This window comes from Callithrix jacchus, chromosome 13 (genome assembly GCF_049354715.1).
Source record: "Callithrix jacchus isolate 240 chromosome 13, calJac240_pri, whole genome shotgun sequence".
Lineage (NCBI taxonomy): Eukaryota > Metazoa > Chordata > Mammalia > Primates > Cebidae > Callithrix > Callithrix jacchus.
The window spans coordinates 95,468,777-95,537,472 of NC_133514.1; the positions used below are offsets into that span (position 1 = coordinate 95,468,777).

The 68,696-nt window shown below is 36.5% G+C and overlaps 1 protein-coding gene across 1 annotated transcript; it reads right to left on the minus strand.

Annotated features, from left to right (window-relative positions):
* Nucleotides 1-29,735: 29,735 nt before the first annotated feature.
* LOC103787671 (non-histone chromosomal protein HMG-17) lies at nt 29,736-30,944 on the minus strand. The gene has a single exon (XM_035271115.3). It carries the CDS (start codon nt 30,837-30,839, stop codon nt 30,567-30,569), a length of 273 nt encoding a protein of 90 aa, XP_035127006.1. The 5' UTR covers nt 30,840-30,944; the 3' UTR covers nt 29,736-30,566.
* Nucleotides 30,945-68,696: the final 37,752 nt, after the last annotated feature.

Here is a 68,696-nt window from a genome sequence, read left to right on the forward strand (position 1 = left end):
TCTCCAAAGAGACTGGTGTGTCCTAAAGTGACTTGAGATTCTCTTATTTTTCCTGTTTCATATTGCTTTTATTTAAATTTTATTTAATCTTCCTATGATGTTAGTATACTTGTAAGTCACCTAACATTCATCTCTGACCCAGGCCGGCTACAAATAATTAAGAAGTCATGACCAAAGGCTTAGAAAGACTTCATGTTGTTGTGGACAGAGTGTGGGCATTGGGATTGCACAGGGTTAGATCAACTATTAGATCTTCTTCTTAGGAGTTCTGTGACCTTCTGAAGATTTCTTAGCTTGATACAGAACCTTCCAGAAGTGTCATGACTGCTGATTAATCCTGTTCTCTTTGTTTCTAATGCTATTTTCTTTGTAGCTTTTGTATGCATGCAATATTTTCTAACGCACATCTGTCTGTCCTTGCACTGTTAAGACAGTCTTGGAAAACTTTCACCTGCAGATGAATGTCAACAAGGAAAAGATCAGGAGATCTAGATGAGAGCTATATTTTCTAAGAAAACTAGGAATGAATTTCAAATTTTTAAACTTGTATTGTGGTAAAGTATACATCTCTAAACCTTTAGTTCCCTATTCCATACCAGCGTTCATAGCCTGTTCTGCTGCTTAATTTATGGTACTGATTTCATTGGTTTCCATCAGAAACATAAGACACTTAATATTTTGGCTGTCATCTATATTTTTTCTCTATTAATACAAACAGGAGCACTCTTATCAATGCACTCTACATCAAAGAGATATTGTCTGTCCTAACAAACAAACAAAAAAAGAATATATCACAGTTTAATAAGCCTCTTCTATCTAATGAATGAATTTACAGTTTCAAAGAATAGTGAACCTGTCAGAGGGAATTAAATGATATGTTGCACCAGGAATAACTTCTGTGTCTGGCATTTGTGTTAGGTTGTTAGTAAGAGGAAAATAGAAGATGTGGACCTTGATAATAAACCTGTCTTTGATATTATTGTTAAGCTTGACTCTTCTGGCTATTAAAGTGGCAGGTAGTAAAATGTATCATGCAAACATAAATGTGATATTTTTCTTCTATTTTAAGTTTCTTATGGAAAATGGTTTTGTGATTGGTCTTTGAACAGCACTTTATTTATAATCCTATTTGCAACTCAGAGAGATTTCACCTCAGAAGGCGAGTGAGCACACTGCTCCGGCTTTTGTGATTCTAAAAATGTCACTGCTGTCATTTGTCAAATATGCCTGAAATCTGCCTTTTCAATAAGTGACATCTCCCACTCCTTTTGGATAAAACTTTTCACTCCCTTTTTTTTTCTTTCAGAAGAAGAATTCTAAATAAAAAGCAGATATTTGAATTCTGATTTTACAACAGGAATGAGCAATTAATTTCTTATGTAAGACTACTAAATGGTATTTATTTCAGTACAATACATTTGGGAAGCGTTAGACTTTTTTAATTTTAATTTTACCTTGGGATGGGATGCCTTTTTTTTTGCCTTCATAAAATAGATTATGTTTCTTTATATTTGGCAGAAAATCTCATGGAGCAAGAGTTGCCTTCTCAAGCACATAGATTTTTACCCACTCCTCCCTGGTTGATTCCTCCTTTTCTTTTCATAAGCCTCATGAAAGGTTTTCTTTTTCTTTCTGCTTACTTGCTAAAATCCACAAGATCACACTTTCTTCCCTGGGGCTGGGGATTTGCAAGCCCTGCAGTCCTGCCTTCAGATTTACAACTGGCTGACCTGTCTGTCCTTTGTCTCCTGGCTTAACTCTCTGGTTCCAGGTTATACCATCTGAGAGATGTGGACAGCATCTCCTCATATTATGAGGGATGTTATAAGGATTAATTGATGTTTGCAGTACACATTGAAGCCCAAGGCTGCAAGATGCTTTTTAAATTCGAAATACCACTATGTTAATAGCAGGCTCAGTTATGAAAAACCTGCTAAACACAACCCTTCCACTCTCTGGAGCTCCATGACCTTTCTATCTAGCCTACTAATTCCATAGCATCTCCCAGAGGGATATTCTCTGCCTCTCCAGCCTGGATTTGCCTCTGACTTAATAAATGCAGCAAACCTAAAAAGCAAGTATGGAAAAAAGAAGGGATTTATTTATTTAAGTAATTCTTGTTCACCTGGAACATAATAGCAGCTGGATTTCTGCTGAATCAAGAATCTATTTGTTCCAGCAGGTCACCGAATGTTGTTTATCAATTTTCATTCTCACTAACAGAATTAAGCTCCCAAACCATTTCAAATCAGTTTTCTACCCTTCATTTCAGAGGCTTTCAATTGAAGGGATACATTTAGCATGCTCATAGCCCATTGCCAGAGGAATGGTGGCTCCTCCTTTGTGCCAAAGCTGAGCTTTCTAAGAGACCAAGACATCAACTATATCTTAGTGCAAATGCCATCTATTCCAAGTGTAGTTTGGCAAATAGCAGGTTTTAAATCAGGTACTTTGTTGTTTCTGATACAACAGTTATATGAATTATTTTGTATTGTTAAAAAATTTTTAAAGATGTCCTTGTTATAAACTATTTTAGTCTGGTAATTAAACCTAGATTTAAGATATAAAATCTTTATTACTATTTGAAAAGCATCTGTTCCTCAAATAAAGCTATTTGTTTTTACATTATTTTTCTTTTTCTTTTTTTTTTTTTTTGAGATGGAGTTTCGCTCTTGTTACTCAGGCTGAGGTGCAATGGCTCGATCTCGGCTCACCGCAACCTCCGCCTCCTGGGTTCAGGCAATTCTCCTGCCTCAGCCTCCTGAGTAGCTGGGATTACAGGCATGCGCCACCGTGCCCAGCTAATTTTTTGTATTTTTAGTAGAGACGGAGTTTCACCATGTTGACAAGGATGGTCTCGATCTCTTGACCTCATGATCCACCCACATCGGCCTCCCAAAGTGCTGGGATTACAGGCTTGAGCCACTGCGCCCGGCCCCATTATTTTTCTGATAATAAATGTAGGCTCAACTGAACTCAAGCCATGTCTTTTGACTTATTCTTCATAGGGCCACTGGCTCAGATGACTTATAAATGTCCTAACTAGGCTTGATTAACAGAGGTGCTCTATAAACACAAACCAGAGATGGATAATCTGGAGTTTATTTAGACTTAAAGGGAAAAAAGAGAAAAAGTAGCCAGGGTTTCAATACTGAAGAATAGTCTCTAAAAACCCATGCAAGGGTTTGAATAAAACTATGCTACCAAAAAACATGTAAGAGAGACAGTAACTATGTGAATATTGGTAAATATTCAGATAGAGTCCAAATCTGGAGGTTAGACAGGTATTTGACAGAGATGCTGGTCTGTACACAGTACTGGGGATACCCAGATGCACGTATCTGGTCCTATGATGAATAGAACTATCATCTCTCTCTTCAACTATGTATGGAAAGCACCATGGTGAACAACATTGACATGTATTAACATATATCACATGTGATCGACACCACATTTCTGTGAGGTGGGTGAAAACATTACCCTCATTACCCTGACCAAAAAAAAAAAAAAGCACAGAAAAGATATGTGATAATCTCAAGTTCACATATTAGTGAGAGGAGAGGAGTCAACCCCAAGTGGTCCAATTCGAGAGCATTTCAAGTTCTTGAAGAAGCATAGGACAGGGAGTCATACACAGTCTGTGTGATTTTGGGAAGGTTACTTAGCCTCTCTGTATTTCAGGTAATAATAGCACTCACTTCATAAGGTTATTGAGAGGATTAAATTAGATAATACCTGTGAAACCTCAGAAGAGTTCTTAATCATTATAAGTGGGAACCAAATGTTAATTATTGCTAAATTGCAAGGAAAACAACAATACAAAATAATCAAATCCTAGTGGATCAAAATAATTGAACAGGAATATAAATCCCTGAGGCATATAGAATAAGAGGTCGAGGACATCAGGACCTCTTATATATTTTTTTGTTATTTGTTATACTTTTTTGTTATTATTGTTTATTTCATACTGATAAAACCTACCTATTTGAGATCCTCCTGCTGGGTGTTTTGGTGGTTTTACAGAGTTCACAACTATGTTCACAACATACAGATTTATTAATTTTTCCTCCTGATGCCATACCAAAATGAAATTAAATTTCTGAAACAGCTGAAATCCACAATAGTCATGAAAATAGAAGGGTGACAGTCTATGAATTAAAAATTTCTTACAATTTCTGGAAGGTTAAAAACATGTGAAGCAATAATAATAAAAGAAATAGAGTGGTTGTAGCCAAAAGAAGAGATGTGCCATCCAAAATGGTAGCCACTTGCCACATGGGCCATTGAGCCCTGAAATGTGACTGGTACAAATTGAAATGTGCTTCAAGCATTAAAAAAATACACACCAGATTTTAAAGATTTAGTATAAAAATGTAAATGATCTCAATAGTTTTTATACTGATTGCATGTTGAAATAATTTTTCAAATATTTTGGCAGAATAAAATATTATTAAAATCCATCTCAACTTATAACACTTTTAAAATGCAATTTCTAGAAAAATTTAAAATTATCCAAAAGGCTCTCATTTGTAGTATTTTCATTAGAGATTTTGTCTCTTGTTTAGATATGCAGAAAGGCTATCAAAGATTTCTGAAGAGATTCTTGTGTGTGAGATACATGATCTAAAGGAGAAGAAAGGGGAGAAGGAGTTTATAATTGGGGATGCTTATCAAAGGAGAAGCTGGCCACTTTTTTCCTCTATTTTTCTATGTCTGATATTAGGTTATCCAGATTGGGGATTAGGTTATTCAGATTAGGGATGCTTATCCAAGGAGAAACTGGCCACTTTTTCTCCATTTTCGTATGCCTGAGATTAGGTTATCCAGCACTAGCTTTGGATCCTGGAGTAGATGGGAAAGCAGATACTCCTGAAAAATGGTGTGAGGGTGCAAAAGGCCAGTTTGTTAGGAAACAGGGCTACAAGATAAAGTTCTCCCCAACCTGGGATTTAGAGTTTTCCCAACATCACAGCTACTTCGCAACCTTGACCCCAGTCAAAGTTGTCAATTAATTGGCCTTGCTGATGCACAGAGAGCCCTGTCAGCTTTCCTATGTAATTGTTTAGTATATAAATGTACAATGGAGGGTTCACCAGATTTTTTAGGAAATTTGCATAATGGAAGAGACAAAGTCAAGACAGAGCAAAGTAACACTAGAGGAAGCAGACACATTGGAGAACAAAAGGAAGTAAATCAAAACAAATAAAGCAATTCTAATTAGTATCTTCAGGATGATTGAAGAATGTATCACAGTCAAAAAGCAAGAAGACATCTATGCTAAAAGGAAAAATTTGATGATGTACCATAGTTACATAAGATGTAACCAACGGTGGAAACTACGTGGGGGTACACAGGTGCACTCTGTGCTGTCTTTGCCACTTCCTGTAACTCTATTATGGTTTAAAAAATCAGTTGGAAAAAAATAAAGAGCTCCTGGAAATTGTAAATAAGCATATTTCAAACAAAATTCATCTAAACCTTAGAATATAGAGTTGAGGAAACCTTCTAGGTCATAAAATTTTATGAATACATTTGAAGGGGAAAGAAGTATAAATTTTGTTTAAAAGGGGAAGTATAAATTTTGACCATGGAGGAGGAGAATATTATTTTTTGAAATATTAGAATTATGTGTTTAGTCTCAATAAGGTAAGTATTGTTTTTTGATTTTCAAATTTTGGGGTTAACCTATAAAAAATCACAAATTGAAGAGTATCATTTTTAGTCACAAGTAGATAGAGTCATAAGGGCCCCAATTATGACCTTGACTTTACTTCTCTTCTTGGAGTTTTACCAGCAGCTACAGCTCTTATTTGGTTCTCTTGTATTTCCTGTCTGTCTCTTTCTAACTCTTGGTCTCTAGGGCTCTCCCTCCTTAGATCCTTCTTCCATCTAAGTGGCAGTGCAATCTGTAATTTTAATCCTTTCTGAGAAGGCCTGGAGTTGTTAGACTTCACCAGCTCTGTACTGCAGCCTTGGGGAGTTGGGTGGCAGCATGGTTGACGGCATGGATGTATTTATTCTGGCTGTCTTTCTGGTTTAATTCTTTTTCTTTGATTGCATTATAAATATTAGCATCAAATCATACAAGACACATTTGAAAAAGAAATTGCCCAAGGACCGACCAATTCACAATAGTTCTGCAATGATATTTGTGATACAAGCTAATAATCAGGACTTGCTGTGCCTTTCTATATCTTTGTTTACCGGGAATTTGTTGTTGTTGTTGTTTTTGTCTAAAGTTAGAGTGGCAAGGTCATGATTACATATGGATATTTCTTGGTCCCTGACTCAATAAAATAATATAATTTTTTATGATATTCCAGTTTCCCTCAGCCCATTCTTATTTCTATCACTGGAGTAACCAGTATCTGCAATTCCTGGATTAATGCTTCTAGTTGTTTATTGCCCCGCCAACCCAGAGCTCTTTTTCTAACTCTATAAAACCCTACATGGTTGGAAAAGGTATTTATTTGACATGAAGGTGATTTGCAAGTTATTTCATGATACTGTTGGAAGAACCTTCCTATCTGTCAGAGTCTGGGTTAGGGTTTCAGACACCACCTTCCTGAGAAATGCAGCTTTCTGCTCATGTCCTGATTCTAACCTGGTGGTTTTAAAAAACCTAAGTGATATAACAGGGAAATGCATATATTTATCTTTTTCGTGAAATGTGGGTGATTATGTAGTCTAATTATCTCATGTCACAGAGTAAAAAGCTGGGGCCTAAAGACAGTGTGTGCTTTGCATTGATTCCTGAGAGCAGAATAGTAACTAGTATCCCAACCACATTCCTCTATACTTGATAACATATATAATTTCTCTTTTCATAGTGGCAATACTTTTTCAAGAAAGAAACAGTGACTTAAACATTCAGCCATTCTTCAAAACCTGGAAAAGAGACTCATTACTTCCAAAAACGGAATAAGGAAAGCTCTAAACTTCTTTGTGTCACCAGATTAACCTGCCCAATATGCTTCACAATGGAAAGGCCTTCTTCATTGACTTCTCTTTTCTCTGTGGACAAGAGATCTTGCCAGAGCCCACAATGTTTTCCAAACCTTCTTCTTTGTCTTAAACATGAAAGCTTCCAAGGAACATTCTAAAAAATTACAATTCAGGAGAACTCCCCCAAGATTTTTAAAAATCATGTACCACCAGACAATTCTGATACAAGTGGGTAGAGTATATTTTGAGCAATTTTGCAATAGACTCTGAGCTCTATCAATGGCTAAATCTAAGTCTTATTCACAGGAGCACATAGGAATAAGTACAACATTTTTACAAGTAAAAACCAGTCATGTGACCAGATCGGTGATTTGACAATGGGACAGAATATTTTTTGACTGGAATGTATAATGTCATACACATAATAGGCTCTCAATCAAAATTTATGGATAAAAATTAGGGCTAGGCTTTATCAACCAAATAGAGAGTACCTTCTTGGTCCAGTCTATTGTCCTGGGTAAATGAGGTTCAGATTTTGTGGGATTTGAAGTATTGCCCCACTCCTAATTCTGAAACTCTTGATTCTGGTTTCTTTTCATCTATCAGGAAAGTACTCAATTCTGTATGTTTGCAACTACATTAACATTTTTCTATTCTCTGGGAGATATAAAGTGGAAAACTACATGTTTTTATCTGTTTTTCTCTTTACATATTTAAGACAGCTTTCTTTTTTATTTTTTTTTATTATACTTTAAGTTCTGGGGTACATATGCAGAATGTGCAGGTTTGTTATGTAGGTATACACATGCCTTGGTGGTTTGCTGCGTCCATCCCCCCATATTCAGAACCCCAAATGGTATGGAAAGGGGAGAGGCAGGGGAGCTAAAAAGACTAGGATGTAAATTTCACTCCTTCCACATAATGTGAACTTGGGAATCATATTATCCTCTGTTAAAGTAATTCCATTTATCTTTTGGAGCTGGCATAAGATGTAAGGAGATAAGGTATTTTCTGGTATTTGCAGAATGATATTTGCTCAAAGTATATTAGTTTCATTCTCTTCTCTTTTTCCTGTTTCTCCATCGTGTTGCTAAGTGCCCTCTTCCAACTGAGTTATACTGACATTGTATGACAGATCAGACTTGGTTAACAAATGTAGATTATTTCCTGAATCATTGATTCATTGTTCATCTCTACAGTATTTAGCCTTATGGAAAATGGAGTAAAACTCCTAGTGAGTGGATATGAAGAGAAGGAAACATCTTTTGGAGGTAGATATAATAGGAATAAATGTTGGGATTTAATATTTTAATATTAAATATTAAACCTGTGACTTACAGAAAAAGAACCAGGGATTGCACCACAATTTTTGGACTAAGCAAGAAAGTAGGAATTAGAATCACTTGGTGAGATAAGAAACAGAAAGGGAAACAAAATGGACTTGAGGATTATATCTTAGACATGCCAATTTTGAGATGCCCATTGCACAATAAAGATTACATATGGTGGTTGAATACATGCATCTTAAGTTCAAGGGGAGGGATAGGGGATAAACATATACATTTGGCAATTGCAGACATATAAACTATCTACAATGCCATTGGATTGAATAAGTTGACACTGGAATGAGTAAAAATATAGGAAAAAAAGAAAGTATTTTATTCTAGTAGCAGACCTGGTTATTCCAACATTTAGCAGTGAAGTAATGGAAGAGGAACCAGCATAGAAGCTGATAGAAGGAAAACAGGATATCAGGAATCCCCAAGAATAAAGTGTTTCAAGAAGGAAAGAATGATCAGATGTGTTGAGAGGATGTTTCATGTAGCAGAACAGAACACAAGGATAACTGACAAAAACAATTTCCATTAAATGGTGGAAACAAATGACCACTGGAGTAAGTTGAAGAGAGAATGAGAATGTCATCGGTTAGAGGATTTGTCAGTGATGAGACATCACAACATAAACACCAATTTGAGGTGAAAGTTTCAAACTTATTCTAAGTTTAATAAACTTTCTCAGACTTAGCATCCTGTACAAGATGAAAAGGTTGAGTCACAGGTTACAAATGTCTGTGCTTTATTTTTCTTAAGACACTATCAAATAAATACAATCATCTGTGTTACATTCTGCCTGATTTCCATGTTTCACGACTTTAGCTTGATCTATATAGTACAAAGACTTGGCCGGCATTTCTCACATTCTGGTCAAAAGCCATGAACTAAGATGTTCCCTCTGCTGCTGGGGAAATCTGACCTCACTATTGCCACTACAGAAAGAAATTGAGAAGATGTGAAGTGAAAACCAATGCTGAACTAAAAGTTAGGAAGAAAAGAGCCCAATTATGTTTGGGCTTTCAGATCAGAGTCTTATTGCCACAGAAAGAGAAAAGGAGGTTGAATTTACACAAATCAAGAAACCTTGAGTGGTTAAGAAATTAGCTCCTAATCTCAGTGGCTGTCATCTCTGTTACTACATGTCTATGACTCTGATGCATGATTGGATTTTGCTTTATTACTATGAAACAAGAGATACAGAAAAGATACATTTGTCAGGCTATGATGGTTATTTGTTTCTGGGTTGAATTTTTCTTCTCAAGGAAATGAATAATTTATGGTTAAGACAGAATATAGAGCCTCTTGTTTCCAATTCAAATGTTTAATATATTTCATATGCCCAAAACATAAAAGAAACTTAGGTCAAATAAGACCCAGAAAAAGGCTCAAGCCTTTTGTGTGTTCAGCCTTTCCTTATTCTTAATTGTCTTGATAGTTAGGAGAATCTCTTTCTACTTTTAGCATCAGTCACTTAGGACATTTCTCATTGTTCCAAACACATGTGACTGTCCTATCTTTAGCCTTCTGCTCATATTTTCATTATGGTGTAGCTTTTCCTTATCTCTTCTTCCTTTAAAATGTATTGAGACTTTATGGTTTCATACATAATTTTTGAAAATATTCTAAATATGCATGAAAATGATATATAATCTCCCGCTGTTGGTACAATTTGGGGATACGTAAATAATATATATATAGTGTGTGTGTATACATGTATATACACATATATAAATGTGTTGCTCAAATCTTCTGCATTCTCACTAATTTCGTTTACTTTATGAATTATTGAGAGAGGGTTATTAAAATCTCCCACTAAAATATTGGCTTTGACAATTTCTTCTCATATTTTCCTAAAATTATATTTTATAACTTTATATATTCATAAAATATATATCAATTTTTAATATATATATTGTGACTTTATTACATGTACAGAAATTTTAAATTTTATATCTTCTTGAGTTGAATGGAAGTGCTTATGAATATCCTGAGACCTTCTTTATTAGTAGTAATTTGTTTTGCTGGCAGGACAAATGCAATAAATGTTAATATAGCTGCACTAGATTTTTTTGGGTGGTATTTGCTTGATATATATATATATATAGTTTATTTAAAAACATTTTTAGGTGTTCACTGTCCTTATGTTATAAATGACCTCAGTAATTTAACCTACCTGGAGAGATTACATTTTTACCTTGTGTTTACTGATATATTTGGATTTAGTTCTATAAACTATTTCTCCTATTTTTCTTGTTTCTGAAAATATAACTGTTTCTGTTATTTTTCTCCTTTCTTGTATTCAGAGAACTCTCATCTATGCAATAGATACATCCCAAAAGCTCAGTAGGTTAACACAAAAGAAATTTTTTCTTTGTTTTTTTTTTAAATCACTCATGAGAACCCCACAAAACAGATGCTCCTGGTTGGTAGACTTTCTTCCAAGTTGTGATCTGGGGATTCTGCTTCCTTATATCTTTGATTCATGATTACCAGAGAAAGAAAAAAGACAAGAAATGGGTATGAGAATAATTTAGGAATATGATCAGAAAGTAGTCCATCACTTCCACATTGCATTGACCAAAGTTCAGTCCAGTGGCTACACTAAGTGTGAAAGAGCCTAGAAAATGTAATTTACTTATGTATCTAGAAGTAGTAATAAATATGCTTGGTGAATGTATAGCTGCTCTTAATCACATATGCCTCTTTTTTTTTAAATTCCACCCCCCGTTATTCTAAATTTTCTTCTCTATTCATTTGAAAATTATATACTCTATTTCAATTATTTTACTTGTTATCTTAGTTTTTAACATATATATGTAGCTTTCCAACTCTTTTGGTCAACCAGTTCATCCTCCCAAACAATACAATGACTTTAGAAGTCTTACACCCCAGTTACTTTTCATACCAATCACTGCTTATTCAGGAAAAAGGAACGACCTGGTAATTTGAACAGAAAAAAATTTAATATAAGGAATAATTAACAAGAGATTAGAATAATGGAATTAAATTATAAGTATCAACCAAGGAGGACTGTAAAGGAGAAAGGAATTGTAAACATGTAGAATAGCCACTATCCCCAGGACTGAAATAGAGCACCCAAGGAAATGTCCCCTCCCTCCCTGGCTGAAACCTTGTAGGAGATAGTGCGGATATAAGAGAAGTCACTGAGGTGCCTCACTATCAGGACTTGCTGGAAATCAGCCCTCTGGGGATTCAGAGGGAGTTGCCATGTCTCAGAACTCCTTATAATTCACCCCAAGGACTAAAGGGTATGCTGTGTCTAGGTAGGGCTACACTTCAGAACTCACTATAGTCACCCAGGGAGAGCTTTGAAGGTAACTCATAGGTTGCTGCCTGGCATTAGCATGCTGTAGTGAAGGCATGGTGGTCCTGGAGAAATAGGACAACACCAACCACCTTCTGCTGCAGGAACCAGGATCTAGAGAAGCTACCGTTGTAGGAGCCAAGTGCTGAAAAAACTGCTCCGTTGTTGCTGAGTGCAGAGGAAAGCTGCAGCCTGTAGAAACATAGCAAGTAAGGCATACCAGACAAAGGAAAAGTCCCTTATGTCTCTTATTTCTTTTGTGTCCCTCCTGGGCCTTCTATTGACAAGACTTAACAGCATACCAGCTGGCAAAGCTCATGTTCATTATCACAGGACACACAAGAGTAAATTTGAATCAGAGAAGCAGTAAGTTTATGACGGAGACAAACCCATTCCAAACTATGTGTTATTATTGCCCATTATTTTAATTCCCTTTAGGTCCACGAATCAATTATGTTATGATTGTATAGGTCTTTTTTCTTTTTTTTAGTTTTCTATATGTTTTGCTATTTCTTTTCTTCAAACCAGTATTTTCAGCATTTCAGACCATTTTGTGTTCAGTTTCTTCTTCATGAAACATGTTTAAAATCTGTGAGGCTCTGTTTCAATGAAGTGTTTTTGTTTCTCTAAAACAAGCATTTCGCCTTTATTCTTCAGATACTTCTTTTGTGTTCTCTCTTTTCTTCTGAGATGCGAATTGCACATATATTACTCGTATACTAGACCATCGATATTGTCAAACTGGGAGTTGTTTGCAAGAGAGGTTTTCAATATTTCCGGCACCCTCAGCATCAGATCTTCCTTTTGGGTACCTCACCTTAAGGTTTCACCCCCTTCTCTTGCCTCTCTCCCAGCAGTGAGTTGCTGCTGCTTGTTATTCTGTACTTGTTATCTTAGTGGGAGTAGTGGGTGAGGACACGTGCACTTTGTTGTTCTGATTCTGTCTCAGTGACCATCTCAGCATGTATCAAGGTCTGAATGATGGGAACTCTCCCCATGATCTTGCCTCACCCTTAACTGTAACTCATCTCTAATGTTCTAGGACCAGGGCATAAGCCTTTCTATATCCCAGTGGTAAAAGGTTTGCTGTTCTCCTGTTTGCCATGGATCTTCACCTGTGCCCTAAGAGAGAAAGTGTCTATTGTCCTTTCCAGTATCTTAAGGCTTTTGTTCCACAGGAAAAATAGAATATGAGATCTGGGTAGGGTTCCATGCCTTCCCCTCCCTTCCCAACCCCACACTGGCTACTCTTTCCCTTCCCCAGGCTTGCACCATGGGAAAGGGTTCTCACGTTTCCCCTCATCTTTCTGATGAGCACTCAGTAAAGTCTGGGATCAGCCTATGAATCTGTAAATTCCTTCTTGTCTCTATAGCATCCAGGAGTTCTGTATTCTCATGCTGGCCCACACTTGGCATTTACCAATTTGCTTAAAAATTTTAACTGAACTCTTCTTACCAGGTTGAATAGCATTCCAAGGCAACCAAGTCCAGTAAGCAAGTCCATGTGAATCAACCATTTCTCCTTGGAGGTACCTCTCTTTCCTTAGCTGTTTGGTTAGCTGATTGTCCTGCAACATCTACTTTCTGGTATTTTTTAGCAAAATTGTGACTTTGCCATTGTCAGGTGAGTTTTATTGTTAGTGTACACATTGAAGTGACATTAATTTCCAGAATTTGACACAGTAAGTTCCAACTTCAGTCTTAAAAGATAGTTTCCTTGTGCACAGAATTTCAGGTTGAAAATTTTTATTGTGGTTATTAAAAGATATTATTCTATTGCTTATAGTTTCAGAGGTTATTGCTGAGAAGCTAGCTGTTAGCATAACTGTTATTATTTAAGATGATATTTCTTTTCCCTTTGATCAGTCATTATGGCCTGATTTATGTCCCCCAAATTATGTTGAAATCCAAAGGCCCGAGATGATGGTATTAGGAGGTGGGATCTTTAAGAGGTAATTTAGATTATGAGGGTGAAGCGTTATGGAATGAGTAAATTATGGAATTAGTAACGTTAAAAAAGAGGCCTGAGGGAACTCCTTTGCCTTTTTCCATGATGTGAGGACATGACAAGAAGGAACCTTCTATGAATCAGGAAGCAGGCCTTCACCAGATATCAAATCTGGACCATGGTCTTGGATTTCCCAGCCTCAACAACTGTGAAAAATAAATGTTTGTTCTTTATAGGTTACCTACTTTATGGTGTTTTGGTTATAGTCACCTGAATGGACTAAGATACCTCATAGCCTTTTTGCATTCTATAATTTTATTATCTGTCTACTTATGAATTAAATTTTATTTATCCTATGTGAGTTACATTGGGATTCCAGAATAATGTGTATTTTATCAACTCTGAAAAATTCCCATCCATTATCTTTTTCATAAATATTGTATGTTGCCTATTGTCTTTGCCTTGTAACTTATCTTTTATAATTTTTTGTTTTCATGTGTTTGTGGTGATTTCATTAGATTTAACTTTTAGTTAACTGTTTTCTCTTTTGTTGCATCAATTACTTGGTTGTTTAACCTATCCTACTAACTTGATAGATAGAAACAGATAGAATTATGGAGATATAGATGGTCCTTGTACAGCATGGGTTGAAATTTCATTCCTCTTGTGTAAGTTTGCATGTGTCAGCCAATCCAGTCACCTGGGGGCCCTACCGACCCAGAATTACCTTAAACTAAATTTCTAGGTTCTAGTTTTAGGGACCATTCAGAAAATGTGAATTCTAGCCCCAAGCTTGCTTGAAGGTAGGTTTGTAACTGAGAATCCTTTGCCTGTTTCTCTACTCTACTCAAAATCAAAGAGAAACCATGAACATCCCAGTATTTCCTGAGGTAAAGCTTCTTTTTCTGGTGTTCATGCTGAGTATGTTTTTCTGTAGGAAACTTACTTTATACAGGTTAGTTTTTAAGGCAATCCTGCACCTTGCTAGGCTCCCAGGCTTGTGTGCCCTTCACTTTCCATTACTCAAGGCCTCCTCAAACATCATGGCACTAGGTCATCAACGATCAAACAATAATGTCTACTTCAACTTCACTGTCTTTTGTGAATTTATGCTTCCCTTGTTTCATACTATCATGGTATTCCCTTACTTTATCCCTAGTTCAGCCATATATATATATAATATATATATTATATATTTAATATGTATTATATATAATATATATATTTTTATATATTTTTTATTTATTGTTTCAGGGCCAGTTCAAATGCCACCTCATTTATGAATTTCACTCTGGTACCTCTAGTCAGATTTAGTTTTTCCTCAATTTGCCAAATGTTATATTTCTCTTAATTGTATCATTTGTAGTTTTCTGACCTACAGTAAAATTTGTGGTTGATATGCCAATATCCTCCTCTAGATAGACTGAGTCTCAAAATCAGGAAACTCTGTTTCATCATCTATCTTTTGACCAAGGGATTAGCACACAATAAGTGGTTGATAAGCCTCAAAAGTAAATGAATTAATGACAAAATTGATTTTAAAACTTTTATAGATTTGGTATTAGCAGATGAAACTCATACGATATTGAGCATCTACCGATGTGATGCATGTTGCTATGTGATAATAAATTGAATAGCATAAACCCACTAATGATAGAAATTACCCTTTTATTCTCCAAGATGAAGTATGTAGACTGGAGACATATACGATTTCCATGGATAAGAAGAGAAGAGGGTATAGAAAATAGGACTGTGATCAATGAAGCATGCATAAGGGATTATAGAAGAAACAAGGATTCTTGGGGATCATCTCTTTATTGTTGAGATTTACAGAATCACACATATTATAATGTGTGCCAGCTATACCCTTTCACAACACATTATTGACATAAGACTGAACTAGATGGTCTTGTGTGTGCATATATGTGGGTTTGTGATTTTTAGACCAATAAGAACTGTTGCATTACTCTTATCTCAGGAATTAGGAAAAAATATTTGTAATATAGAAAAGATGATTTTGCCTTCTAAGAGATATGTAGGAAATATCTTTAATACATAATGCACTTTCAATAATGTGCATCAACATTGATTATATAAAAACTAAACCATACACTGACATATTATGAAGGTAGTGGGTATTGAATCCAGGCAGAGAGAGCTAAAATGTCCTCAATTATATTTTGCCTTTTTACACACGTTTCAATATTTTACTTCTAGAATTTCAAATATGTTCTTGTTTGTTATCTTCTTATTTACCACTGAATAAACACTTGACTGGCATAAGCCCAATGATTTTCTTGTTGATTTACTGCTTTTAGCACTCAGAGTGATTTCCGTCTTTGTCTCAACTATGTTAGGTTTATGAGATCTACACTTCTTGTATCAGCATTTTCATCTTCCATTTGTTTTTATAAAATAATGAAGACAGAAGGCAATAAAATATTCAAAACATACAAACACTGCTACACAAATATCCTGCCAAAAGTGTGCTGCTGTTTGGCAGCCAGAAACTCTATGTGTTACCTAAACATTTCAGCTTATCAGCTATGTATGAAAGTACAAATTTACCATTTAAAAACTTAGTTTGGTCTGTTGATGTTATAATGCACAATTGAATGAATTGTATGAACGCAGGATGAATAAGAGTCAAGGACAATCTCTAGCTACAACAGTGTTCCTTAAGTCTCTTCTTTGACTTGTGCATGGAGCAAAGACTGAGCCTCATGTTTCTGGAACTACTAGTTTCTCTTTAAGAATATGCCATATTTAAAGATTCTCTGGGGATCAAGGGAAGGAAAATACTTGAAACTGCATGTCATGATTGACAATATTAATAGTAGTAATCATGTATCAATAATATTGATACATATGTTCATTTTATTATTTTTATAAATTTTATTGTCTTTATTATTCACCTTAATTTTTAGGGGAGTATACTGGAAATTTCCCATTAAAAAGCAGTAAAAACATTGCAAGATCTCAAAATACTAAGATTCTCCTCTTCATTGACAAAAGAAGTTTCTTCCTATCCTTTCTCAAGGATTTCTACCTAGGTGAATAATTTCAGTCCATATATGTATAGTCCTAAGCTTTGCTTTTCTTCATGTAATCCCATTGTCTTTCCAGCTCTCGGACTTCCCCCCCTTTTTTAACCTTGTATCTTTGAGCTTTTTTATCTCCTTTCTCAATAATATGCTCTTGGAAAAATGATGTACAATTTACTTTTGACACCAATTGAACCCAAGTCAGTGTGACATTTTTGCAAGGTAATTTTCCAGCTTTATTTATATTTACCAAGTATTGAGAAATTTTTGTTGTTAATAAACAATAGCATATTTAAAAAATTAGAAGTAGGCTTATTTGTGGATGTGAGAAGACTCTTGGTCCCTTGACTTTATAACAAATAAGCTGCTACTGGATCCCAGCAGTCAGTTAAACAGATGACTTTGATCAGGTTTATTCTTTGCCTTTCTTGCCCTGGCCTTAAATTTGACGTGGTGAGGACTCTGTGACACAGCATGTATTTAGACTTATAGATATATTTATTTTCAGCCACTGCTCTATATACTTATGCTGAGGAAATATGTGATCATCTGAAGACATCCCTGGACTATAAATATAAATAGTTGGGTTGTGGTTCCTGTTCTGGCATTAAACTTGTATGAGATTTGGGCAAGTTAAATTCTATCTTTGAATCTTAGTTTTCTCATCAGCAAAATAAGTATAGAAGACTAAATCAGTGGTTTTTAATCTTGGAAGCATATTAGAATCCAGAGAGCTTAAAAGTGTGAACACCTGTACAATTATCTCCATCCAATTTTTGATAGAAAAAAATGGAAGCATCTGAGGTTTACCTCCTGGGTATTCTGATTTAATTTGAGTGTGGTGGGTGTGGTCACCAGTATACTTTGGAAAAGCTCCCTTGATGATTCTAATATGCAGCCAATGCTGAGAACTGCTGGACAGTATGATCCCTAAATCTTGTTCAGAGAGACAGTGTAAGATAAATGCTTAAGAGAATAAACGCTGAAGTCAGACTGAGGTAGGTTTGAATCCTAGCTCTCCTACCTCCTGGTTACATAAGCATGGGCCAGTTGGAACTTCTCAAAGTCTGTTTCCTCATCTTTACAGTAAAGTTAATACTTTACTCAGTGGGTTGTTGTAAAGATTGAATATAATAATGGATACAAAGAAAATAGCTCAGGACTTTGCCTATGGTAGGCATTCAACAAATGGATGATGATAAAGAGGATTCTTACTATGATGAAGCTAATACAAGAGTTAAAAAAAAATGCCTGAGTGTGGTTTTGGTTCAAGATTAGGAAGCACAATAATAGAACAACAACAACAAAAAATAATGAGAAATGGCCATCTGCATGTCTTAAAACTCAGTATATCCCACTAATACTTTCTGAATAACCAGCAACTATGCAGTAAATGGTGCTAGACCAAATGATTACCGAAAAGGAAAAAATAACAATAACAACAATGAAATTAAACTCCTATCTTCCATGTTCACAAAAGTAGGTTTCAGGGTTGAAAGACATAAATATGACAAAGCGACGCTCAAAATATTTAGAAAAAATAGAAACGTATTGTTATGGCATTAGGGCAGGCAGGAATCTATAAACACAAAAGGACAAATTATAAGGGAAGGAATAAAAATACCGACGGCTGTAAAATTCAACACTTCTATATTCCGAAAATACGATATAGGTAAAAGATAAGATGTTTACAATTGTATAAGCAACAAAGATATAAGAATCAGAATCAGAAATATTTACAAATCAAGAAAACAAAATAAATAATTTTAAAATGGGCAAAGTTTAGGGATTGTCAGCCCATAAAAGTAGAAATAAGCAAATAAAAAGATGTACAACCTTGCTATTTATCAGAGGATTGTAAATTAAAACAAAACGAGGTACAAATTCACATTCATTAGATAGACAAGTTTTTTGAATGTGACAATTCTAAATATGGTTATGTCTACCTGTATTCCCAGGTACCCAAGAGGCTGAGGTGGGAGGATCCCTTGAGTCCAGGTGTTTGAGAGTGTGGTGAGCTAGGACTGCACCACTGCACTCCAGCCTGGGCAACAAAGCGAGACCCTATCTCTTCAAACAAACAAATAAACAAACAAACAAACAAACAGAAACTAACAATTCTGTAAACTCCAAATTGGAGATTCAAATTGCTATGACAACTTTATGAGAAACCCTAGCTTTTGTCTATAAGGAGACATGATCAAGAGTGATGCCATGAGTTTCTGAATAGATAAAACCTAGTCCTAACTTCAATGTCATCAACAGGATTATTGATAAATGAATTGTGAGAACAATGCAAAATACCGCTAATCAAGAACAAAAATTAATGGATGTGGGTAAATTTTAAAAATAATAGTTTTAACAGAAAACATCATTCAGAAAGATACACATAGTATGTTACCAAAAATACTTTAACTAGTCCATTACAATGTATAAATTGTGGTCAAAAGAATACACACCAACTTCAGGTTAGTAGATAGCTACCCTGAAGACAGGGAGACAGGGAAGGAGGGATAGCTGAAGGTACACAGAAGTAATTTCAATTTTATTTTCTAATTTAAAAAAATTTTTAAAGACTTAAAGGAAATGTAAAATATTAAGATATGATAATCTGGGATTGTGAACACAGGGTTTTCAATTGTCTGTGTGTGTCTGTATGTGTGTGTATATATATATATACACATATATAATTTATATAAATTATATACACATATGTATAATTTAGTTTGTCCTTTCACCTTGCTGCCTTCATTTACTATTCCTCACAATCTTTGTATTGCTATTAATTATTTTAAAATGTGATTGTCATTTGCTCACACTGACCGAGAACCCTGTGCTACAATTTTTGTGTGCATCTTCTCATTTAGTTATCATGAGGAAGTTACCATTATCATCCCTTTAGACAAACGAGGAGAACAAGGCTCAGGAAAGTGATCACAGTGCTTTGGCTGGTAGGTTGGCCACATTATTAACCACCACACATTGGAAAAGATTGGAACTACTTGAGTGTGCAATCCAAATGTTTATTGTGTGAGGTCCCCTTCCTTTCTCAGTGGTGAGAAAAATGGAATAAATACTGTAAATGCGATGCACGTGGGGCTCTCATAGGACGACTCAGACTTATTCTCAAGTGCAGAGAGAAAAATGAAGCATAAAAGGCTTGAGACTTCCCAGGCAAGCTCCTGTCCTGTTTTCCTTTACTCTTTATATCCCATGAATGCCACAGATATCCTACACTCTCATTTCCTACTCTTCACTTTCTTTCTCTCCATATGAAGGTTTTCTTCACATATACTAAAGAACAGTGTTTGGAGAAAGGCAAGGAAATCAGTGTGGACCAAATCATGAAAATCTGTGCCTCACCTCAATGAGGTTGCACCATTAACTGTTCAGTCCATTAATCTGAGAAATGTAATTTCTCCAGAAATGAAGATAAAATATAAGCAACTAAGTACCAAGAAAACTCAGTTTCTATTCCTGGTTTAAGAAGTGCAGGTCACAAATATGAGAAAGATGATTAATTTTACTTTTTATTGCCAGACCACATTGTTCATTTCAGTTCGAAGTCAACAGATATTTTTCTTTTGGTTTTCAGGATCACAGTAGTAGGTGGCATTTTGGTCCGGTAATGTTGAAAATGTTTAACTACTTTGAATAGTAGACATTTAAACCACCCAAACTGACACATTCTAAAGAATAATCTCAACATTCCCCTTAGATTATACAAGTACCAAGTGTAAGATTAAAGAAAAGAAAGGCCAGTGTCGTGGCACATGCCTGTAATCCCAGCACTTAAGGAGGGCGCAGAGGGCAGATCACGAGGTCGAGGAATCGAGACCATCCTGGCCAACATGGTGAAACCTCGTCTCTACTAAAAATACAAAAATTGTCTGGGTGTGGTGGCATGAACCTGTGGTCCCAGCTTCTTGGGAGGCTGAGGCAGGGGAATCTCTTGAACCTGAGAGGCAGAAGTTGCAGTGAGCCGAGATCCCGCCACTGCACTCCAGCCTGGCTCCAGAATGAGACTCCGCCTCAAAAAAAAAAAAAAAAAAAAAAAAGAAAGAAAAAAAGTTGGAACTTCTGTTACTTCTTCACTAACTAAGGTTGAAGGGACATTTTATGTCTTTTTCTTGGAAACTGAAGCTTCCACTCAGCCTTATGTTTCCCCTAGCCTCAAGTTCACAGTGGGGTCTTCCACGGTGGTGCCTTCTGGCTGCTCTTCACCCTCCTATGTGCTGTTCACCTAGGGATGGGTGGACACTTACATGAGCAATGGGCTTGGAAACAGAAACTTGGCCCAGAAAATACCTGATTTCTTTTTTTAACTTTTATTTTCAGTTTAGTGTACAAGTACAGGTTTGTAACATAGGTAAACTTGTGTCATGGGGAATTGTTGTACAGATTATTTCAGCACCCTGGTATGAAGTCTACTACCCATTCGTTATTTTTCCTGATTTCAAAACCTACCCAGTTCGACCTTTCCTGTCTCTCTGTTTCAGAGCCAGCCTGTCCAGAAGACACACAGACACTAGTTTTGCAGAGCACAGAGGGCCTGCCTGTGTTATAGAGGCCTATCATTTTTCCAGGATTGTCTGTGACAATGTGGTGAAGTCTGTCTAATTCAACATGGTACTTTTAGCAACCGGCTTTATCAATTAGCAAAGGCTGATATTTTCATCGCCATTTGTTTGCTGTCTATTTTTTTAAATTTTCCAGTTGGCTCTAAACTCAAGAGGAGAAGAAAGGGAGTAATTTATTGACACCCCCCCCCCCAAATTCTTGACACACAGTATTGTGGAAGAGATAAATAAGTGGGGACAAAAGGAAAAAGAGGAACAGTAAAAAATCCATAGCCCAGCCCTTCATTCAGCTCTGGAAGGAAGCCAAAAAAGAAAAATTAAGGTAGAAAAATCTATGTTATTTTTAAATGGCTTATTGAAGGAAATAATAGTAACAGGAAAATCAATAAAGTGCACAATGCAGAATAAAAAGCAATGAAGTCTAGGGTAAAGGCAAACACTGTTGTATTCAACAGACGGAATCATGGGACTAATAACAATTATGTATGTTTTATTACAGGAACAAATAAAACATTTCCAATTGAAGCCACTGATCCCAATACCTTGGAGTGTTTGAGAATCGTAGAAAGCATTCAGAGTCTTTTTAAAGAGTCAATTCAATGCTTACAGTATATTATCAATATCAGTAAAGTGGCATTTGCTGGAAAGTTGCCCCAGAATTATGATGTCAATTATGTCTTAGAGAGCATGTAAGCAGTATCCTCTCAGGAGCATTTCTGAAAGAATAACTATTATTTTTATTTTTTAATTACTGGAGAGTCACATCAGGACATTGGATAGAGCTCTTTGTACTGCCCACCTAACCCTAGGGCCAAAAAGGGAAGGACCTAATTGAACTTCATCAACAATATCAACATGGTATGAAAATACAAAGCAACTGTATGTGTAAAGGATAAATCTTAGCTTATTCTTCCTGCACCTAACATGTAGTCCCCAAAGACTAGACTCTGGGAAGGCTACTGGGAAGAAGCTTTATATTTTTATGTTGCTTGTTGCTGACCAATTCTGCCTATAGTTACTTATTTCTTCTTTTAAAAATTCCTTGGGAAAACTGTACATTTCCTGAGAACATGGCTCCCCGCTGTACATTTTTCTCTCCAGTCTGTTTATCCTTCTCTCTGAATTGGCCTGAATCCCGTGATTACATTGGGAATTAAGTCTCTCTTCCTGTTTGGTCGTGTGGCAGCAGTTTGCTTGTGGTGTCTTTACTTGGACAAGACAAACCTTCGATGCAGGCAGGAAATTGTCTGGCCTTGGTTATCTAGGTTGAAGGGTTGCACCTCACTCCACCTGATCCCCTGCAAAATGCATTGTAATAAAAGTGTTCTAAAACTTGGTCAATATGTAGGAATCAAGGTCCAGAGGGAGAAACCGGTCTATGGAATGGCTGCCATTTTGTGAATATTATGATAAAAGACCATGGTATTCTACTGAAGGCAGCAGAGCCTGGCAGCAGCAGAACATGAGGAAGGAGCGACGAGATACCAGGAGGAGGGGAGAGCACACTCAGAATTTTCTCTGCTTCCCGTTTCTTCTGCCCAAAAGGATTCTTTTATTTATGATTTCTTCCTGATGGATTCTTACTCCTCCTCTGTGGAGTTGTTTTGTGTGGACTCTTCCTCCTCTGCATTTTTTCTTTTTCCCCACCCCAGAAGAGGTCATGCCTTCATCCCATAGGCTATGGTAGTCACATGCACACATTCCCCTGCTGGGAGCCTTGGAAGCAGAGATCATGCTTTATTTCTCTGTATTTTCCAAGATTATTGGGATTGTTAGGCAATCCAGGTGGGAATGAACAAACTGATGAATGAATAAGTGAATGAAAAAAACTGGCAACATTTTGACTTGGGTTGTCTGTGCACACACTGTCATCTAATTAAATGGCACAGCACGTAATTCCTGCTCAATGATTTGCAGAAACTAGCCTTGACAACTTTCTCCTTGCCCACCAAAATCTTGGAAATGACTTTATTCTCATCTCTTACTTTCTTCTCCCCCTGTTGATTTCATGCCTGAGATATTTCTCACCTCTTTCCATTTCCCCTATATCAGTGTTTACCATGCGCCCTACTCGTCCCTCTTCTTAGCATTCTGCTTGGCAGCCTGGTTGTACCTGTTCATAATTCATTTCAGTTCTTTCTACCACCACCCTTCAAACAGCAGTTTTATACCAAGAGTAAAATGGATGTGTTTACCGAGATAACTTTAGAATGCACTTGCTAACTGTTAGAGGCATATGATACATCACTATAAGTTAAAATTATCTGAGATGTTAGGGATGTTAATAAAATAAATTGGAAAGAGATGTGCATGCAGGGCCCTTATCGTTCAAGATAACATCAGAAGCTCAAAAGCGGACTCCCCTGTGTAACTGAGGGGAACGTTTTACAAGATTAAAATGTTCCAAGCACTGTCGGCTCTGACAATGGCATTAAACAATTTTTCACAAGGGGTGGAAATAAAACCAGATCTAATAAGAAAGATTTTTATGTGGCTGCGTGATGAGAAGATGAAAGATGCAACGATTGCAGGAAGGATGGCCCTGACGCGCCAGGGTGCCAACGATTCACAAAATCCTGCATGGGTGTAAGTTTCCACCTGACACTTTAATAACAAAAGTATCTCTTTTTAACTGGTGTTAGCTTATTTTTCCCTCTGGCCTTTCTGTTTCTATTTCTTACTGAAAGCAAATAACCTATTATCAACTCCTGATAATATGTGGTGGTTTTAACGTCAGCTCCTGAAGCTGAGTCTTGGGAACTGGTGAATAAGACATTTTTCTTCACATTCTATTGTGAAAACATTCCTGGTATTTCTCTTATTTTCTGTGCCTTAGAGAACTCAGTAGGGTGCCAAATTTCAGTAGAGACACAAATGTACTTGCAAACTTGGCATTGATTCATCCTGATCTTTCCTGCAAGGGGAAAATAGAGATTGTTTTTGCAGTACAGATTTCTCTAGAAGAGTTTGACTTCTAATACTTCTGATGGGTAGTCCAATCGGGTTTAGAAGATTGTATGAATCTCTTTTGGAAACAATGGAAAGCACACAGAGGCCTAAGGGCAGCCACCATTTATTTACTTCTAGTACATTTTATTTAAAAAAGATGTTAAGCCAATGCCTGATCCTGAGTCTACATCAATACTTTTGACACATAAATAAAAACAACATAAATCACAAATTTAATATGTTCTCAGTAAGTTTTCCTAATGATAAATTCAATGATCTCATGCCTTCTTTCAAATTAAATAACCTAGTTTAGTCTCTTCTGTTTTCATGTATGATAATCCTCTTTGCCAATGCACCTAGTCCTTTAAAATACCAATTCATATTCTTCCTGAAATAGAGGGCACCTTGTAATTAAATGAAACCAAATAGTGGATAGAATGGAAACCCTTCCTGCAATAGTTGTGTCTTTCATCTTCTGGTCATGAAGACACATAAGGATCTTTCTTATTACATCTGGTTTTATTTCCACCCTTGTAAAAAATGAAAAGTGATTGAATTTCCACACCTCTGACAATTATACCATTGGCTTCTCACAAAGAAACCTCCAAATGTCAAAGCATAGAAGAAGGAATGAGAGCTTTCTTCAGTCCATCATCTGTAATAAAGGAATCTTACGGAATACGCAGAGAGAATGCCTGAATACAACACTGGAAAGGGAAGAATTTAAATAATATAGAGGAGACAACAGATGAGTGTCTTTTTAAATTTATTGAATTAACCAAATTTGGTACAGTATTAATATCCCTTTACTGAAAAACAATTAAATACAGTAAAAATTGTGGTATTCCAAGGAGCTATTCTAAAAGACAAACATATGGAAAGCCTGAGTGTGAATATGCATGCATGATAACTTGGAAAGAATGCCAAAGTTTGAGTTTTCCAATTCTTGAGGTTGTTCTATTAACAATCTTCATCAAAATATTGATTTCCCTCAAAGAAATTCAGACTGTGGCTTCAGAAGAAAACATGTCATCAGATATATTTATATATGCAATCATTGGAATGAAGAAAATATATTACTTTTCTTTCAATAACACAACATTTCTATTTTATCCTTCTACCTGGAGGGTACAGATAGAGTCCAGAGGAAAATTTGCTATTTCTGAATTTTTAGTAATGGTATTATCTAATCATGAGCTACCTGTGGCTGGTGCCAGGGAACACAGCGCCCACCTGTGGGCATGCATGATTTGCCACTGCTCTGTATGGGTGAATTTAATCAACACTTTTTACCTTCTCCTCAAAGACACCAGCCCACTAAAATGCATGGGGTTGGGGAGGGGATGGCGAAGAAGGGTGAGAGAAGGGGCTCTGGATGTGCACAAATCATTTGGAAAGGCTCACATTCAGTGGCAAAATACAATGCTTTTTATTTTCAGTGTTATCAGAAGACACTAGAGTCTACATTTGTTAACTCGTTTATATAACAGGGTGAAAACTCAGAGAGGACCACAGGAAACGTGTATTTTAAATAGCTTCCAATCACTGAGCCACAGAGAGTGATACCGTGATCCAAGCCAAGGAGTGAATAAAGCCCCCATAACACCCTCACCTCCAAACCAGGAGGCTTGAATCTGGGAGCCATAACCCCAGAGGCATTCTCCTGCTGCCACTGCTGATAAACCCAGCTGTCACACCAAGAAGGATCACTTCCGAGACTGACAACAAAGACTTCCATAGTACCTACTTGCAGAGGTTGGCAAAAGATGCCGCATGGGCCAGGTGTTCACAGCCTATCTCCTCCTCCATAAACAATGCAGGATGTTTTATGCTCGCAGCAGAGTAATGACGCTAAGAGACTGAATGATTAAATGCCAGTCTGCCAGCCAGAGTACATTTGTTTTCTGCTTGAAAAAGCCACTTTCATTTTGTATGACAGCTTTCTTAACTGCAACATAGCTCAGAAAATGACAGAGAGCGAATGAGAATAAGTGATTGTAAACTGGCAAACAACTATTTGCTAGTATTTGAACTACCATTAACTGTTCATTCAATTTCTACTCAGAAGCCATCAGTCAGCTGTGGAACCAGAATGTGAGCATTATTTATTTGGTGGCATTACAATGCCATCTAATCTTGGAGAAAATCATTTAGACAAAAATCAGAGTATCCAAAAATTGCCTTGACATTCAGTGGCAAAATACAATGCTTAACTATGGCTTCTTGCATTTCTGTATTCTTTTTCTCATTATTGTTACTGAAATACTTGAATTCCATTCTTATTCCAATATCTTCAATAGTATCATTTTTCTCACTAGCTGCCTACACAGGCCAGGAATTTTCAGCACAGAGAAAAGCTAAAGTTTTGTAAAATGTTCATGGTCTAGGCCTGGCTCCCATCTAGTATCATTCATTTCCTTTGGGAATATGCCCTTTCACAGTTTTTTAAGACAGTCTTGCTTGCCATTGAAGAACTAGAATATGTAAAAATAGTGAGGTCAGCTACTAGGTGCTCTGCCTACTTTATCTTATTTAAACTTCTTAATCTTAATGAGCTCAGTAGTCTGCTCCTTTCATAGACAAAAAGTTGAGGCTCATGTGGGTTAAGAGATTTGCCAAAAAGTTAGAGTTGGACATCAAGTCTGACTGACTGTAAGTTCACCTTTCCAAGATGCTTCTAAAAGGAAGCTAGTGATATTGTCTGTTCCATCAAAAGTAAAGAGATTTAAATACTCAGAAGGAGGCAGTATTTATTGTGTATATAGATATGAATTGGAAGTAATGAAATAAATTATTTTTAGGCAAATGTCAGAGCTAGAGTTCCGTGTGAGAGTTAAATTTTCATATGTGAATACTGGAATACTATGTCCTTGGTCTAATGATATTGACCACATTGGAATCATGTTTTAGAACATTTTCTAAGGCCTCCTTCATATATGGCATCACAGGCATTTTTTGTTTTTGTCATTTGTTTGCTTATTTGTCTGTTTATTTTTAAAGTCAGCTATTTTTTTCTTAGCTCTTTATTCTCTCAAAGTAAAGTTGGTGTTGGATAACAGCTGAATTAATTTGGGGTCAGGTTTAGTGTTAGTGAATAGATCAAGTTATTTAATATCATTTTGTGTCTAAAAAGGGTTGATCATACAACAAATGGACGTAAGTTAGTGTACCTCATAAAATGAAATGTTTGAGTATTTATGACACTGTCATAATGGTTTCCCAAGGGTGTTAATTAGACAAAAAATAAACTTTCTGGAGGATATTTTGGCGATATGTATCAAGAATTTTATATTTTCTGCATGTTTTAGCACAACAATTCCATTTATAGAAACTTACGTTAAAGAAATAAACAAATGTGTATGCTATTTTTTTTAGGATACTCATCAGTGCCTTATTTGAAAAAGTAAAAATAAAACTATATCTAACATGAGAAATTAGTCGATTATTATACAACTATATAATACAACAGCATGCCTTCATTTAAAACAGTGTTATAGTATAATATGTAATGGTTCAATAAATATACATAATACAGTTAAATATTTTTAAAATTTTGTACAATATACTTTGTGATATCAATATTATTCTTTATGCATAAATATTATTCTTTAATATGTGAAGAGAATTATATATACCAAAAAAAGATGTGTGTGTGCATTTTCTCTCCAAATTTTCTATAGCACATATGTGTTAATTTTGTCATACAAATATTTAAAAACCGATTTTAAAAACTTCATTTGGTCTATACACATACATTATAAATTTTACAGTAGTAGGTTAGCCACTTGCTTTAAATAATAGAAATTCATCGTAGCACCTTTCAAAAATATAGCCTTTATAGACTGGAAGAAAACATTTGCAAAAGACATTTGATTAAAGACTATTAACACACAACAAGAGCCCTTGAAACTCTACATTAGAAAATAGGGAATTGCAAATTAAAATAATGACAAAAATCGAAAACACTAACAACACCAAATGCTGGTTAAGATATGGAGCAATGGGAACTTTCATTTATTGCTTGTGGCAATGTAAAATGGTACAGCATTTGCAAGACATTCTGGAAGCATTTAGAATACAGTTTAGCAGATTCTTAAAAAACGGAACATTCTCCTACTATTCAATACTGCAATTACTCTCCTTGATATTTACATAAGTGAATTGAAAACTAGGTCCACATAAAAACCTACCCATGAATGTCTATACTGTAGTGGCTTTATTCATAATTCCTGAAATTTGGAAGCAAACAAGATGTCCTTCAGTAAGTGAATAAATAAACAAATTGTGATACATCCAGACAATGAAATATTCAGCACTAAAAGGAAATGAGCTATTAAGTCATGAAAGGCCGTGAAAAAAGACCCAACATGCATGTTACTAAATGAAAGAAGCCAATCTTAAAAGGCCATTTACTATGAAATATATAATTCCAGCTGTATGACACTCCAAACAAGTCAAAATTCTGGAGAGCGTAGAAAAGACCATTGGTTGCGAGGTGTTAGAGAGAGGGATGAACAGGCCGAGCACAGAGAACTTTTAGGATGGTGAAAGTATTCTGTATGGTATTGCAATGGTGCCTACATGAACCATATTAGCGGTAGAAGTTATTGGAGTCAGATGGCATCCAAATATGTTTCTGGCACTGAATCTGTATGGGTCTGCAGCGGCCTCAATTCCTGCCTCTTCAGAAGAATTTGGCTGAGAGGCTTAAGGCAGAGGAGATACCGAGGCAAGTTTTAGAGCAGGAGTGAAAGTTTATTAAAAAGTTTTCGAGCAGGAACAAAAGGAAGGAAAGTACACTTGGGAGAGGGCCAAGTAGGTGACTTGAAGAGAAGCGTGTGGTTTGACCTTTTGACTTGGGATTTTTGTACTGGCAAAATTCCAGGGTCTTGCATCCCTTCTCCCCTCATTCTTCCCTTGGGATGGGCTGTCTGTAAGCATAGTGGCCTGCCAGCACTTCGGAGAGGCCTCGTGCACGGTGTGGTTACTGGAGGTGTACAAATGCTCACTTGAGGTGTTGTTCCCTTGCCAGCTGAATGTCCCTAGAAGGTCATATAGCAGTTAAACTCTGCCATTTTGCCTCTTAGTGTGCATGTGTGAGCCCACTTACCTCACTCGTGAGAGAGATTATTGGGGAACTTCAGGTGTTTCTGTTTATTGAGAGACTGCCTTTCCCTGGCACTGGCTATGACCAATTATTATTTTTGGAGAAACAGTTACCTACAGCCTGACCATCAGCTGTTGGTTATCTGACATTCCTGGTATATGTGTGTGTGTGAGGGGGTAGAGGAGTGGAGGCGCCCTCTTCTTCTCTGCTCATGTCTGCCTAGCTACCTACTGTAACAACTATACATTTGTCAAACCTGTAGATTATACAATACTAAGTAGTAAACCCTTATGTAAACTATAGTGTTAGGTTGACGATGTATCAATGTAGGTTCATCACTTATAACAAACGTCCCACTGTGGTTTGGGATGTTGATAGTGAGGGCAGCTATGTATGTGTGGGAAAAGGAAGTATAATGGAAACTCTCTATGCTTTCACTTAATTTTACTGTAAATCTAAATCAGCTCTTGAAAACCCAACTTTATTAATTTTTTTTTCCAAGCCAAACTGTATCCAGCTTTATTAAAGATACTTTCCATAAACAATCATGGTATTTCAGGCAGGACATGGGCAATCATTAACAGTATACAACAACTTTCAAACTCCCTTCTTTGATGGACTACCAAAAATCAGAAAGCCACTATAAAACCCAATGAAGTCTTCATCTGATGCTCTGAACAGGGAACGTTTAGAGTGAGGGTTGACATTTCACATTTAGCACGTTGTTTAACAACTTTTCACGAGCCGACCCTGACTTTCAGGAAGTGAAATGAAAATGGCAGAATTTATCTGAAGATCCACAATCTAGAAATGGAATCACTGCTCTTTTGACAGGTGCCATCTCAATGGCATCACTGGCAAGACCAGATTGCCTGACACACTGGTAACCAATGACTGGGGGTCAGGTCCCAACAGATGCCTGGACTTAAGGGAGTTAAGTCTATGCTGAAAGATGGAAAGGGAGAAGAGGACATAAAAGCGAATTTGTTTTTCCATACCACAAGGCTTTTGTGTGCCAAGGTGGCCATGTGTGTCAAAGTCAGGGAATCCCTCCTCCTGGGAGCCAAGAGGAAGTCTCTCAAAACTAGAAGGGAAAGTCGTTTCCCCACATCAATCCAGCTTTGGAGACATTCTGTTAGTGACATATGCCCCTTCTCCCAAAACAACAATGAAGTGTTCTCTGTGCTAACAACATAGCTTAAAAAAAAAAAAAAAAAAAAAAAAAAAAAAAAAAAGGTAAAACAAAATTCTGCATTTTTATAAAACTTGATAAAAAATAGTATTTCAAACTGTACTGTCACCAGAAGTACACAGTTATCAAAAATGCACACACTTCACTTGGCATCTCCAGCACCTTCAGCTTTCTGTGCCTGGTCTGTTTTGGCATCTCCGTTTTCTGCAGGGTTATTCCCTTCCTTGCCAGCATCAGCTTTTCCCTTTTTCACTTTGGGTACCTTCTCTCCCTTCTTTGCAGGGGCCTTTTTAGGCTTGGGCTCTGGCTTTGGAGGAGCAGGTTTAGCGGACAACCTCGCGGATCTTCTCTGTGGTTCGTCCTTCACCTTGGCTTTATCTCCTTTAGCATCCCCTTCAGCCTTTTTCTTGGGCATGGTGGCGACGGTGGCGGGACATAGGCGCTGGGCGCGGGATGCAGCGGCGCGTGGGCTTTGGTCGGTCCGGGGGTCGTTCTCGCCTCCTCTTCTTCACACTGCTCCCCAACTTTATTAATTTTTAAAACAGAAATCCTTAAACTGTTTCTTTGCAGAAAGGTATAATCACAAATGTAAAGGAGACACTGCTGATATTCTAGATGGTTAGCTGAATGGATCTCCAGATGGGTTTGTGGGTAAATCTATGCATTTAAAGCAGAGGTTGGCAAACATTTTCTGTAAAGGGAAATATAATGAATATCTTTTTTTTCCCTGCAGTCTTCTGTTTGTCTTACTGTGCAGCTCTGTTATGTGAAAGCAGCCATAGACAATATGTAAACACATGGGCATAAGTGTCCATAAAACTTTATTTTCCAAAAGAAAGATAGTTGCAAATCCCTGATTTAAAGCAAGGAATGGGAATACAGTATGGAAAGCATGAGTTAAATGTGTACCAAAACTTTCAAAGTGGTGAGCGGAGTTCTGCTCACTGTGAGGCAGATGGGGAGCTGGAAGAAAAGATGGATTCCTCAGGCCTCAAAAAAGTTCTGCTAGGTTCTAGGAAATTGCAAAGAAGTCTTAGTTCTCTCTAATACCAACAGAAGTTCGATTTGTTTTCCAGGAATTGTCTAATCTGTCAAAAAAAAAAAAGTAAGGTTGGGAAATGGTAAAAGGCAACTTAACATTATTCTTTAACTTTCTTAGAGGGCAACTTGGAATAAGAACAACAAAGAAAATACTGAATCAGTGATTTCCCAGAATTCAGCAAACTCAAAATAGAGTCTCCTCTTGGTCTAGAGAAGTCATTGCCTAAATCAAAGCATTACATTTTATCAAGAAGTTAGAGGAGATGAACCAGAGTCCTGCAGAAGCAGAAGAACATACTTAAAATGAAAAGGGAGCTGTATTATGTGGCAGAATTATATATGATATGCTGTTACTGGATCGAAGTTGGCTTATACTACCTTTCCAGTTTGTGTAATACTTACTCAACTCCTTATAATTCCTTAAAAATGATTTGATAAAAAATGCCATTCAAGTATTATTACATTAAATGAGACATTAGTTTTCTTGTTAAACCTCAGAAATGTGCAACTAAATACCTTTAGGTATTTACAGCACTCTTAGTTACCTGTTGGAGATTTAGTTTTTCAGGTTTATTACAAAACAAGAGTATATATTTAAAAAGATAAACTGGAATGATAAAAATATAAAAGATAAAACTCATACACGCTACCTTTGCTGCATGAGTAAATATCCTAATTAAAAGTCAAATTCAATCACTAATTCCAAAGATATCTACTGAAGCCAGAACTGGAATGACAATTAGAGATAAAGATTTGTCTAAATGTTCAGTCTTTATGTATTTTATATTATTGTGTATAGTAGCTCTTCCATATTAATAAGAATCAAAGTAGGATTCAACTCTTATAGGTGAGCCTGGTCACATGTCTCCAGTCAAGGACATCTTCATGTCAGGACATGCATGGATAAGCTTCATTTTGTCTATGCCCTGGCATAGAGTTTTCGATGAGTTCATGTTTCTTTAGGATCAGTGGGCTGTAGTCATGTAGTTATGGCCATAACTCTGCCTACCTAGCTAGATTCTCATTTGATTCTCATTTCTAGAATCAAAAGAGAAAAATGTCTATGTATGAGAATAACGCTGCCCTTCTGGATTTCAAGAACATGACAAATATGGGTTATTTAGTTAGTAGTTTGAAAACGCTGTCAATATTCTACCTCATAATTAATATAGATCTATGGTGTATTAGTCTGGTTTCACACTGCTAATAAAGACATACTCGAGACTGGTAAGAGAAAGAGGTTGAATTGGACTTACAGTTCCACATGGTTGGGGAGGCTTCAGAATCATAGTCGGAGGTGAACGGCACTTCTTACATGTCAGTGGCAAAAGAAAATGAGGAAGAAGCAAAAGGTGAAACCTCTGATAAACCCATCAGATCTCATGAGACTTACAACCACAAGAACAGTATAGGACAAACCACCCCCATGATGCAAATTATCTCCCATTGGGTTCCTCCCACAACACGTGGTAATTATGGGAGTCCAATTCAAGATGCAATTTGGGTGAGGACACAGAGCCAAACCATATCATATGGTCTCCTTATAGGATATTATACAACTCTCTCATTACTCAATATTTACTGAGCATCTATTATGTGTCAGGCATTGTACTAGACAAAATGTGATGAGCAATACATGTTTTCCATTTTATGTGAGGCCTTTAAGATTCCCTGTGGAAACAGCAGTTCTGTCCTTTATGTATTCAGTGTTACTCTGCACAGCAAGAGGCAAGGGAGAAAATAATCCCTTATTCTACACATTTTGATTCTGAGAATCTGAGCTGTGGCATAATTTGCCACAGCCAAATCTCTGAGCAGGTGAGATGCAATTGTTCGAGGAAGAGTTTTAACTTCACAAGAATTTTTCCATTCTACTATGTGCTTGATAATTTAAAAAAATATATACAGGGTGCAACCAAAAAGGAGCCCATGATTTTAAAATAAAAGGTAGAACTCCATTAATATGTGTGTGCATGTGTATATGTGTGTGTATGTATATGTGTGTATATACACATTAGTCCACATAAATACATATAAATATATAGGGAGTGATTAATGCTTTATATAATGGAAGACATTAAAATATATGAATATATAAATAATATATATAAGCAGAAAAATGGAAGAGTGGTTACAAAAATATTAATGATAATCTCAAAATTGTGAGATAATATGTGACATTTTCTTTCACACTTTTTATGTTTGTTGTTAACATGTTTTACTATAAGCATGTGTTATATATATTATCACACATAAGTAAAACTGTTTTATTGAGAAAAAAAAGACCCATAGAGCAATACTAACTTCCTGGCTCTCACCATAAAATAGAAACTCAAATTGACTGTCACTGAGATTTTTTTCAAGTACTCAGTGATGAGAAACAGCATAATCATTTGAAAAACATATAGTTTGTTCACTTCCAAGTCTTGTTTTAGCTCTCAGCTAAGCCAGACCATTCCAGAGCTGTGTACATGGATTATCTTGCCTTATTTTTATCTTTCCCAGCCCCTGCCACTGGCATTTTGACCTTGTATTAATGAAGCAAAAAACAAAAACAAAAACAAGAAAACCGAAAAACTAACATACCAAAGATTTGCAACATAAAGAATGCATAAAGGAACCTTCTGTTACACAAAATTAGGAAAAGAGCATTCTTTCTCTTAGAATTTGGTATAGTTATGAAGTATGTGAATTTTGACACTTGTGACATGTCCTATTTTGCATTGGCTGATAGGAATCTTTTACCACAGATATTTATTATCTAAATCTAATTACTATATATCAGTATTTGTCAACTTTCTTTTTCCCCATTTTTGCCTCCCTAAGGAGACTTTTAAGGCTTTTTCTAGCCAATTATGGCTCACCATGAAATTTTAATACTACAGATATACTATATACCTGTTTATGTATTATATATATATCTATGCTCTGTACATAGACAGGGAAAGACTTTTTGCACCCCCCTCAAGCATTAATTCAAGCCTCATCAGGAATACAAGCTACATAGTAATCCATGACTTACGTGCACTTATATAGACATTTCTCTCTGTTAAGTTGCCATTCTACTTAATTTTCTCTGGTTCTCTACATGCATATCCATATACAGAAATATACACAGAGATGTATAATCAAATATATTTCTTGGATGTATTCTTGTAAAGAAATTCAAATTTACATAATCTGATATATCATTACATTTAAAATAACGATATTAGCAAGATGACAGAGTAGGAGATGTCAGCCTTCATTACCCGACAAAAGAAATCAGGCAGCTATCCATGAACAAAAGTAGCCCAGGGAGAACTCAACAGTTCTTACAGAGGCACAAATAACATACAATTGGGACAGAGCACCCTCTTCAATAGATGATGCTGGAAAAGTTGGATATCCATATGCAGAATTATGAAACTGTACTGTTATCTCTCACCATATTGAAAAGTTAACCCAAGATGAATTAAAGGCTTAAACTTAAGACCCCAAACTATAGAACTACTAGAAAAAAAAAATAAGAAAAACACTTCAGGACATTAGACTACCCAAAGATCTTATGGCTAAGACCTCAAAAGCACAGACAAAAATCTCAAAAATATGGGACTATATCAAGCTAAAAAGCTTCTGCATAGCAAATGAGATAACCAGTGACCTGTTGAATGGGAGAAAGTATCTGCAAGCTGTTCATCAAAGAACTCATATCTAGGACATACAAGCAACTCAAACAACTTGAGTAAAAAAAAAATCAAATAGTCTGTCAGGTATAATGTCTCTTGCCTATAATACCAGTACTTTGGGAGGCCAAGGCAGGAGGATTGCTTGAGCCCAGGAGTTCAAGACAAGCCTGGGTAATGTAGCAAGACTGTCTCTACAAACAAATAGAAAAACTAGCCCATGGTGGTGCATGGCCTAGAGTCCCAGATACTCAGGAGGCTGAGGTGGAAGGGTCACTTGAGCCCAGGTGTCTGAGAATAGAGTGAGCTTTGATGCTGCCACTTTACCACAGCCATTTTAAGATACAAAGTAATATCCTATATCTTTAATAATATTAATAGTAATAATGATAAAACAATTATACTAAAAAGTGGGCAAAGAACATGAATAGACATTTCTCCAAAGAAAACAGACAAATGGCCAGCAGGTATATGAATGAATACTCAACATTGCTAATCATCAGATAAATGAAAATCAAAGCAACAAGGAGATATCATCATACCACAGTTAGAATAGTAAGGAAGTACAGGGAAAAAGATGTTATACATTGTTCATGGGAATATCACTTTTCTAGAGCCACTATGAAAAACAGTATGAAGATTTCTCAAAAAACTGCAAATAGAACTATCATGTGATCCAATAATCCCACTACTTGGTATTTATACAAAGGAAAATAAATCAGTATATCAAAGGGGATACCTGCACTTCCAGGTTTACTACAGCACTATTCACAACAGCAATGAAATGGAATCAATCTAATACCCATTAGCAAATGAATGCAGAGAAAATCTGACAAATACACACCAGAAAGTACTATTTAGCCACAACAAGGAGTGAAATCATTACATTTGCAGCAACATGGATGAAACCGAAGGTCATTATGTTAAGTGATATAAGCTGGACACAGAAAGACAAATTTTGCATGTTCTCACTCATATATGAGAGCTAAAGTGTTGATCTCTGGAAGGGAGTAGAATGATAGATACCAAAGGCTGGAAAGAGTGTGTAGGCAGGAGGAGTGGATGAAGACAGGTTGGTCAATGGGCTATAAACATAGAAGGCATAAATTCTAGCATTCAATATCAGAGTAGGGTGACTACAGTTAGCAACAATGTGGGAGCTTAGCTCCCACCTATCAGTGAGAACATCCAATGTTTTGTTTTCCATCCCTGACTTACTTCACTTAGAATAACAGTCTCCAGTTTCATCCAGGTTGCTGTGAATGCCATTCCTTTTTATTGGCTGAGTAGCATTCGTGTGTGTGTGTGTGTGTAATGTGTGTGTGTTTACATACCACAATTTCTTTATTGATTTGTTGACTGATGTACAATTGGGTTGGCTCCACGATTTTGCAATTATGAACTGTGCTGCTAGAAGCATGCATGTGCAAGTATCCTTTTGTATAATGACTTCTTTTCCTCTGGGTAGATACCCAGTAGTGGGATTGCCAGATCAAATGGTAGTTCCACTTTTAGCTCCTTATGGAATCCCCACACTGTTTTCCATAGTGGTTGTACTAGTTTATATTTTTAAAAGGAGAAAAGAAAGAGAAAGAAAACAAAAAGCTTATTTAACAAAACAATTGCTAAGAACTTCGCAGATCTGGAGAAAGATGTGGACATCCAGAACATAAAACATAGTCACACACATAGATTTTATCCACTTAAAAGAGGAAATTCACCAAGGGATGTTAAAATAAAACTGTCAAAAATAAAGCCAAAGAGAGAATTCTGAAGCAGCAAGAGAAAAGAAGCTCTTCTATTACAAGGAAATATTGATTTCAGCAGACTTCTCAGCAGAAACCTTGCAGGCTAGGAGAGAGTGAGATGACATATACAAGGTACTGAAAGAAAATAAACTGTCAACCAAGAATATTTTACTGAAAAAATCTGCTCTTCAGAAATGCAGGAGAGATAAAGACATTCCGACAAATAAAAGCTGAGAGACTTCATCACATCTGGAATTGCCTTAAAAAAATGCTAAAGGATCTGCTTTTTTAAAAAAAAAAAAAAAACGAAGATTAATTATATTCTCTTTATAAATGAAACTGATCTTAATCATTCTAGATGGCTTAATATAAAAAGATAAGCCAAGATGCACCAGGAAAAATCACCGATAATCAAAAAGTAGATGTTGCAATATTAATATCAAACAAAGATAATTCAAAGTCAAAAGAATTAAAATGGTACCAAGAATATAATTTTATATTGATGGAAATAATAAAAATATTATCTTTTGGCAAAAAAAGTGCTAAAGGAATTTCTTCAAGCTGAAACAAAATGATACTGATTAGTAACATGAAAACATATGAAATATAAAACTCACTGGTAGGGAAAATGTATATTCAAATTCAGCATACCATAATAGTGTCTCGGTGCTGTATAAATCACATAACTCTAGTATAAAGGCAAAAATCAAATTTATTGGAAAAACTATAGCTAAAATAATTTCATGATAAATACACAATATAAAATTGTAAATAGCAACATCAAAAACATAAATGGGGGTAAGGTAAAAGGATAGAGTTTTTATATATAATCAAGTTATTTCATTAGCATAACATAGATGGTTAAAGATGTTTTTTGTAAGTCTCATGGTAACCACACAAAGCAAAACCTATAGTTATACACAAAAGATAAAGAGGAATCAAAGCATACCAATATGGAAAAATCTTCAAATCCCAAAGCAAGATGTAGCAAGAAATGAAGAAAAAAATTAAAAAAACTACAAGGCAGCCAGACAGCAATGAAGATTATGGGACAAGTAAGTTCTTACCCATCAGTAATTACTTTTAAGGTAAATTAATTAAATTCTTCAATCAAAGACAGAGTGTCACAATGAATAAAAGAACAAGACAAACTATTTTCTGCCTACAAGAGACTTTCTTTAGCTTTAAGGACATGGATAGGCTGAAAGTGAAGAATGGAAGAAAGATATTCCTTGCAAATGGAAAGCAAAAGAGAAAAGGGGTCGCTATACTTATACCAAATATAATAGACTTTAAGAAAAAAATAACAAGAGATGAAGATTATAATATAAAGATAAAGGGGTCAATTCATCAAGAGAATATGATGAATTTAAATATATATGCACCTAAACTTAGAGCATTTAAATATAATAAGCAAATATTAACAAATCTGAATGCAGAAATAGACACCAGCACAATAACAGTAGGACACTTCAATATCTTGCTTCCAGCAATATATAGATCATCCAGAGAGGAAATCAATAAGAAACCTTGAACCTGAATTACACTTTAGACCAAATCAACCTAATAAGCATATACAGAACATTCAATCCAAGAGCAGCAGAATGCACCTTTATCCGAAGTACATCTTTAAAATTTTTAAATATTAGAATCATATCAGATATGCTTTCCAACCACACTGGTATGAAACTAGAAATCAATAATAGGAGGAAAGCTAGAAAATTTACAAATAAGTGGAAATCAGATATCACACTCTTGAAAAATGGGTCAAAGAAGGAATCAAAAGACAATTAAAAAATGTTGAGACACATGAAAATGGAAACAACATATCAAAATATTTAGGATGTAGCAAAAGCAGTTCTAAGAGGAAAGTTTATAGCAACAATGACTATAAAATAAAAAGAAAATATTGCAAACAACTTACCTTTATACCTCAAGGAACTAGAAAAAGAAAAATAAGCGAAGCCCTGAGCTAGCAGAAAAAAGAAAATAACAAAGATCCAGAGCAGAAGCAACACAAACAAACAAACAAACAAACATGAAAAGCACCAACATGAAAAGCAATAGAAAAGATTAGCAAAACAAGCGCTGGTTTTTTGGAAAAGACAAAATCTACAAAGTATTAGCTAGACTAAGAGAAAAAACTCAGATAAATCAAATCAGAAAGAGGAGACATTACAACTGATATTGCAGAAATAAAACTAATTGTAAAAACTACCATGTGCAATTAAAGCCAACAAATTAAATAATGTAGAAGAAATAAATAAATTCCTAGAAACACACACCCTGCAAAGACTGAATCAGGAAGAAATAAAACTCTGAATAGACCTATAAAAATTCAGGAGATCAAATTAGTAATCAAATATCTTCCAACATAGAAAAGTCCAGGATCAGGTCACTTCATGAGTGATTTCTCCCAAATATTTCAAAAGAAGTGTCAATCCTTCTCAAACATTTCCCAAAAATTGAAGAAGAGCAAACACTTCCAAAATTATTTTACAAGGCCTATATTATCCTGATACCAAAAGCAGACAAGGACATTTTATAAGAAAAGAAAATTACAGGTCAATAATTCTAATGAATAGAAGCAAACATCCTCAACAAAATATTAGTACAACAAACTTAGCAGCACATTAAGAGGATAATTCCCCATAACCAGTGTGATATTTCCCTGAGATGCAAGGATCTACCAGAACAATTAGGCAAAAAAAGAAGTAAATAAAAGCCATCCAAATCAGATAAAAAGGGTAAAATTGTTTCTGCAGATTACATAATTTTATGTGTAGAAAATACTAAAGCATCCACAAAAAATATTGTCACAAATAAACCAATTTAGTAAACTTGTAGGATACAAAATTAACATATAAAATGAGTTGCATTTTTTATATATTAATAAACAACTATCTAAAAGACAAATTAAGAAAGCACAACCATCCACAGTAGCATAATAAAACTCGATAAATTTAACCAATGAGGTGAAAGATCTGTATACTGAAAGTTGTAAGGCATTGATGAAAGACTGAAGAAGCCACAAATAAATGAAAACATATCATTATTTTTGGATTGAGAAAATAAATATTGTAAATATACCCATATTATCTGTGATGGTAATACTGAGTATCAACTTGATTGGATTGAATGATACAAAGTATTAATCCTGGATGTGTCCACGAGGGTATTGACAAAGAAGATTAACAACTTTCAGTTGTAAGATGAATATGTCCTCATTTTCGAATATACAGTCTGGTGACTGCAGTGAATAACGCTGTATTATATAGTTGAATTTTTCTAAGGGAATATATCTTATGTATTCTTATACTCACCAAAAAAGGTAACTATGTGAGCCAATAAATGTGTTAATTAGCTTGATATGTTTATATACATATATCAAGTAGTCATATGTATATATACTTTAAATATATATGATAGTATTTGTCAATTTTACAATAGTGCTGATTATAGTCTCTCATTTTACTTTTTTTTTTTCAGCCAAATCTGAAGAAAAAGTAAAAGGAGGGACTATCATCAGTACTATTCTTTACTGAAGACAAATTTTACACAAGGACTAGAGGGATTCTTTAGGAACTAAGTTTTGATCATGCTGATTAAAGTCAAACTCTCCTAAAGTGTGTTGGTGTGATCTAGAGAAAAAAAAAGAAACATGAAGAGAGTCCATCTTGAGTATGCTTGTGCATTAGGAAATATCTATCAACAATGAATGCAGGGTGGAAGAAAAATTAGAAACCAGAATATTATAAGCAGATTTTTCTGTCACAAGTGATTCTTTTTTTTAATACGTCTATTTTCTCTAGTACATGGTGCTATTTTTACAAGATCCTCACTTTTTAAATTCCATTCTCTTCCCCATCTCTAAAAATTTTCACTATGTTTTTCCAGACCTTTTTGATCTCATCTATCTTGAAGGGATGCAGCCTAAAGTACACACAGTCCTCCAGAGAAAAAGTAATGCCATGTTACAAAACACGTTTCCTATTTTGAAGCACCTGGACATAAAGAGGACTAAACTCTCCTTATGAGGGATGTGCACATTCATTTCAAGGCACAAGACAACACCGTCACACTTCCTGAAATTATTTAAAACTTAAGTTTTTGGTATGGATTGCTGTTGGAGTCACGTCTCTAAAGGACAATAATAAACGGATTCCAGACACATGGACAGACCCAGAAGACCCCAAAGCAGGGACAATATTACCTGATTCTAGCAAACAAACCCATAAAAATAAGACAGTTGGGTACCAATTGTTTTTAAAAAAGCCAACTATCTTCTCGACTATCTTCAAATGTGAGGTTAAAAATGAGAAGAAAATTTGTTAAGAAGGACCTAATTAAGAATTTTCATGTTGTGTATTTGAACAACTTGAGTCTGATGCAACATCGTGATGTAGGCAATGGTTGAGAAGTCATACTTACGAAGTAGAAAGAAAAGAAAAAGAAACAGGAAGTTGCACCAGGATTAGTGTGGTAGTGGCTTTATTTCCTACCTGATTGTGAAGGAAAAATTGACCTATTCTAATTTATCATGCAGCCATGTAACTTCATAATGTAAAATTTATGAGAGTAAAGGAGAGGAAATTGGAGAGGAACATTATAGGAGCAATAAATACTTGTATATACTCCAAATATTATAATGCTGTTGCATATTAGTTGGGACCATTTAGGTGATAAGTCTAAAAGTATATATATTTTTATATATTCAAAATATTATTTAATTGAGCCTCTTGTAGGGGATAAGTACTTTTCTAGGTATTTGGATACATCAGTTTCCCATAAAAATCTGGGATATTGATAAACTGGATATTATTGTACTATATCGCTTATATGTGGAGTAAAAAACAATAATACGTCCAACTCATAGAACCAGAGAGTAGAAAGGTGGTTGCCAGGGCCTGGGGGATAAAGAAATGGGAAGATGTTTGTAAAAGGGTTCCAACTTTCAGTTATATGGATATGTCCTGATGATCTAATGTACAGTCTGGCAGCTACAGTTAATAACGCTGTACTATATAGTGGAATTTTTCCTGTAGAATCTTTATATGGTATATTGATGTATCCCAAATTGCTGCTATAGACTTTATATTTTAGTAACAGAAAAGGCACACAGTAAATAATATGCAAACTGAAGTAGTGAAATTTAGAGCATGCTAGAAGATTTTAAGTGCTATGGAAAAAATAGAAAGATTGAATGGGGCAAGGAGTATCAGTCCCTCTGGTGCAGCAGAGTTGGGGGGCCGTTTGCTATTTGCAGAAATCAGAGTAGTCAGTAGTTATAGTGGTGGTAGTAGTCAGCAGGTCTCACCGAGAAGGGGAAATTTGAGCAAAAACTTTAAAGGAGGTCAGGAAAAAAATTATGGAGATATTTGGGGAAATTGGATCTCAAGTAGAAGTTTTTACCAGTACATAATCTCCTAAAATGGAGATACGCTGGGGTGGTCAAGGAGCAACTAGGAAGCCAGTGTGGCAGCTGCAGAGGGAAGCGGGAGGAGAGACCTGGAGAGATTACTTGGGGCTGGATCATGGTAGGTCCCATAAGCCAGCGAAAGGACCTTTTAGCATGACTGACAAGAGAGGCTATTTGGGGACTTTAAGCAGGGACTTTAATATTTTGATCTGGCTTTTCTGTGTTGAGAACATCAGGAGGTGGCAGAGTGACTTACAATATAAAGGAAATTAAATGAAATCATTGTATTTGTTTCCCTGGGCTACTGCAACAAATTACCACTAACTGGGTGTCTTCAAACAACATAAATTTATTCTTTCACAGTTCAGGAGGTCAGAAGTCCAAAATCAAAATGCCACAGCGTTGATTCCTGCTAGAGACTCTGAGGGAGAACTTGTTCTGTGCTTCCCTCCTACATTCCTGTGGCTGCAGGCAGTTCTTGGCATTCCGTGGCTTCCAGATACATCACTCCACCTTCAGCTTCTGTTTTCACATGTCCTTCCTTGTGTCATCTCATGGTCTTCCCCACTGTGTATATCAAATACCTCTTTCCTTTCTCTTCTAAGGTTGTCAGTTATTAAATTTAGGGTCCACCCTAAATTCAGGGCGATCTCGTTTCAAGACTTTTACATTAATTACATCTGCAAAGACTCTATTTCCAAATAAGGTCACCTTCACAGGTACTAGGGATTAGGATTTAGACCCATCTTTTTGAAGGATGCAACACTACACTTGTATTTCATCCAGAAGAGTGACTTCAGTGTTGGTTAGTTTTGAGGCATAGATATATCATCTGGGACTCAGAATCTTTCTGCCTTTTTTTTCCTTGTCACAATCCTTAGTGTTCTGTTTCATCTTCAGTCTATCTTTGTAGCCTCAAGATAGCTGCAACTGTTATTGATGTCATGTGCAGCTATGCCAATAGCTGTAAGAAAAAAACAAACAAACCTGTCCCTCCCTTGCGTTCTTCTTGATCCCATGAGGGCTGGAATTTGTTTGTCTCTTTTATTCACTGCAGTCTCCTCAGCACCCAGAGCAGTGGAGCAGTGGATGGTACACTGTAGTGCTCAGCTGAATTATTAGTTGAATTAATTATTTTGCCAGGATTCTATAGCATGCCCATGCTTGCACCAAAGCAAAGTTTATGGAAATAGTTGTGAGGGCTTTGAACAATCAACTCTCCAAAGTCCTGAGCACGAAAGGGGCAAACACTTTGTCATAGAGACAAAAAAAGAATCAGTCCAGTTAGAAAGGAAAAAATGGCAGAGGAAATGGTTATTGGATATCTTATTTCAATGTTTTACAAAAGTATGTGTCAACTAAGTTTTGGTATACATGGAATTAAATATTTTCAGGTTTCTGATATGACTCAGTGACACTTAAAAAAAAGTAAGTCATATATACATGTGATTCCTTACCCACTTCCCAGCATCCATCACTGCCTGCATTTCAGCGCGAACTCTCATTCTTTTTAATATGAAATTCCTGCGTAAGTCTTCTTGTCATGCCATCAGCTTACACTGTACCTTTATACAAAAAGTATTTCCATGAAGGAATAATGTATTGATTTAATAAACTAGTGACAAACCATTAAATGATTTGGAATAGACAGACCAATTCTGTCAAAACCACGGAATCATCTTTTATGAGCAAAGATTGAGACCACCGTGATTTTTTTTTCTGAAGTAATTCAGAAAAGTAATTAATCCCCCTAGTTTTCTTGTAATTTTTCTCCTATCAAGGATTACATTAATATTAATAGTATGACATCATAACATGTATTTTCCAAATTAATGCCTCTGGGGTTCACACTATTTTCTTCAATATTCATGTCAAGATCAATCAACTACAAAATAATTGCCATGAAACAGCTCTCAGTATGTGTATACTTGCCCATATGTGAATATAATTACAGCATTTATTTTATATAATGCCTTATGTGCCTAGATGGATTTATTCAGACACTTGAAGACTTAATAACAACAAAAACTAACCATAGTCTCTACTGTATCAAAGGGCTGCAGAAGGAAATGAGGTGTAAAATAATATCTCTATGTGGTTAGCGAGTCACCATTTCAGGATTATTGATTGTCCTGCTAAGTGGGCAATTAAAATGAAAACCAAAGAGCTAAATATCCTCATACAAACATACAGACACTTATTTGAAAATTTACAAAGCAAAGACATTAAAATACCTTCTATTCTTGAGCCTTGCCTTGAAGGTGAAATGGGATCCTGAAATTTGCTATATTCAGCTCATCAGAATTTATGGATGAATACTCACTACTCTGGGAGAGAAAAGCAACTGAGACGAGAAGAAATAAGATGAATGTATTCAAATCCAATCGTGGAACCTGATGGCTTGCATCCCAGAGTTTTTAAGAGATTGGCTTGTTATTTTGTTGCAACTTTCACAGCTGAAGAATAGATGTTGGAACTGTGCAGTCTCTAAAGACTGAAAAAAAAAATAGGAGTTTCTTAATTAAACAATAGTGGTGGAGGTAGGGACTCATGAATATAGAACAGGAAATGGTAGAAAATATCTGGAAAAGTAGTTGAAAAGGCCAAACAGAATCATCTAAATTTCTAAAAAGATTGTAAGTACCTGGGATTAAGCCACTCTGGTTTTTTTTTTTTGAGACGGAGTTTCTCTCCTTACCCAGACTGGAGTGCAATGGCATGATCTCGGCTCACCGCAACCTCCGCCTCCTGGGTTCAGGCAATTCTCCTGCCTCAGCCTCCTGAGTAGCTGGGATTACAGGCACACGCCACCATACCCAGCTAATTTTTGTATTTTTAGTAGAGATGGGGTTTCACCATGTTGATCAGGATGGTCTCGATCTCTTGACCTTGTGATCCACCCATCTCAGCCTCCCAAAGTGCTGGGATTATAGGCGTGAGCCACCACGACTGGCCCACACTGTTTTATAAAGAACAGATGCTTTATATGAATCTGTGACAAGCTGGGGAAAAACAGTGGATTTAAAGAGAAATTGTCATCCTGTTCCGTATGACAAGTCATCAGACCCACCCACTGCTTGGTGGGTGTATAGCTCAGTGTCTGGACACATCCAGAGAGAAACCTTTTTGAAAGTGATCACACTTAGGAAAGAAGCTTCTAGGACTGAAAAATTTCATTAATTATATTGTTTTCGTCCTACCTGAATCACCACATCTTTTAGCACGGCTTTTTCTTTTTTTTTCTGAGAAGCACTAGTTTGATTATTTGGATGAAATGAGTCACCTGGTTGACACAAGTATTTACTGAATGAACACCAGCCCGATGGAATCTTCTGTGATAAATATTAGGGGAGGGATAAAGAAACGGATTAACCTTCCTCAAAAATTCACTGAACTCTCATTGTGCAAAAGCCTTTAAGCCAGATGCTGTGAGGAAAAGATGGGTTGGAACTGTGAAAACGACATGGACTTTGGCCTCAATGTACAGTTTAGAAGTTAAGATAGCAAAATTCTTCTCTTTAATAAATTATTTCTGACATCCACCCTGTGTCCCAAGGAGTTCATGACTTGGCAATATGGTTTCTAACTATGAACAGAGACATAACTAGAATGTGCCAAGGAAAAGACTTAAAGAATAAGATAGCAGCAATTCAGTGAGTTATAAAAGAAGGGTGGGCTGGGCACGGTGACTCAAGCCTGTAATCCAAGCACATTGGGAAGCCGAGGCGGGTGGATCACGAGGTCAACAGATCGAGACCAATGGTGAAACCCCGTCTCTACTAAAAATACAAAAATTAGCTAGGCATGGTGGCGTGTGCCTGTAATCCCAGCTACTCAGGAGGCTGAGGCAGGAGAATTGTCTGAACCCAGGAGGCAGAGGTTGCGGTGAGCCGAGATCGTGCCATTGCACTCCAGCCTGGGTAACAAGAGTAAAACTCGGTCCCGGAAAAAAAAAAAAGAAAAAGAAAAAGAAGGGTGGAATTTCAACAGCTTTAGATAGGTAACTAGAGAATTCCAAGCAGCAGGAAGAGTATAAGCAGTGACTTAAAGGTGCTACTACATAGGAAAAGTTAAAGGAACCAAGACACAGACTTTGGCCAAAGACTAAGGAATGTGAAGAGGAATAAAAATGAGTAAACTGGCCAGGTATTATGGCTCACGTCTATAATCCCAGCATTTTGGGAGGCTGAGGCGAGTGAATCACCTGAGGTCAAGAGTTCAAGACCAGCCTGGTCAACATGGTGAAACCCTGTCTCTACTAAAAATACAAAAATCAGCTCATTGTGGTGGCACGTGCCTGTAATCCCAGCTACTCAGGAGGCTGAGGCAGGAGAATCGCTTGAACCCAGGAAGTGGAGGTTGCAGTGAGCCAAGATTGCACCACTGCACTTCATTCTGGGCAACAGAGTACGACTCCATCTCAAAAAAAAAAAAAAAAAAAAAAAAGAGGAAACTAAAAGATAAGCATGTAAGTAATTTGATCTTAATTTTTGTAGCAAGAAAATATTTTTAAAAATTGGAGAGGAGAAGCACAATCTTAGACATTTGGAAGCTAATCCAGTTTTGATGTGTAAAGTCCATTAAAAAGGAAGGCATTTTAGAAGCAAGATCAGTTTTAGACCATTGATTCATGTTGGAGCTAAAGAAAGGCCTTTGGTGGTGCCTTTAGAAACAAAAGCAAAGAGATGGATGGCAGAAGCTGGAAAGTAATAACCAACAAAGAAGAGCTCACTGCTAACTTATCTGATACTCACTTTAAGTGCAATAAGATCTTGGAAAATTAATCAAATTAAAACAGTAGGACTGCTCTTATTTTTTAAAGCTCTTTTTTCACACTGGCCTACAGTTTTATATCTTAAGGACTGAGTTTGTCAGTAGAACATTGATATAATGGTAGTAAGCCTTCTCCATTGACACAGCCCAGGTACATTCAGTTCCTGGATAAAATGTGAGGAGGTGATCTCTTGAAGGAATTGGTTCAAAACATGATTTCCCTCTGCTTTTGATTGGAGACTTCCTTAATATCGATATATTGTATATTTACGGCATTGCAGGCACTGTTTTTGATTCTGTGGATACAAGGATCAAAAAGTCATAACTGCTTCCTTTCTGGTACTCAATATCCAGAGAAGAAAACTCGTTACATCAATAAAAACAATTTCACAACGTATGTATTTATTATCAGTCATTTAGAGTAATGCTGGGTATTAAGCTCCTTTCTTTCTATACTTCTTTCTTACAAATCTTGGCTTCACCTGGGTGTTTTCTGTTTCTGTAGTCTGTACCTCTCAACATGATGGTTGTTATCATTTGACTAATTTCACTATTTTCGCAAAATGTCTGTTGCCTGAATCTTCCTACCTCTACACAACTATGTCTAAAGGAGAGGGAAGAATTTCCTTCCCATACCTCTAGCAGACTGCTCTTGATGTATTGGGTCTTTGCCTATGATCATGGCTGCAAGGGAAACAGGGAAAGCAAAGAACTTCCTCTGTCAGCCTCTGCAGTGAAAGCAAGTCCTGCCAACCAGGACAAAGGGAGTGTCGTGAAGAATACAGGCTACTGCGTAAATAATCAGTGGAGACTGCCACAGTCAATCACAGTAACATTGCCATACTTAACTTTTGAATGTATTAATATGATTATTTTTATTGTTGGTGAGGTCTTGATATTATGTGATGAAAATTGAAAAAAGATACACCACTTATAGTACTCAGCTTCCCTGGAGGTAACTGATTATAATAAAATATATCTCTATTCTACAAATAAAAAGTTATTACCTTTAATTCTAGGAACATGAAGAATTCACAGTTACCATTGTCATCACTGTGATCATCATCATTGCTGTGAATTGTTCTCATCAAATAGTATTCATTTAGTTCTCTGCTACAAAAGATGCCATATTATCTTTCTATGTTTCTCTTAAACATGTGGGAAATAATGCTTTTGGAGAAATTGGGATATTGGGAGGATAAATGAGCTTTTGCAGGTGTTTTCTATTGAATGCCGTAGATGAGCTGCTGAAAAGTCAAGTATACATTGAAGTTTTGTAAATTGAATCAATTTAAAATGCACCAGAGAACTCAATATTTAAAGGAACATTGTAGTGAATCTGTGTTGCAAGGACTCCATTTGAAACACAGGTATTCAGTCCCTGATTCAATAGTTTTGTAAACTTGTATTTTTCTAAGATAGGCTGTTCTTAAATTGATTATGTGCTTTACAGTTTTTCAGGGAAAAGTCATTGTGAATACAAAATGGTTTTTATTAATGTCAATGTAATAACATCTAGTTATTTTCATGGCCACATTAGTAGAGAATTATTCTTTTCATCATTATTCATTCTTTAAGAGAGATTTTATTTTGGGTTAGCCATATTGGATATTTGAAATAAAAAAATATCAAAAATGCCAAAATAAGCTCAGGCATCACATATATAGTGGTTTTAAAAAATATAGCTCAACAAATTTTATTCTTGCTAAACACACACATGTGCATATATGGAATTTCAGGAAAAAAAAGAGATAAGAGCAATTCAGCTTCAGATAAAGCAGATATGAGGAGCTTTTGTTCTTCTAATAGCCCCTCTATGTGCTGGATTTCTTCCTGGGTTCTCTCTCTCCTGAGAGGGCACATGTATGTCAGTTTCTTCCAGTAGGACCTACTGGAATGCCTAGCTCTGCCACCTACAAAGTATGTAAACTTGAGTAACTGCTTATATTGTCGGTATCTCTGTCTTCTTGTGAGACTGTAAATGGTGGATGGCAGTAGTTCCAACCTCATGACATTGTGGAGGCTGAATAAATTAGTGCCTGGAGAGCACTTGGCTCGGTTCCTAACCTGTAGTAACCTGTAGCAGCAGCCACCCAGAAAGCAGTATCCTTTATAGAGGCACCTTCCTGGAATACCATGACATGAAAGTATGTCTTATAAAATTCACTCAATCCCAAATCCTCATTTTATCAGTGGATGAGCAGAGGCTCTAAGGGGAGAACAATTTTCCTGAGTTCAGGCAACAAGAGGGTAGCAGAAAGGATACAAAGCTCTGGGCTCTGGAGGCCCACTAGAGAGAATTTCCCAGTGGAGCCTGAGTTAACTCTACAGGCCACTGATACTTTCTTTCAGTGTCCCAAAGGGAAGAGACACACTGAAACTCCATTTAGAGCAGGGTTTCTCAGTCTCCGCAGGACTGACATTTTGGGATAATTTGTTGCTCTCCAGGGGCTGTGATGTATATTGGAGGATGCTTACCAGCACGGCTGGCCACTGGATGCCAGTTGCACAAAAATGTCTCCGAACATCATGGAATGGCCCCTGGGGGACAAAATTGCATGCATTTATAAATGCAGTTTAGCAGTTTTAGCACAGGAGAGCCAGAAAAGACGCTATCAGGAGTACACAGGAGGGTACAGCCCCACGAGGAGGATGAGGTCACACAGAGAGTGGCCTCTGGGGACTTTGCCTAAGGTACAAAGCTCAGTCATGTCTTATGCACAGACTTCCTCAGAGTCTGAAATAAAAGGGTCACACTCTATTTAATGTGCTAGAAACATATTTACAAAATAACTGCTTATGATAAAAATGCAGACTTTCCCAAAATGGGTTTGAATTTCAGGCTCTGGATATTTACTCCTCTGGAGCCTGGTATTATAGGTCATGTGAGTGAAAACTTTGGGACCTTCAGAATCAAACAAAATGCAATGTTCCTGAAGTCTGTCTGTTGGGACATTACTAATTCCGGCTCTAGGAGTTCTGAGACTGCCAGAAACTGGCCCTGTGGTTAATCCATACCTCTCCTCTCTTTTCATTCTCTTCCTGACCCTTGTCCCTTTGTCATACACAGAATCCTCTTCATTATACTACATCTTGTGTTTTTAAAAGGAACATCTGGGGGGAGAACACAAACTCAGATCATGTAATATAACTATCAAAAAAGGTGATAGATTATTTTCCATCAAATATTCTATTGTTAATACACTCCCATGTATACCATTATCTTAAATTTTAACAACATTATAATTTTGTGTAGCACATTTTAACTCACAAAACCTCTTTACATATATTACTGCATTTAATTCTTACAACAATATTTAAGGAAAGACAAATCCAAAGAGATTGAGTAATTGTACAAGATAACCCCACCAGTATAAATAGACATACTTCACTCCAGATTCTTACAAGCAAAATTCACTTACTGTCTACATCATTACATTTTCTTTTAAAATAATGACCATGCATGGTTTTATTTCAACTGTACTGCCATTTTTTAGAACCACTTTGGAGCTGCCTTTGGAGACTGCCTTAAGAACTTGTAGCACATTTTAAACAAAGGCCCTTATCCATCAAACTTTCAGGATGAATCGTGTATGCCCATTCTTTAAAAGAAAGTCAAGTTTTGATTAAGTTAAATACAGCTTTTGAATGCTGAAATAATTTGTCTCTGAAATCATTGAACATTTTTAAAGGTTATAAATAGTAGTATTTAGAATAGTCATTTTCAAAATATTTTAGTAGCAGTATAATCTCTTTAATGAATCATTAATATAAAGATAAAGAGGCCTCAGGTTTTGGGGTTGATCTAAGATCAGTGAGGATCTATGCTCTATCTCCAAATAGTGCTCCAGTGATATGACAACCTTCTGAAATCAACTTACCAATACCAACAGCAATACAGCAACAAACTCGGACTCTAGGTTGGGTGTCCTTTTGCTTTGATACAGCTGACTCCTATACTGTGATGTATGCATGTTCTGAGCCTTGCTTGGCATTTTACTGAGCAAAGCACTCTATGCTATAGTAGTTTGCTAGTTTGTATACATTTAGCCAATTGAATATGTGAAATTTAGTTCGTCATCAGAGATACATTTAGTGTTCAAGTATGCATAAAGTGAAAGAAGCATTATTCCGAAGTCTACAGTAAGATGCACATGCTTGATAATCCTAAGCTGAAATGTTGGTGGTTTCAGTATTAACATGTGATAACTGTTAACAGTGAAATGTTGGTAGTTTCAGTATTAACATGATAACTGTTGATAGTCAAATGTTGGTTTCAGTATTAATATGTTTTAGTGTGTGCTTTGTGCAATATTTAAATTAAACTATCCTTTCATTTTTTACATCATATGTTTAAAAACTACAGAAGATCCTTCACAGAACTCTTAGGTTCCATAGATTAAATATTGCTGATTTAGTAAGACATAATTTAGGTGTGAAGTTGTAATGTGTTTATGTATTTATTTTTAATAAGCCATCTTATTACTTTGTAGTCTCACGCTGCCTCCTTTGCTTCTCTGGGATGTTTTTCACTAGAGAAGCTCAAGGCTTTTGAAATACCTCAGTGAAGATCTGATTAAGATCAGGTGCTTGTAAAGCAAGGTACAAGCTGACATTTCTTATTCAACTGGTAAATAGCACCTTAATTAGCCAACTATAGCTACACTCTTTGCAGGGTAATAGGTGCATCTAAAATACATTAGCTGAACACTATTTTTTAAGAGACCAGCCTGGAAGCTACATAAAAGGGTTGAGAACCTTGTCTATCTTGCTAAGGCATTTATTCATCTAGTTATGAAAGTCAAGGTTAATTTTAGGCAAGTCTGGCTTCACTGTCTCAGAAACAATGACCAACTCAGGTGCTTTTTGATCAACCAGTAAACCAGTCCTTACTAAGCCTCCACTTAAGCGTACTTACAAAAAATTATGAATGATTACAGAATCTGAAAAATGTAAAATTGCTAGAGACCATCTAATTCAGTTATTCCAAACATTGACCGGTGGCCCTGTATTAGGTTTTCTTTATAAAAGTACTAGGGAAGCTTGGTGAAAGTGTGGGTGCTCTGATGTCACCTCATGGACATAATCATCTAGTAAGTATGATAATGTGTAGATAATATTCAGTAAGATGATTTGGTAAGTATGGGATAGAACCCAGGAATCTGCATTTTTAACATCTCCAATGATTCTGATGTGTGACCCAGTTCTTAAATCACTGAAATAGTCAGTTCTTTTATTTTATAAATTACCTTGCTCAAGGTCAAAAGAGGATCAAATCCCAGATCGATAGACTCCCTGGTTAGCTCCTCTTCCTCTATCTCAGGTCACATTTGTTTTTTAAGGAAATTGTTCATCAATCAGTGTGGGTTTGTGCATTTGCAATTCTTCAGCCTCGAGAATTAAAGGTAATCAGCAAAAACCTGAGGGTCTCATGTGCCCCAGATTCTGGGACCAATTCTGTCCTAAGGCAGAATGAATTTGAAAAGCTCCAAGTCAGGGGCTCTGTGTCCAGTAAGTTCAAATTCTGACCCTTCCTATTTGTAGTTTTTAAACCAATTAGATTACCATACTCTAATAACAATTTATTGGTAATAACACTATCATTGTGGTTTTTACTTGATTTATTCTTGTATTTCAAAAGGTTTAATTGTATATATATATCGATAAAATGTTAAAGACTAATGGGTTACAAGAAACAATTAGAAAATAATTCAAGGGGGCACATATTAATATGCCATCTATGTGTGTCTGGCCCTAAAGGTATTCATTATGTAGCAGCATGTTGCCCTTCTTAGACTATAAACTTACCACTAGCAGAAACCTGGTGATGTTCAATTTTGTATCTTATATACATGTAGCATCATTCTCTATATACAGTAAAAACTCAAACAGTATTTTTGGTTCAGAGTGTGAATTTAGGAAGCACATCTCAATTCCCATTAAGCAGATGTGTCCTGAGCTATCAGCAGCACAGACCTGTGGGCAGAGCCAGGGGTGGGGGCGTCTCTTGCTCAAGAGGGAAACTGGCAAGACTTAAGTAACATGGCTCTTTAAAATGAGTTTTGCATCTTGGAATTTCATATGCTTTTCAAATGATCATGAATTTGGCCCTTTTTATTAATGCTCCTTATTTCTAGCATTTCCCCATCTGGTTTTCCATATTGTCCTGGAAAACCCTGGAGCTGGGAAAAATCGGGACCTTTGACTAACAGTGTCCTCAGCAGCTCTCAACACAGGGAAATATTAAGGTAGATCAACATTGGCAACCAGCCAATCAACCAACCAAAAAAAAGCAGTCTGATCTTTTAGGAGGAGGATCTGGGTTTTTACCATAAAAGATGCAACGCTTCCCTGACCTTTGCCTTTGCCAATGCTAGTCTCTCTGCCCAGCACATTCTGCTTTTCCCCTCTCATGTGTAATCCACATTTCACCTCTTCACCGCTGACTGACATTCATGTTTTCTTTGTTTACTTTTAGTCATTATTTAGGGACACCTACATATTCCTTTTCTGGGGCAGCCTTCCCAGATTTTCTGGAATCCAGATAGCATACTCCTCTGTTATGCCTCCTTGGCGCACGATACTGCCTGTGTCTTAGGGTTTATCATATTGAATTGTACTTGTTGGTACATTGGCTTCCCCCCCTATAATGAAAGCTCTATAAAGTCCTGGAATTTCATGTTTAAGTTGTTGTGACATAGTAAGAGGTTCTTTTGCCCCTGGTTCCTGGCACAGAGCTTCTAAAGCCCCTGTAACTCCTGAGTGATAGGGATGACAGGAACATCTTTTGTTAAAATATTTCATCTGGGTACCTTGTTCCCAAGCCAAGAGCTTCTAAGACCCTCGGAGTCTCTGGAGTGAAAAGAGTGTCTTTTTTATGCTAATGAGAGGGCTAATGGCTAGGGTCTCTACACAGCTTTATAATGAGGTCTGGTTCCGGAAGAATCAACCATGTGATTAGAGGGTTGGAACTTTAAACCCCTCATTCCCTTCACCTCCCCAGAGGGGAGAGTGGTTGGGAGTGAGTAAATCAACAATGATCAGTAATTTAATCAAAAATGCCTATCATGGAACCTGCATAAAACTCTTTAAAAGGTGGGTTTGGAGAGCTCCTGGGTTGCTGAACTCACTGCTGTGCTGGGAGGGTGATGCACCCCAACTCCACGAAGACCAAAGTTCCTGTGCTTAGGACCTTCCAAACCTTGCCCTAGATACCTCTTCTCTGACTGTGCATCTGTGTTCTTTTAATGGCCTTTATAATCAACGGGTAAGTATAAGTAAAGTGTTTTCCTGAGTTCCGTGAGCTTCATAGCAAATTATCAAACATGAAGAAGGGATTGTGGGAAGCTCTGATTTATAGCCAAGTTGGCCAAAAATGTGGGTAACTGGGGACCCACTTTTTGAGATTGACATCTGAAGTGGGGGGCAGTCTTGTGAGCCCTTGTTCTGTAAGATCTGTGGTAACTCTGAGTAGTTAACGTCAGAATTTTTTTTTTTTTTTTGAGACTGAGTTTCGCTCTTGTTACCCAGGCTGGAGCACAATGGCGCGATCTCGGCTCACCGCAACCTCCACCTCCTAGGTTCAGGCAATTCTCCTGCCTCAGCCTCCTGAGTAGCTGGGATTACAGGCACGCGCCACCATGCCCAGCTAATTTTTTGTATGTTTAGTAGAGACGGGGTTTCACCATGTTGACCAAGATGGTCGCAATCTCTTGACCTTGCGATCCACCCGCCTTGGCCTCCCAAAGTGCTGGGATTACAGGCGTGAGCCACCACACCCAGCCAATGTCAGAATTAAATTAAATTATAGGACACCTAGTAGATGCCCACAGAAAATTGGAGAATTGCTTAGTGTAGAAAACCCACATATTTGTTGTCATAACTGCTGTGAATATAGAAAGTTTTTTTTTTTTTTTTTTTTTTTTTGCCGTTTGTCGTCCTATCCCAAAATATTATGTGTGCCTCAAGCTAAGATGTCTTTTTCCTTAGAAAGGTATTTCTTTTCCTGTATTTGGAGATACTAGGAGTCATTCTATTCCTTTATTATTAATAACAAATCACCCTTCAGAAAAAAAATAGCTTTGAATTGATCTCCATTTATAACAGTTTTGTATATTTACACAGGTCACTAACATAGTTTTAGTTAAGGTTAAAAAAAAAATGGTATGAATTTAATGATTATTCTTAAAGACATTACCTCAAGATTGTAAGCAAGTATTTGAGGTCATCATAACAAGATTTTTAATGATCATTTTACAAAAATAATACTGAAAGCAATTATGCTTTGAATGCACCAGTTCTACAGCTATGGAAAGAATGGAGAAATAAAATTGCCACATTTTTTGAAAATGTCCACTTGTAGTTTGGGGTATAGATTCAAAATGACTGTGTCTCAACATAGTAGAATGAGAAAGTGATGTCTTCTGGAAAACTTTGGAACACATGACAAGGAAATAATTCCTGTGAAGAATGCAGTTGCTCATGTTAAAAATGCCTGTGGAAATAGACACTAGGAACTGCCAGAGGGAGGAGGGAGAGTTGGGGACCTGGGCTGAAATCCAGCTGTTGGGTTTTATGCTCATTACCTGGGTGATGGGATTATTTATATCCTAAACTTCAGTATCATACAATATACCCAGGTAACAAACTTGCACATGTACCCCCTGAATTAATAAAATAAAATAATATTGGAATTAATAGAATTGTTTATAAGTAAACAATACAATGTTGATCCTAAGAATGCATGTGAAGAGGATAAGTATAACTTCGAAAATGTGCGAGTGGAGCATAACTTTCCTAAATCAATGTATTATGCATACTTTATATGGTTTAAAATGTCTATGTAAATCCAAATGACCCAATCATGTAAGTAGTATTTATTCTATCAACATTTCTAAGAGTGATTTTCATATTCACATTAGCCAAAAAAGTAGAGATTTACTTATTATAGGAAAGGAAGATTGTGTTATTTACAGAAATACCTTTTATTTGAGGGTAAACATAGGTTGCCGTTGGTTGATGCAGTGAATTTTGCAAGGACTGATATAGGCTATGGGGCTGTAATGCTGACCTTCCTAGTGCTTTATTCAGACTGGCTAATTCATAATCTCTCAGACCTGGGAAGATTCCACTCTGGCAAGTGGTAGTCAGAGTCCTTGCAGTTGTAAAGGCCTTCCTCATCCTATGTGTATCCCACCCCAGTCACCATCACCCATGATATGAAGAAAAAGGTATATTTCCCCCACATCATTCATGATTCTGTTGATTTCAAGAAGAGCCAAATAAAATGGAGTAATCAGAAAGGTTATGGTAGCTCAAGTAACTGAAAAGTCAGGGGACATGATCACTTTCTGCCTCAACTTAATTAGACGCTTGGAAAATGTTACTGGGACTCCCTCTACCTCTCTGTCATTTTCTCCCTCTTTGTGAGACCCATCCTCTCAACATTGAAAGAAAGAGCAGCAGCTTCAGGCCTGAAATCCTCTCAGCTCAAATCCAACAGGGACATCTTTATACTCTGTCTAAGCATTCCAGCAAAATCTCAGTGCATCACACAAGCTCCAGGTGAGAAATAGTCACTTCCTAACACACATTCATGGCTGGGGAAAACACCCAAAGAACATCCTGATGTGAGGAGGAAGGTTTCCTCACCGAGAAATGGAAGTTCAGCAATCTGAAGTAGGATGAATGGATGAAACAGTAAAAACAACAGATGCCACCACATTTTCATATTTTCCTGATTACCACGGTACTCCAGTTAATTATGTATCATTCAGAAGAATAGAAAATAAACATAACATTCCTAGGCTCATTTCTCAGGGCTATGAGTGCCATTTTGTCATTCTTCATCCTTTTTTTTTATATTTGTGTAATTTTTATACAATGGAAATCATAGTGTAGATATAGATCTTGTATTTTCATTTAGATTAAATAAGAATTTTAATATCATGTGAATAATCTTTTAGAAACAATTTATATGGCTGCATTAAAAAGCAATTTTTGTAGTTAACAATATGTTTTTTAATTTATTTTTCAGATTCCTTAGTTTTATTGTTTAAAGTCTAGTTAGGAGACATTAAACACAGATTCAAGGTAAAAGTAGTCCAAGGGCAGAGATACAAATACTTGTGTTTATAATCTTCTTTACAGTCTCCAAGAATTGAGCCTTTAAGTATTTACTGAAAGTTTTTCTTAACTTTTATATAAGTTCAGGGAAGCAGGTGCAGGTTTGTCACATAGGTAAACTTGTGTCACAGGGGTTTGTTATACAGATGATTTCATCACCCAGGTATTAAGCCTAGTATCCATTAGTTACTTTTCTGATCCTTCCCTTCCTCCTATCCTCCACCTACCAAAAGGTCACCATGTGTGTTACCCTCTTTGTGTCCATGTGTTCTCATCATTTGACTCCCACTTAGAAGTGAGAACAAAAAGCATCATATTTTATGTAATCATTCCCATTTCTCTCTTGTGTGAGTCACCCCGCCTATACCTAATCTCAGAAGTGAATTCCTACTTTCCAGTCTAGTCACCATCCTCTGGCCAATATTTGGTGATGACTGACCTCCACATATTGATTTGAACTGCACTGTGCCAAGTCTCGATGACAAGACACAGCTTTGGCACAGGATGCGACACTAGGACTGTTCTTTCTGACTTGACCTGTTCTTGGTATATCAACTGTCTGCGGAGGCAAGATTGATGGCTGGGCCCCTGAATCTTGGATCACAGGACCTTTTCTTTCCAAAGTTCCTGTGTGTGAGGACTGTACAGTCATTCCTTTGAAAGGTGTTAAAAGAAAAACTTCAGCCAAATTGAATTTCAAGGAGTTTAATTGAGCAATGAATGATTTGCAAATTGGGCAGCCCCTAGAATCACAGCAGATTCAGAGAGACTTCAGGGATGCCTTGTGGCTAGAAGAAATTTATAGACAGAAAAAGGGAAGTAGGGAAGTGACATACAGAAATCAGAAGTGACATACAGAAACAACAGGACTGGTTACAGCTTGGTGTTTGCCTTATTTGAAGACAGTTTAAACACTCATTAGTGTATGAGTGATTGAAGTATGGCTGCTGGGATTGGCCAGGGCCAAGCTATTGTTACAGACACGTACTCCTAAGTTGGGTTTTCAATCTTGTCTTCCTATTAAGTCAGGTTGCAATTCATCCATAAGGACTCAAATATAGAAGTACAGAGTCTTTCTCGGGCCAAATTTAGTTTGCTTTAACAAGATACATATTGAACTCCTATTATGTGTCAGTCATTATTACCACAGCTGGGAATATCATGGTGAGCAAAAACCTGTATTTTCAACATGTTCACAGTCTAGTGAGAAAGACAGACATGTAATTATATAAAATTACCATTTGTGATAAGTGCAATAAAGGAGAGAGGCACATGGAGATATGAGTGGCTATAATAGCAAATTTGATCTGTACTTCTGAGGAATTAACAAGTAAGTTGAGTTCTGAATATGGGTTAGCAGTAACCAACAAAAGTGGTGAGAGAAAAAAATTCAAGAACAAAAAATAATCCCCTAATTCCTTGACTCTCTTATTTAAAATTGTACTTCTCCTTTGGTACCTTCTGTATGAAAAAAATCAGGAGAGGCTTACCTGAGAAAGTCCTGTTTGAATAAAGACCTAAAGAAGATAGGCAGAAAGCCACTCTGATAGCTGGCCAGGAATATTCCAGTGAGAGGAAATTTGCGCAAAGACTTTAGGGGTATGGGTCCCTGTGTGGCCAGGAACAGCAGAAAGCCAGTGGCTGGAGGAGTGAACTGAGTGGGGACACACAGGAGTCAAACTCGGAGAAGGAAGGAGAGGGAGGACCAGGTCCTGTGGGTGTTTGTATTCATCATGGGGCATTGTAACAAATTTGAGTTTTGAGTGAGATGAAATTGAACTTTAGGGAAGATGAGTAAGATGTAGAACCATGGAACTGTTTTGAGCAGAGTGATCTGATCTAGCTTATATTTAAAAAGGAATAGTCTGGCTATACTGAGAAGAGATTGTATGAGTACAAGCTGGAAGCCACAGTGACTCTTAGAGCACATTTAAATTCCCATTTTACAAAGGAAGAGATGGAGGCACAGAGATTTTTTAACTTGAGTGAAGTCATATAGCACAGATATTTGATTTGAACTTAGGTTTAGCAATTTTTAACAATTTTTAAATTGTTATTAAAAACCTAAATAAATATTTACATTGGGAATTCTTCCATACTCTTGAAGGAAAAGACCAAACATCCCAAGGAAAATATTTTAAAACATATTTCCTGTTGATAAGAAGGTGATCTTTCATACATTAAAAAAATATAAATTCAATAAAGCATTAGCCTTTTTATTTTAAAGTACTTAAAACAATTGCTAAAAGAATATATGTTCACACTTTGTAAAGTAAGCATGAAACTACACAAAATTACTAATTAATTAGATACGGAGATGCAGTCAGTATGTTCATGAGGAAAGGCAATGCTTTGCGTAGAAACGAAAGTGCCTATATTTAGAGATGTTAGTTTAAAAAAACAGAAGGCAAACTTTCTTGTCTCACCCTCTGGAACGTTAGAGCTTGATGGTCTCATTGGTTTGGTGATGATGATGTTGTAAGGGTGTGAGTTCTCCTTTCTTTTACAGAAGCCTAGGAGCGTCATTTCTTTCCTGTTGTCTTAGCTATTCCTTTTCCTATCCAATACGGTGCCGTCTTCCTGTCTAGGCTTTTCAAGTTTCCCTTGCCTCCTTTACAATCACACCTAAAAAAAATAGACTTGTCTCCTTCTTTTTTTTAAAATAAGTGTTTCAGTGCTATGGACTTGAGAGAACCCGTGTTATATAAGAAAAAACATCACAAGTTTTCTTATGGATCAAGGCCAGCAGTTAGACCTTCTGTAGTGTTTCACATGGTGGAACTAGAAACAGGAAATTATTCAATTAAGCTTCTGTAGTTCACCACTGTAGCAACAAATAGGCTATTTCAGAAGCAGTTTTCCCAGCCTCAGAAGGAGAATTCCCCCAGTGCCGGGGAGGAGAGTGGTGCCAAAGTACAAATTTTCAAGAGTATTCAACTGCAAAAATGACACTTTTCTACTTGCAAAAGAACTTGCTTTTGCTGTTTTCTGAGACAGAAGGAAATCTCCTTTCCCATTTTGGAAATCAATAAAGCTTTTTCCTCCACTGCTATGGGTTATTATACAAGAAACTACCCATGCTTCTGGAGATAACTATGAGAAGATGATTATTAAAACACAGCCAATTCTGCTCTCCTGTTGGCCACCATCTGTAGCTGTGGGACTGCTGGTCGGAAGGATGTGAAGAATGTGAAGAGTACCCACTCAGGTTCCTAATGCTTATGTCTCCCAGACATGTCAAAAAGTTTGAAATAGAGCATTTTGAGGCAATGCCATCTAGAGCCTGGGGAACGTTCCCTTGCCATTTCTCATTGCAAGACATTGCCGGGACACTCTCAGGGCACTCTTGTTGAGTTGTTCAGCTGGAATTTTTGTAATAGCTTATGACACAATTAAAGATACAGCCCATACCAAGGAAGCTACTGCTAGCTACAGAGAAGTAATGGTGTCTCTCTGAGGAGCTGGTTCTTGTGACAGCCTCCTTTCTCAATATAAACTGGGGGCAGCCTGACCAGCAGTGCCAGGATTATAGGCATCAGTGGAGCAATGCCTACTCAAGTATGAGCTCTTCCATTTTATAAGTGTGTGATGTTGGGCTGGCAATTTTAACTCTCTTAGTTTCAGGGTTCTCGTCTGTGAATATAAATGAAAATACTTGATAAGATTATTATGAGAATTAAAGAGATAACATACTTAAAGTGCCTGGCATACAGCCTGGTGTATAGGCATATAAATGGTGGTAGCATGCTTCTCCTCTGTTCTGCGTGAAATTCATTCTGTCTTGAGTGGTCACTAGGCATGCGTTCTCACCTTTTCTCTTTCCACTGAAATGATCACAAGAAGCCATTTTCTTAGTTACTCTGCTCAGGCCTACTTCCTCACAGAGTTGAGCTTTAACCACTTGCAACTCTTTCCAAACCATTAAATCTACATACAAACATAAATACACACACACTCACACACACACACACGTATGTGTATTTAATGGCTTGGAAAGAGTTGCAAGTGGTTAAAGCAAATCTCTCTCTTTCTCTCTCTCTCTCTCTCTCTCTATCTCTGTATATATATATATATATATATACACACACACACACACACACAAACACAATTCCATTAAATATACATACAAACACACACACACACACGTATGTGTATTTTATGGCTTGGAAAGAGTTGCAAGTGGTTAAAGCAAATCTCTCTCTCTCTCTCTCTCTCTTTCTCTCTCTCTCTCTCTCTCTCTCTCTATATATATATATATACACACACACACACTCACACACAACCACAATTCTGTTAAATATACATACAAACACACACACACATATATATTTAATGGTTTGGAAAAAGTTGCAAGTGATCAAAGCAACTCTCTCTCTCTATATACACACACACACACACACACACATATGTATATAGAAGAAGTATATATGTATGTATGGAGAATGTATAATTCTCTATTCTATATACATGCATATGTACTTATATGCATAATATATATCTACATACATATGTATAATATATATCTACATATGTATAATATAATTATATACATGTGTATAACATATGTATTATATAGTATATATATATAGCAAGAGAGGCTTCCCTATATGTACATATATACATATGTATAATTATATACATGTGTATAACATATGTATTATATTTTATATATATATTATATATAGGAAGAGACAGAGGCTTCTCTATACATACATATTTACATATGTATATATGTATGTGTGTTTGTGTATATATATATATAGGGAGAGAGAGAAAGAGGGTTGGATATTTATATGTTATATATTTTATATATAGTGAGAGACAGAGGCTTCTTTATATAGAGAGAAAAAGGTATATATATATATATAGTGGAAGAGGTTTGTATACGTAATAGTTTGGAAAGAATTGCAAGTGGTTAAATCAACTCTTTCTATATTATATAATCTATTATAATAGACGATGTTAGTGTACAATTAATATATAATATTAATACATTAAGTAATTAAACATATGACATTGAATATATACAGTACGTATTATATTTAATATAATACGTTGCATAAAATGAAATAAATATATATAAATACATTTATGTACATTTAGTAGGACTCATGCTAATTTTAATTCTAAACTCAAGCAGGAGGCACCCACATTTACAGGGCAATAAAAAAAGAAGAATTAATTTAAACAACAGAGGGGTGCATACAATTTTGAAATAAAGGCTCTCTCTGAACAGGGAACCTCAGGGTATACAGTCAGGTACAAAACAAAGGAGTATTTACCACCCTACCTTGGGTTCACCATCACCTCAAATGCGGCATAACATGCAGTTGGTTTTTTTAATGGATGCAATACATAGGTTTCTTCTATCAAATTTAAAGTCAATCAAATTGTTCATTTTTTTTCACACTCATTTGAAGTCAGACCTATTCTTTCCTATTCCTTACTTGCTGAATTGGGATATTTTTGTTGGGAATAGGTAGGTGTTTGGAGGAGTTACTAAGTGCGGTTCTTTACCGGTATTTTCGTTCAGTTAGAGATTTTAGATTAATTTCATTGTTCTATTCTGCTGAAATTATTTTGAACTTTAATGATGCTGACAAATATAATAGTTATTCCTTCTAGTTTTCTATCACCAACTAATTTGTTCTGCATGTTAATATCATCTCTACGCCAGGTATCAATTTAAAAATATTGGCTCTGGGGTTGAAGGGAAGCAGAGCACTATGATGAATCACAGGAGAATAATCTTTTAATTGGGCAGTAATTGACATTGGCCAATTAATACACACTCTGGTAGTAGAGATTCCCCACACTTCATTATAGTTTGGATCATATTTAACTTAGATATTTACAACAATATCATGAGTATATTACAAAACACTTGCAAAAATCCAGATATGATATTTTGTGATAATTTTTGGTCATGTCAATCTACAATAATTCTAAGTGAACCCATGCTGGCTCCCAGTGGCCTTACATCCTTTCTTAAGTGTTTATAAATCATGTCTTAAATAATGAATTTTTATCTCCAGTCTGGGAGTGATTTCAAGCTCACTTGACTGTAGTTAGAAATAACTATAGCCTTCCCATTAAAAAAAAATTAGGGAAACTTGTCTGTTTTTGAAAAGCACAAATGCCTATCCTGTTCCTTAAAGACTAACAAAAGTGATTCAGTCATCTATTTTGAAATACATATTTCAATCCAGAAAGATTGGGAATTTTTGGAATAAGCCCTCTAGGACCCTTTTATTCTTGGAGATTCTCCCCCTACTATGCCCTATACAAATTATGTTCTTCTGCCTCACTGATTTAACCTCAGCCTCCAGAATTTTACATACCCATTGTCACCTCAAACTCTCCGCTAGATTAATAGGCCCACCGAATCTTATTATAATATCTCCAAGAGGTCATCCCTGACCAGCTCATTTCCTCCTGCCCCTAAACTACTGCAGTATTTTATTATTGTTGTTAGAGGATGCTATTATATGCATAGAGTTTTAAATTCTAGGCAAAAAAGTATACTTGTTTCTTTGTGCAGATTGGAGGCTTCTTGAAAGGATGAACTCTTTCTTGTTATTCCTTGCAATCACCACGTTCACTTACATATAAAACTATGTTCATCCCTTCCCGGCATCTCCAGACGTTTCAATTAATTACAGCATCAACTCAGAGTCCAAAAATCTCACATTAACAGCTTAAAGGGCACAAATAACATCATCTCAATCAGATATGGGTAAAACTCTGGGTATGACCCATACTGGGGAAAAATTCCTCTTTATTTTTGGACCTGTGAAGCTAGAAAACAAGTCATAGGACTTCAAAATACAATGGTGTAACAATATACGAAGCCAGCTACAAACCTTCTCAAAAGGAAGAAAGTTAGAAGAAAATAAAAGGAATCCTTTTAATGGTCCCAAGAAATTTTGAAATACAACTGGGCAAAACAACATTAGTTTTTAAGTCTTGGGAATAATTCTCTGTGGTTTATGGCTTCATCCTATTGTCTCCAACTCTGCCCTCTGTGCTATGTTATTCTTTTTCATAAAGGTAGCACAAACTTGCAGCTGAGTACCCTCATCAGCCTCTTTCCTGCCTATAGGATTTTACAAATCTAGCAGCCTTATTTCATTTTGTCCTCTTTGAAGTCCAGTCTGTCAGTGTTTCTGCTGATAAAATAATCTCAAGAACCTCGCTGGTCTCCCATGTATGTCTTGGTGTTTACTCCATGAGACAGAAGACTCTTCATAGGCCTTTCCTAGAAAACTTCTTTACTCCCGGCTTCTGTCGAGACAGCTGAGAGGACCCATGAGTCACATGCCTAATTTCCTCAAAGAACCCACTGCATGACTGAATATTCTGATCTTTTGACATTTGTGAGGCATGAGCAAAACATCGTCCAGCCACACTCTTACTTTCTCTACAAATCATGCATTCTTGACCATACATTTCCTAAATTCAGCGTTATTTATAACCTGAATAAGCTGATAATTCCCCAAATCAAGTACTTTTTTTTTTATAAAAAGTTTTTCCCTCAGTCTATCCCTTTATCATATTTTACAATAAGCAGCAAGGAGAAATCTGGTCATATCTTCAACACTTTGTTTGGAAATCATAGCACATATCTAAGTTTATCACTTGCAAATTCTGCAATGCACACAATAGTGAGAAACAATTGTGCTGATATTTTTGACACTATATAACAAGGAGCTCTTTTTGCATTTTTTTCTGAGGTCTCATCATCAACGTCTTTAGTGTCCATATTTTACCAACAGTCTATTCAAGGCAATCTAAGCATTCTTCTGTTGCCTAATTCAGATGTCACCTAGACATTTTTAAGTATTTTTACAGCAGCATCTCACTCCAGGGTACCAAAATCAATACTAGCTTTCTATTACTCTTGTATCAACTACCACAAACTTAATGACAGAAAACAACACAAACAACACAAATTGATTATCTTATAGTCAAATATTCAATAAAAGGTTTTACGAAGCCAAAATTAAGATATCAATAGGACTGTGTTCCTTATGCAGGCTGCAGTGAGCATCTGTTTTTTTTTCCCTTCTCCAGTTTTCAGAGGTTGCCTGCATTACTTGGCTCATGAACACTTCCAGTAATGGCACCCTCTGCCCTGACCTCTGCTTTTGCCCTCACTTCCCTTCCTCTGACTCTGTCTTTCTGCCTCTCTTCCATTTTCCAAGGTCCCTGTGATTTCACTGAGCACACTGGGACATCAAAGATAATCTCCTCATCTCATGTTCTTAACTTTATCACATCTGCAAATCCTTTTTTTAATGTAAAGCCACATTTTCACAGGTTTTGGGGATTTGGATGTAGGCATTTTGGGGTAGAGGGTGGGTGGGGTATTTTTCTTTCTAGCACAGGTTCCTCATGGGGATTTTATGGAAGCTCTAAGCTTTCTCTTAAATTAGTCCCTTCATTGAAACTCATACTTTCCACCATCTGAAGGAAAAGGATTACTCCCAGCAGTGCGTCCATGAGGGACACAAAGCATCTCCTTCAAGCAAGCCTGAGAAAATGTCTTTTTCACTCTTGTTGGCTGATGGGCTCAGTTTTGAATTTTTCCTCATGATCAGAAAGGTTACTCTGCGTGACTAAAGTGACTCAGGATCTATTACCTCAATTTTGTAGTTGAAAAATGTGGAGCTATAGTACCCTCAGAGCAAACTGTAAGACCTGCTATTAAAATAAGGAAGAAGAGATTAGGAGCAAAATAAGCAAGCAAAAAAAAGCCCACAAATATCACCTAAAACACACCACTTCACCTCATGATTGTAAATTAGCCCATGTCAAATGACTACATCATATTTATATTTGTATATTCTATATAGATAGAATGCCACTCAAAAGTCTAATGTAATAATTGGCTTTCTTAAGTGATCAAATGGTGAACTATTATATTATATCAAGTCATGTTCACATGATTTGATCTGCACTGTAATACAATTCATAGCTTTATATATATCTTTTGACTAGACATTATTGTTTTTGCAAATATATTTGCAAAATATGTTTTAGAAAGTATTGAAAGTCAGATCATGATATTGGGAGAACAAATATATGCAGTTATTAATTTTCAAAATTAAAAGAAGACAGGAATGCAATTCGAAAATGGAGGTTCTGAAAGGAATTGCATATTTTTAATTTGGCTTATTTTCTTGGCCTAATCTCAGAAAATAAATGTTCCTGGTACACCCTCACCCCTAATACACATATAACTAAGGGTATATGTGATTTGAAAAACTGAAAGTATGGATTAATGCACCATCTGAACTCGAAAGTGTGTCTGGACATCTGTATATTCCACCACCAGATTAAACCTCAGAAGGGGTCTTTCAATACAAAATGTCTTAAATACTAAGTGAAGAGTTATCAGCTATGCTAAACTACTTCCTGTGGCCTCCATTTCTCTCTGATCTTTTGGTATCCTTTTTTTTTTTTCCTGGTAAGAAGCTATGTGGCAAGTGGGCCTGACACCTTTGAGAGGAAAGATAAGGAGATTCAGTGTCTCTCAGGTATAAATCACTGAGCCATAAGTCAGAATATATCAAAGCTGTTTCCAAGAGAATACTCCAAAATCAAGCTTAGTCATCTAAGCTAGAGGAGGAAGTATTGGGGAAGGGAATACCAGCAACTGTGGAACCAACTGAGTATCTAAGAGGAAGAGAAGGCAATGATCTTTTGTGGAAGCTCATTGGTCAGTGGACTCATGGCTTGGACTACTCTGGGTACAGGGCCAAGGGTCATAGTCAAGAGTAACTTGATCACTAGAACTGCTATGTGAGGCAGAACAAGTACCTTTAAGGAGATCTGAATGGTATTTGATTTTCTGTTTCTACATCAGTTTGCTGAGGATAATGCCTTCCATCTTTATCCATATCCCTGCAAAGAACATGATCTCATTCCTTGTTATGGCTGCATAGTATTCCATGATGTATATGCACCACATTTTCTTTATCCAGTCTATCATTGATGGGCTTTTAGGCTGATTCCATGTCTTTGCTATTATGAATAGTACTGCAGTGAACATATGTGTTCATGTGTCTTTATAATAGAATAATTTATATTCCTTTGGGTATATACCCAGTAATAGGATTGCTAGATCAAATGGTACTTCTGCCTCTAAATATTTGAGGAATCACCACACTGTCTTCCACAATGTTCTCACTTATAAGTTGGAGCTGCATGATGAGAACACATGGACACTTGGTGGGAAACAACACACACTGGGGCCTGTGAGAGGGAGCAGCTCAGGGGAGGGAGAGCATCAGAAAGAATAGCTAATGGATGCTGAGTTTCACACCTAGGTGATGGGATAATCTGTGTGGCAGACCACCATAGCATACATTTACCTATGTAACAAACCTGCATATCTTGCACATGTACCCATGAACTTAAAACAAATTTGAACAAAAAAGATCTGAGCAACCTGGACCATTTTTGGTTTTCTACTTTCCTCCTACTTGTTGAGGACATCCTATTACTGATGTGGCAAATACAGGATTTCATTACCCTTTGGAAGAAGTTGCGACTCTTCCCTCTTACCCACTGTCTTATGCAATGGTTCTTTACGTCATTTTGTTGGGGGGCAGGCTTGAACTCACCTTGTACATCTACTGAAAGCTACAGATACCCTTCCCAGTAATAAAGAGCATGTTTACAGAAGCCAATCATTTTTCATGAAATTTCAGGATGTCCATAAATCTCCTGAATTTTGTTGGCAGAGACTTCCTGGGAATATCCATGGACCCGATTGAGAACCCTTGCTGCAGAATGTGCTCAAGGCTTCACCTTAGCAAATGGAAGGTTTGAATGTTTTAAGAAATTTGGGGGTAACCAAAGAGTTTCGTCCCATTCTAAAGAATCCACCCATCTAAGCTACTTCAGAAGGTTTTGCTTTAGTGATCGCAGGCACTTCGTATTTTAGCTTTTTCAGGGCAGGAAGAAATGGGCATGACTAAGGATCTAAAACACTGTTGTCCAGTTTCGGCATCATAGAAATTTTCCTGATGATGATTTTAACCTGTCTTCTTCATGCTTTCCCCCATGCCTTTCTTTTTAAATAGATATTCACATTTTCTCTGCACACAGCTGGTGAGCTTGGGGAAGTGACAAGGATAGGTGGGGAAGAATCTAGTGAGGAATGGTCTGAATTTATGGTGAACATCACCTTAAACGACAGAACTTTTACCAGAATGACATTTCTATTTATTATCCTTCCTGGCCAAATTAGTTGGTTTGTAAGTTCACTTATTCAGCAAAAACATATTAGCATGTGCAGAATTCCGAGTTCTATAGTAGCGTCTGTGAGAAGTGCACAGATGGATGGCATACAACCTCTCTCCTCTCAAAGGAGCTTGAGGTCCTGCAGCAGAGACAAGTTATGCAGAGGAACTCAGCTTAAAACAGTTTCCTAGAAGGGATTTACTGTTCACCCTGCCTAAGTTTCCTGCTGTGTGTGTGTGTGTGCGCACATA

What these genes read in the sequence shown, in the direction of transcription:
- LOC103787671 (XM_035271115.3), bottom strand. Translation starts at nt 30,839, where the DNA reads ATGCCCAAGAAAAAGGCTGAAGGGGATGCTAAAGGAGATAAAGCCAAG.